At 46.7% G+C, this 71259-nt stretch overlaps 1 protein-coding gene across 9 annotated transcripts; it reads right to left on the bottom strand.

The window, feature by feature from the left end:
- Positions 1–17276: 17276 nt before the first annotated feature.
- Positions 17277–63511, bottom strand: LOC134407549 (cytosolic purine 5'-nucleotidase-like). Of its 9 annotated transcripts, XR_010026047.1 has the most exons (19): positions 63320–63511; positions 54458–54531; positions 50741–50858; positions 48011–48106; positions 45527–45618; positions 43814–43871; positions 43420–43513; positions 42164–42217; positions 41366–41449; positions 41243–41284; positions 39673–39783; positions 35671–35737; positions 35307–35477; positions 34892–34943; positions 34477–34537; positions 25979–26155; positions 25193–25285; positions 23478–23674; positions 17277–19853 (listed from the first exon to the last, which is right to left on the bottom strand). XR_010026047.1 is itself a non-coding variant. In XM_063139419.1 (18 exons), the coding sequence occupies exons 1-18, from the start codon at positions 63427–63429 to the stop codon at positions 19800–19802; spliced, it is 1608 nt and encodes a 535-aa protein (XP_062995489.1). In that variant the 5' UTR covers positions 63430–63511; the 3' UTR covers positions 17277–19799. The 9 variants fall into 9 exon arrangements, 8 of the variants coding, with proteins under 8 accessions (XP_062995489.1, XP_062995490.1, XP_062995493.1 ...); XM_063139419.1 differs by lacking the exon at positions 23478–23674; XM_063139420.1 differs by lacking the exon at positions 23478–23674 and having other exon boundaries at positions 39673–39780.
- Positions 63512–71259: the final 7748 nt, after the last annotated feature.

Here is a 71259-nt window from a genome sequence, read left to right as displayed (position 1 = left end):
ATTAATTTATGTTTATTCTTAGTTTGCCAATATTCTTTTTCCAGCTTTATTATCTCTTTTTCTAGAGTAGCCTGCCTTGCCTCTTGTTGTCTTTTTAATTTACACGTTTCCCTAATACAGTTCCCCCTAAACACAGCCTTCATGGTATCCCAAACCACTGCTATTCTTGTTCCCCCTTTCTCATTTATTTCCCATGTTTCTGACAATTCCTTCTGCATTTTCTCAATTACTTTATCATTCTTAAATATCTTAGTATTCAATCTCCACCTTAATGCTTCTTTATATTCCTTACTAACTGCAAAAACTAAGCTTACCAGTGCATGATCCGATACCTTGATTGTCCCTAATTCCATTCTACATGTCTTGGTTACAAAATCTCTAGATACAAAAATATGATCAATTCTGGAGTATGTATGATGGACTGAAGAATAAAACGTGAATCCTGGGTCCGCCCCTCTGAGAACTCTCCAAGAATCAACAAAATCCTTCTCTTTAATTAATTTGCTTAAAATAGTAACATTGTTTCTCTTTTCTGCTTCAGAGGGATTTGACCTATCTACTCTATTGTCCATAACCATGTTAAAGTCTCCCGCCATAATTACATACCCCTCCTTGAATTCTTCCATCTCTCTTAATACCTCCTCATAAAATTCTTTTTGTTTATTGTTTGGTGCATACATGTTAATCAAAGTATATTTTCCCCCCTCCAGTTTACCTTTAATCATGAGATATCTCCCATTCTCATCTTTTTTAATATCCTCCATCATGAACCCAGTTCTTTTTGAAATCAAAATGGCCACTCCCTTTTTTTTTGAGGTCCCCAACGATACTTCATAATAGACTGGCCATCTCAATCGAATAACGTTCTTTTTCTCCTTAATTTGATGAGTCTCTTGCAGAAATATCATATCAGAACCATCCTTGTTTAACAATTGTTCAATCCTTCTCCTTTTTACGACTGCCCCCAGACCTTTGACATTGAGCGTTGAGATTCTTAACTTCTTATCCATATTCAGCTCTCTGATCTTCTATTCGATCCCGATCGTGTTGAAAACATAACATACACACATATACATACAACACCTCAAACATACCCTTCCCTCCCACCCCCCTTCCCCCTTCCCTCCCATCACTTTTCCCCCCAATATATACCCGGAAGTCTAATACTTCCGCCATTTTTTTTACCCTTTGGGGGGGGAAAGAAGCCAGGAACCCAGAGCCAGCAGGAACTAATTAATATATTTCTTATCATCGCTATATTAACCATCTACACCCCCCCAACTGCTCCTCTTTCTTCTTCATCATCGCTTTTTGCACCGCCACCAGCATCTCTTTGAGGACCCAAACCTAAGCTCTCAAGAAGCTCCATGCCTTGCTGGGCGGAGAAAACCGTGATTTTCCCCGTTGTATGAGAAACGCAGAAAAATCGGATATCCCCATGCATAAAGAATTTTCTTCTTTTTCAATTCCTCCGTTATGACCTTGACACTGCGTCTCCATTCCAAAGTCTGTTGGCACAGATCATTAAAGACCTGCACTGTTGCTCCTTGGAACTTCAGCTCACCCAATGCTCTTAATTCTTTCATCAATTGCTCTTTCTTGTAATAGCTTAAAAATTTCACCAAAACATCTCTGGGGGGTGCACCACTTCTGAAACCCCCTACCCTGTGAGCACGCTCCACATCTTCTTCAGCTAATTGCAGGGTTGGGACTAGTTCTTTGAACCAGCTTAGAATATTCTTCCTGAGGTCCTCCCCTTTCTTCTCCACCATATAACGAACGCGCATGTTTACTCTTCGTGCGTTATCTTCCATAGCAATCAGTCTCTTATCTTGATCTTTAAATTTCGCCTCTTGATCATTTTGAGTCTTCTTAATTTCTTTAACTTGATTTTTCACTTGATCAACCTCTGTCTTCAAAAAGCCTAATTGATTGTCTCTTATAGCCATTTCTGCAGCCAGCTTATCCACCCTCTTATTATTTTTGTCAATTTCCGTTTCAATTTTCATAAATAGTTCAGCTTTAAGACTTTTCAACATAGCTGAAATTTGATCCACCATTTCCTCTTGCCCTGCTGGCTCTGCGCCAGCTCCGGCAGCCATCTTCAACTCCTTTGTCGTTATTGCAGATTCTTCTTGTTTTTCTTCCGTCTCCGGCTCTGGATCAACAACTCTTTGAAGTCTTTTAATGGTATTGTTGGACGCGTGTTGAACCCAGCGTGGCTTCACCACCGGGGCAGTTTTTTTGGGTGGCATAGGCTTGTAAATATTGCTGGTGCTAATTAGTTTCGCTTTTAAATCCAACAAACAGCGAGCTCAGAAGGGTTTTACTGCCGTGCTTAACGAGATTTATTACTTGCTACTGAAAAGGTGGCTATCAATCAATCTCTCCTGACGATGGCTCTGCAATTAAAATTCCTTTCAAGATAAGCTCTCCGTCTGGGAGATTCCTTATACAGCCGCTCTTAACAGTTCAAGGAGGGGCTACTTCTCCACTAGCCACCTTCCTTCCACTTCAAATACACTCGTTAAGCAGCAAAATACTTTAATCTTTTAAATCCCATTCTGTAGCTCAAAGTTTCCCATTCATTCTTCACCGTTCTTCACTATTTCCAGCCCAAATAATTAGATGATAAGGCTTAAAAACCTACCGGTCCATCGGCAGTTCTTTTTTTTCCTTATTGCTCCATTGGCACGCTGGCTCCTCCCCCCAGGCTTTACTCCTGACAAATGGGAGCACAACAGAATAGAACAATATTTTTGTGAAGGAGCTTGTAATTTTTAGGCCACCTTTAAAGGTAGAACCCTATCAAAGTTGAATGGCACAAAGAGAAGCCAAAACCCCATTGTAGAACCCAGGGCATGTACTAGGATATACATAGCATGTACTAATACCCTGGAAGACAGAAACAAACTTCAAAGTGATCTTGATAGGCTGGAGTGCTGGGCTGAAAACAACAGGATGAAATTTAATAGGGATAAATGCCAAGTTCTACATTTAGGAAATAGAAACCAAAGGCACAGTTACAAGATGGGGGATACTTGGCTCAGCAATACTACAAACGAGAAGGATCTTGGAATTGTTGTAGATCACAAGTTGAATATGAGCCAACAGTGCGATATGGCTGCAAGAAAGGCAAATGCTATTTTGGGCTGCATTAATAGAAGTATAGCTTCCAAATCATGTGAGGTCCTGGTTCCTCTCTATTCGGCCCTGGTTAGGCCTCATCTAGAGTATTGCGTCCAGTTCTGGGCTCCACAATTCAAGAAGGATGCAGACAAGCTGGAGCATGTTCAGAGGAGGGCAACCAGGATGATCAGAGACTGAAAGAACTGGGCATTTTTAGCCTGGAGAAGAGAAGATGAAACTTTGCACCATGATAGGATTTAGGTAGAGCTTTAGCCACACCAAATTTGAAACAGATCTATTCATTCATTGATTTTTTAGGAATTTTTTAAAAATTGAGGTTTTAAAATTATTATTTTTAAACTGTCATTTTTAAAGATAAAGAGCTGTAAGTTGAAACGATGATAGCTTTTAGGTAGAGCTTTAGCCATACCAAATTTGAAACAGATCTGTTCATCCATTGATTTTTAGGATTTTTTTAAAAATTTGAGGATTTAATTTTTTTTAAAAAAATGTTATTTTTAAAAATAAAGAGATGAAACTTGGCACCATGATTGCTCTTAAAAAGGACTTTAGCTATGCCAAGTTTGAAACAGATCTGCCCATCCATTGAGTTTTAGGTTTTTTTTTTAAATTTGAGGTTTTAAAATTATTTTTTAAAAATGACATTTTTAAAGATAAAGGGCTGAAAGTTGGCACCATGATAGCTCTTAAGGAGATATTTAGCCATGCCATGTTTGAATCAGATCTGTTCATCCATTGTTTTTTTAGGAACTTTTTAAAAGTTCAAAGTTATAAAATTATTGTGTTTTAAAACTGCTGGAGCCATATCCTTCAAACTCAGGTTGTCAAACCTCCTCTTTGGGGTATTGCATATTGAGCAGTTTCAGCCCTTGGCATTAAGGGGATCTCCAGTATTTATGTAAGACGTCCTGGGCAAGCAGGACACCTTTCCTGTTGCAGATTTGGTGTGCAGTCGGGTACCTGGAGTAGAGTCAGGTAAGGGAGCAGGGGGGAGGGGGGGTCTTACCTGGTCCATCACAGCCCGTCGCTGGCTTCACTAGAGTCCACAGCTCAACCCAGAAGTGTAGGCCCGGGGCCTACAGTTCCGGGTTGAGCCGCGGGCTCTAGTGAAGCTGGAGACAGGCTGCGATGGACCAGGTAAGTGAGGGGTTTTAGCTGGCCCTGCTGCCTCCACCGCCACTCATGCAGCGACAGCGGCAGAGCCAGGTAAGGGGGCAAGGGGGAAGGGTCTTACCTGCATCTGTCCATGGTCCGGCAGCGGCTTCAACTGAGCCTGAGGACTCAAACCGGAAAACAAGGCCTGGTCTTCCTGTTTGAGTCCTCGGGCTCAGTTGAAGCCGCTGCTGGTGGACCATGGACGGATGCAGGTAAGGGGTGAGGAGGGGGGGCTTACCTGGCACCGCCACCGCCACCACCACAGCGGAGCTCCGATTCGGATCTGGAGCTTTGCAGCGAAGCGAAGCGAAGCGGACCACTGGTGGATCAGAGCGGACCCATTCAGGAAGTTGCGGATCAGGATCCGATGCGGATCGGGGGGTCCATGCACAGCCCTATTATTAACTCCATAACTCCCAGAATAACACCTGGAACAGAATGGTTGGCCTGGAACAGCCACTTCCGAATGACTGAAATCAACCGAACCCACCAGTCACACGTAACTTCATGGCAGGGATGCAATAAGCACCAAAACTTCAATGAAAACCACATTCTGATACCCGTTCCAGGCCATAGCCCATTTTGTGCAAAACAGGCCAGGGCGGAAGCTTCCAAGTGAGCCAACTCAATCAAATTCACCACTCACACATTACTAGATGGGACAAATCATAGAATCATAGAATAGTAGAGTTGGAAGGGTCCTATAAGGCCATCAAGTCCAACCTCCTGCTCAATGCAGGAATCCACCCTAAAGCATCCCTGACAGATGCTTGTCCAGCTGCCTCTTGAAGGCCTCTAGTGTGGGAGAGCTCATCACCTCCCTAGGTAACTAGTTCCATTGTCGTACTGCTCTAACAGTCAGGAAGAGTTTCCTGATGTCCAGCCGGAATCTGGCTTCCTGTAACTTGAGCCTGTTATTCTATGTCCTGCACTCTGGGGGGATCGAGAAGAGGTCCTGGTCCTCCTCTGTATTTGAAGAGTACTATGATATCTCCCCTCAATCTTCTCTTCTCCAGGCTAAACATGCCCTTCATAGGGCTTTGTTTCCAGAGCAAAATCACAGCTGTGACTGATGTTTAGGGAAGCCTTGCAATGCAGAGACGTCCAGAGCCGTGGTAGGCAACCTCTAGGTGTTTCATGCTACAACTCCCATCAGCCCCAGCCAGAATGGCCGGTGGTAAAGGCTTACAAGAGTTGTCAAAAATAATCGGAGGTGGCCTGTCCCCTTGTCCAGAATCAATCTCATTGCCTGGAGAAGGGATGGCGTGGTTCACTTAAAGCCATTTTTTGGGCTTCCCTCATAGAAAAGTGATAGTTGCCAAAAGAAAACCAACACAGAAATTCAGCTGAGAAACTGCTTGGGCTGTAGCCCACGAGAGAGCAAAGGGTAGCAGCAAACACAGGTCTGGTTTAATTTCATGCAAAACAACAAAAATGGAGTTTGTATACATTTTAAAAATGCCATGCAAATGAAGTCCGTCATCCATATATCCATATATATTCAATTGGGGAGGCTGTTATATTGATTATAGTAGCAACATGGGGTGAGGAGGGGGACTGCTTTCTAGGGATGTGCTCCGCTTCTAATCGGACCGGAGAAGCAGGAGCGGAGCGGGGGGCTTCGCCTGCCCTTAAGGCGGAGGCGAAGAGGATTGGGGGGCCAGCGGAGCGTGGCGAAGAGGATCGAGGTGAAGGCGGATCCTTCGCCTCGATCCGGAGCTCCGCCGGAAAGGTAAGTGGGGTTTACCGGGCCCTGCTGCTGTCGCCGTCGCCCATGCGGCGACGGCGGCAGGGCCCGGTAACCCCCCTCCCCGCCCTCCTCTCCCTTACCTGCCTCCGTCCGCGGTCCATCGGCGTCTTCAATTGAGCCCGCGGTTCCACCAGGAAGCCTGGGCTGCGGCCCAGACTTCCTGGTGGAACCGCGGGCTCAATTGAAGACGGCGACGGACCACGGACGGAGGCAGGTAAGGTCCCCCTCTCCCTTGGTCCTTTACCGGGCTCTGCCGCTGGGACTGCCTTGAGTCTTGGCGTGCATATGTATCCCTGGACAAGCTATCATGGTGGCGAGTTTGAGGTTTCTAAAGTGCAAATTGACGGAGCTATGGAAAGGGGTGTGAATGGGGTGCCCGGTTTTCATAAATTCCCCAAAAATCAGGGGATGATGGGACTGCCTTGAGTCTCGGTGTGCATATGTATCTCTGGACAAGCTATCATGGTGGCGAGTTTGAGATTTTTAACGTGCAAATTGACGGAGCTATGGAAAGGGGTGTGAATGGGGTGCCCGATTTTCATAAATTCCCAAAAAATCAGGGGATGATGGGACTGCCTTGAGTCTTGGCGTGCGTATGTATACCTCCATGAGGTGTCATGGTGCCAAACTTGAGGTTTCTAACTTTAACAGAAAAAAGTTGTATACTTTTTTAGCTTAATGCAAGCCTATTGGGGGGGGGGGGGAAACGGAGCTCCGATCCGGATCCGGAGCTCCGAGCGGAGCGGAGTGGACATAGGCGGAGCGGGGGCAGGGCGGAGCAGCCTGATCCGCAAATCGCGGATCTGGAAGTGAAGCGGAGTGGGGGGTCCGTGCACACCCCTACTGCTTTCCCACCCATGGGGGAAATGGGGGGGATTCCTGTGGGTGAGTTGTCAATACTGGTATTTAAAAGGGTATATTCATGTCAGAGGCTCAAAAAAAGAAAAAGTCAACTGTTGGACGTGTGCTTCTAATAGTGCTATAATTATTACTAAGTATAAATTAGTAACCACAACAAATGCTCTTAGAATACACTGCTGGCTTTTTAAGAATTTAATCTTGAATTTACCCAAGCATGGAAACCTTACATCTGGCACACCTGCCATGCGCACACAGCACAGTCTGTTGCATAGTTTAGGGTTGGCATGTGAGCAGGGCATGATGTGCCTTTGGCTCAGTTCAGGCAACACATTTCTCAGCGGTGGTTTTAGAACTCCACAGGGGAGTTTTTACACTGAGAAATGCGTTGTCTGGAGGGAAAACGCCACGCAACAGTGGAGTTTTTTTGGAAAATGCTCCATGCAGAATATCCACGTTGTGCAGAGGGGAGTCCCTGTGCAAACGTTGTGTTGTGTGGTGGGCTCCGCAAAGTTTTCTGTTGCATTGAGTTGATTTCACCCACTGGCAGCAGAGTTCCCTGGCAAGGGTGGCAAAAGGAGCAAGTGCCGCTCTAGGACGGCCACTGGGATGGTTGTTGTTGTTGTTTTGCAGCAATGGCTGATGGGATACCATCAGGAGGACCGGAGGAGGAGGAGAGAGGGTGGAGGAACTGTCAAACATTGCGATGGATTTTACTCAACTCCACGGTAGCCCACGGTCACACAATGGTGGAGTTAGAACATGTTGTGTGGGGAGCACGCCCTAGAATCTCAACTGTTGAGTGGTGTTTTCACACTGCGTTGACTGACCTGTTGCCTGAACTCAGCCTTTAACAACTGTTTGGTGGGCAGAATCATAGAATAATAGAATCATAGAACAGCAGAGTTGGAAGGGGCCTACAAGGCCATCGAGTCCAACCCCCTGCTCAATGCAGGAACCCGCCCTAAAGCATCCCTGACAGAGGGTTGTCCAGCTGCCTCTTGAAGTCCTCTAGTGTGGGAGAGCCCACAACCTCCCTAGGTAACTGATTCCATTGTCGCACTGCTCTAACAGTCAGGAAGTTTTTCCTGATGTCCAGCTGGAATCTGGCTTCCTTTAACTTGAGCCCGTTATTCCGTGTCCTGCACTCTGGGAGGATCGAGAAGAGATCCTGGCCCTTCTCTGTGTGACAACCTTTTAAGTATTTGAAGAGTGCTATCATGTCTCCCCTCAGTCTTCTCTTCTCCAGGCTAAACGTGCCCAGTTCTTTCAGTCTCTCTTCATAGGGCTTTGTTTCCAGACCCCTTATCATCCTGGTTGCCCTCCTCTGAACATGCTCCAGCTTGTCTGCGTCCTTCTTGAATTGTGGAGCCCAGAACTGGATGCAATACTCTAGATGAGGCCTAACCAGGGCCGAATAGAGAGGAACCAGTACCTCACGTGATTTAGAAGCTATACTTCTATTAATGCAGCCCAAAATAGCATTGGCCTTTCTTGCAGCCATATCGCACTGTTGGCTTATATTCAGCTTGCAATCTACAACAATTCCAAGATCCTTCTCATTTGTAGTATTGCTGAGCCAAGTATCCCCCATCTTGTAACTGTGCCTTTGGTTTCTATTTCCTAAATGTAGAACTTGGCATTTATCCTTATTAAATTTCATCCTGTTGTTTTCAGCCCAGCAGGATGAAATTTAATAGGCATAAGTGCCAAGTTCTACATTTAGGAAATAGAAACCAAAGGCACAGTTACAAGATGGGGGATACTTGGCTCAGCAATACTACAAATGAGAAGGATCTTGGAATTGTTGTAGATTGCAAGCTGAATATGAGCCAACAGTGCGATATGGCTGCAAGAAAGGCAAAGTTACAGGTGAAACCTTTTCTACTACAAAAATACAATTATGGTGAAAGTTTCACCTGCTGACATTCTGGCTCGAAGGTCTTATTGGCACTGTCACCTGGCCTCATCACGCTCGTCCTCATTGTGGTAAGATGTATTGTATTTCTATTTACACGATAAATAATTTGCATATGTACATTAATTTCCCCTGGGGAGTGGCAATGGGCCCAATCCACCATGTACTGGGCTCAGAAAATCCTGTTGGCACTCCTGTGTGGATCTCAGGGTCCTAAAACAACCCAGAGTAGATCCCACAAGTCTGGCTGAAAGCAGGACGTGGCTGAAACCTCTGGCTGAAAGCAGGACGTGGCTGCGTGGAGGCTTCCGCTGCCCCACGTAGAGGTCCCCACACACACACTGCTGCCAGAGCCTTTTGCCTTCCCAGATTCCAAGCTTCGGTTCTGTGCCTCACTTGTGGCCACTGAAGAGAGAAGCATACAAAACAAATAGTACAACTGAGCTTGATTTGAGTCACAGCTTTTTACTACAAAATTCTGCTTTTTTGGCAGAGAAATTGGGGCTTTCCGTGCAGAGGAGCTCACAGGCAGTAGTTGCTGGTTCCAGTGGCCAGAGCAGTTTTGCAGGAAGTGTATTTGTTGGGTGGGAGAGATTTCTAACCTCATTGAGGAGCTGGGTTTCTCTTTCTCTCTTGGTGCCTTTCAGGGCAAAAGAACCAAGCAATGTGCCAGACGTGAAGCTCTTAACCCCGGTGTGTGGTGCGGCGTTCCCTACAGATAGAACACGCTGTGACTCGCTGTCCACAGATGCTGAAGGACCATGATCCTGTCGTGTCTTCCCTTGATGAAATTATGGATAACACAAGCCGGTTCGTGTTCTGTCATAATGACGCTTTCCATTATGAGGAGGTGGAAACAGTGGAGTTTGTGGCTGCCCTCCATTCCCTTGGGCAGAGGGGCACCCAGCAGCCCTGAGCTGGCTTGCTGTGCCAAGAAGGAAGCCAGTTTAGAGCAGCAGGGGGGCCTTCCTCAAGAGACTGGCACTTCCTGTCCCTCTCTTTTTCCTGTGTAAATAGGCTGGAATGAATATATATATATATATATATATATATATATATATATATATATACATACATACACACATATGCAGTAAGCCTGTGTGCACCAGTTGCTGGGGAACATGGGCGGGAGGGTGCTGTTGCAACTTGTCCTGCTTTGTCGGTCCTTGGCCAATGGCTGGTTGGCCACTGTGTGAACAGAGTGCCAGACCAGATGGACCTTTGGTCTGATCCAGCAGGGCTCTCCTGATGTTCTTATATCAAAACATTTTCAGAATTTAGGCATCTTTTTTCTTGGTTATCGCACCAAAAAACCCGATTTGCTACAGAAACTTGAAGAAATGTCTTGTAGCTTCATCCCACGTACCTGCTTCCCTGGGACATAGGCGTGCACATCACAATTCATTAGGTGGTTTGGCCAGGAATTATTTTTTTTTTAAGGTAAACATTGATTGAATATACAGTAATCAAGGACACTCCCACACTAGAGGCCTTCAAGAGGCAGCTGGACAACCATCTGTCAGGGATGCTTTAGGGTGGATTCCTGCCTTGAGCAGGGGGTTGGACTCCATGGCCTTGTAGGCCCCTTCCAACTCTGCTATTCTATGATTCTATGACTTTTTTTTCATTCATCAAACAAATAAAATAAATGAAAACTGAAGTAAACTGCATTTTTTTAATTAACAAATAATTTGTACTGCACTGTTGTAATTATTTGATTGGGAATGAAGTAGAGGAGCACTAATTTTACTGTACTTATTGTCTTTAAATATGGTTAAATATCCCACAGTTACCTTGCTATTCTGTTTCTACAATTCTTTTTCTCCTGTCTTTTTTTCATCCTCTCTTCATTTTCAGGCTGCATCCTATGCACATTTACCTCAGAGTAAGTTTGATTGATCTCAGTGGGGCTTACTTCTGAGTAGACATACATAGGATTGTGCTGCAGCTGTTTTAAAGTGACACAAGATACACACATACCATGTTTATCAAAAGATCAGCTTGAAAAAAGGGGGTTGGACACCCTAAAATAAGCAAGGGCAGATAGGAATGGTTTTAGCAAGCATCCTGAAAAAGGTGAGTGAGTGAGTGAGTGAAAGAGCGAGCGAGCAAGCAAGCAAGCAAGCTGGGGGTGGGCAGCGGCTGCACCAGTGAAAAAAGCCTTCCGGAGGAGGAGCAAAGTGGGGAGCAGATGAATTTGTTGCTCTTTCCTACAGCTAGCACTGGCCCTGCTACTGCAACATGGTGGTGGTGGCGGATTAGGGTGTCCAACTGAACCCTTTGAATCTGTTGTCTGCACGCCAATGCCCTCGGATTATCCCGGTAGTGCTAAGCTTTCGAGGTTGTTGTTGTTTTTGCTACCAGGAGACAGTGATCCTTTGCATACCAGGAAATGAGTTTAAGGGGAGAAATGTAAAAATTCATAACAAATCAATGGATGACCCAATTAAATTCAAATTTGGTATGCTTAAAGCTCTCCCTAATATCTATTACTGTGCCAATTTTGGTGTCTTTATCGTTAAAGCTTACGCAGATGTAAGCATTTCTTTAAAATCCTGCTCTTGAATGACTCTAGTGTGGGAGAGCCCACAATCTCCCTAGGTAACTGATTCCATTGTCGTACTGCTCCTTTGGCCTTGCAAGGAAAGGCTGCCTTTCTTCCTTTGGTGCTCTCTTGATCCTCAGTGATAGTTACGTGCTTGCTGAAGGCGCTGCAAATCTCTGCCACGTTGGAAGCATTTCTGAGGCCAAGTGGGCATCTTCCGTGTTTGGAAGGTCCACGTCAGATGTGATTGTTACCACTGGCTTGAGCCTTCCTTAAACCACTGGCTTAAGGAAGACGCTGTGATGTCTTCTGGGAGCTTTGCATGTGCATAAGCAAGAGGATATGCGCCTCCCCCAAAAGCAATGGAGGAAGAAGGGGGTCAACCAAGGGCGAGGCTGGAAACAAAGTCAGTGTCAGCCCCTAGTCTCTGTTTTAGTCTAGTTTTATTCTTGAACCTGGGAGGAAAGAAGACTGACCATCATCAGCTTGCTTTCCTACTAATCTCTTTTGGGGAAAAAATCACCTGCAGGAGAGGAAGGCCCATTGCCTGGGGAGGAGACAGTGCTTGCTGCTGCCGGTCTGCATCCTTGCTGCTGCTGCCATCCACCACCGCTGCTCTTCCTTGTGGACTTCTGCCTGACATACTGCCACTCCCTGCAGGACCAGGCCCCCCAGGTACTAAGCCAGCTGCTTGGACAATTTCCACCGTCCCCCCTCCCTTCCTGGGAGGGATATATAAGCTGGCTGGCTGAGGGGGCCTAGCCTAGGAGAACCATCACCTGCAGGGAAGGGATGTTTTTGTGGGTTTAAATTGTATGTTTTTGTGTTTAAAATTTTTTGTATATTGTTTTTAAGTGTTTTTATCCTATGTAAACCACCCAGAGAGCCTCGGCTATGGAGTGGTATATAAATGTAATAATAATAATAATAATAATAATAATAATAATAATAATAATAATAATATGCAAAGACAGCATGCTGATGGTTTCTCTGTGGCAGGCTTGCAGAGAGGAGGCTTCAAAGCCAAGGTGTCAGAAGAAAGCAACTGGAAGGGGCTGGGCTGATGCTGGTTAGTGGAAACTTCAATTAGTGGAAACTTCAATTCTTGATGGTGGAAGTGACTGACTGGGGTGTCCCCTTTGTACGAATCAGAGAAGATGCAGCCCAGGGCATTGGAGGTTCTTTTCCAAAAGCCTCCTGGAAGGGCCTCCTATGGCCAGATGGGGCTGGTGCTCCTCTTGCTTCCTATTATTATTATTATTATTATTATTATTATTATTATTATTATTATTATTGTATATGGCACCATCAATGTACATGGTGCTGTACAGAGTAAAACAATAAAATAGCAAAACCCTGCCGCATAGGCTTACATTCTAATAAAATCATAATAAAACAATAAGAAGGGGAAGAGAATGCACCAAACAGGCACAGGGTAGAGTAAAACTAACAGTATAAAAGTCAGAACAAAATCAGGTTTTAAAAGCTTTAGGAAAAAGAAAAGTTTTTAGCTGAGCTTTAAAAGCTGCGATTGAACTCGTAGTTCTCAAATGTTCTGGAAGAGCGTTCCAGGCGTAAGGGGTAGCCGAAGAAAATGGACGAAGCCGAGCAAGGGAAGTAGAGACCCTTGGGCAGGTGAGAAACATGGCATTAGAGGAGCGAAGAGCACGAGCGGGGCAATAGTGTGAGATGAGAGAGGAAAGATAGGAAGGAGCTAGACAGTGAAAAGCTTTGTAGGTCAACAGGAGAAGTTTATATTGGATTCTGAAGTGAATTGGAAGCCAATGAAGAGATTTCAGAAGTGGAGTAACATGGTCAGAGCGGCGAGCCAAGATGATGATCTTAGCAGCAGAGTGGTGAACAGAAACCAACGAACTGATGTGAGAAGAAGGAAGGCCAGTGAGAAGAAGGTTGCAGTAGTCCAACCGAGAAATAACCAATGCATGAACAAGAGTCTTGGCAGAAGAGACAGTAAAAAATGAGCGAATCCTGGCAATATTATACAGGAAAAAAACGACAGGATTTAGCAACTGTCTCAATATGAGGAATAAAGGAGAGTGAGGAATCAAATATAAAGCCAAGACTACGAGCTTCCTTGACTGGAGTAAGTGTAACATCATTGACAGTAAGAGAGAATGAGAGATGAGGAGTAGGTTCAGGAGGAAAAACAAGCAATTCAGTCTTTGCCATATTAAGTTTCAAACGACGATGAAGCAACCAAGCTGAGATATCTGAAAGACATGCCGAGATACGATCGTGAACATCAGGAGAACGATCCGGAGATGAAAGATATAATTGTGTATCATCGGCATACAGATGATATTGGAGGCCATTGTTGGGAGTCCTGAATTAGGACTGGTTTTTTGTGATTTCCATATCTTTGTACAAGCCTGTAAAACCTGGAAGAAACTGAAGACTCAGCATCAGTCAATCAGCTTAAAGGTCAAGTTTGCAGCTGGACTTTATTGAATTATTGGGATGATGCAAAAGTCTAATTGTCTTGCCATTGCCAATTAGTGGTTTCATCATTTGTTCAGGGAAGTGTATATAAAGAGAGTTTTGGAGCTTTGTAACCAGATTAAAATATTCCCTCTCTACTGCTGTGAGCCCTGCTGTAATCTGTATGACCAAGTGTGTGAGTATGTTGGTGTAAATTTGTATTGCCATAAACTGTGTTATTTTCTATCAGTAAAATACTTTATTTTTGTACCAAACAAAACAGACTCTGTCTTGAAGTTAATTTGGTCTTTGCTGACTTTCATAGTTAAGAACCGCTGCTATTCTGCTAGTTCACTGGTATAGTGAACAAAAGGGTTTATAAATTATATAAACCTCAAGAGGTTATGGGCCCAGTAACAGTCTGGACATAATTCTAGTTCTTAACAGAGAAACAGTAGGACCTGATAAGACAGAGAAGCCGTGCGTTGACTAATTGCCCTGGAGCGTTGCTTTTTCAAAAGAACGTTGGGATTTAGACAAAGGAAGAGGCTTTTTTGAAAAGCTTTTTGTCTTGCAAAGTCACACGCTGTCTGATAGAAGGCTATTTTTGAATTTGAAAAGGGATTCTGAGGTTGTTAAGCCGGTCAGTTCCCAAAAAGGAAATTCAAATAACAAAAGGGTTGAAAAAACAACCAATTAGCAGTTATGGCACTTCAAATAGGAATGAATACACAAATGGAACAACTCACAGACACAAATTATATTACTTGGTCATTTAAGATTGAAATGAGTTTAAGGAACCAAGGGCTGTGGGAAGTGGTTACAGACCCACCCGGTGAAGATTTAAGTGCAGCTGATTTGAGAGAGTGGAATCGAAATGCAGAGAAAGCAAAAACCTATATAATCCTCTGTATGAGGAATGATCAGCTATTCTATGTTAATAGAGAGGATGCTGTTCATGTGATCTGGACAAAATTGCGTGAAGTATATGTAAGAGATACAGCAGGTTATCGAATAAATTTAACACGCAGAATGTATAGGACGATGCTAAAAGAATCTGGAGATATTGGCAAACATTTGCAGGAGCTGAGAGAAATATTCCAAAGTTTAGCATCGGCTGGCTTGACTCTTTCAGAGGAAATGAAGTCTTATATTATTTTGTCTAGCTTACCAACGTCTTGGGACGTGTTGGTGACTACCCTAGAGGGAGTGACTGGCCGTGATTTAACCCTGAATTATGTGTGTGGAAAATTATTAGAAGAACAACAGAAAAGACATTCCAAGAGAGAAGCCGTGAGCTCAAACGGCAAGGCAGACTCATTTCAACAATGGTCTGGTTCTGAAGGGGTTAAGACCGGGACTGTGAAAAAGGAGGAGACTGAATCTGCTTATTCAGTTTCTAAAAAGCACAAGCCACAAAAAACAATTGTTTGCTGGCAATGTGGCAAAATTGGACATAAGAAGATTGACTGTAGAGTGAGATTACAACCTGAGAAAGTTTCTGAGCATCGCTGGAAAAATGCTTCTTGTTCAAAGAAGTCAGCACAGCTCGTTACAGCCGGAGTGAGCAAGATGTCGAAGGAGGAAGGAAACGGAAGCTCAGCTATCTGGCTGATAGACTCAGCTTGTAATTCCGTTATTTCTACTAGAATGGAAAGCTTCCTGGACTTCAGAGTCACGTCTAACAGATTTATTTTCCTTGCTGATGGCTCAAAGCAGGAAGTGAAGGGAGAAGGAATTTGCCATATTCCTGTCCTTAACGAAAGCTTTGCTAATGCTATTTTTGTTCCCAACTTAAGTCATTCTCTTTTAGGTGTGTCAAATCTAATGGAGAAAAAGTTCTCTGTCTCCTTTGAGGAGGGGAAATGTTTTATTTCCAGGCATGGAGAACTGAAGGGGACTGCCAGTTTAAAAAACGGTTTGTTTATCCTGGACAGGAGCCAAGGTGGAGAGGAAGATATTTCTTCAAGAGACAATCCAGTCAGTTTTACTAGATTTAGATTCTTCTAGCAGGCAAACGCCTGTAGCAACTCAGACCGAGCCAGAAGACAGAGAGCAACAGGAGGAGGAGGTGCATATCCCCCGCAGGTCTCAAAGACAATAGGCTTGGAATACACGCTTGTAATGTGAGCTGTGAACCTAATTCTTATGCGGAAGTAAAGCAATTAAGTTCTTTTGAACGAAAACAATGGGAGTGTGCCATGGAAAGCGAATTACATAGTCTTCGAGTCAACAAGGTTTTTGGAGGAGAAGTTGTTTTGCATTCGGGACAGAAGTATTTAACTTGCCACTGAGGAGAAGTTTTTAACAGCAAGCCGCTTGTAAACAGAGTTTCTTAGAAACGAGTCGCCAAGGAATTTAGTCAGGATAGGGAGGGACTTTAACGTCATTTTCTCTACTGTGAAATCATATGCTTTACTCTTTGTGCTTATTCTATGTAGTAAAACAAATTCAGCCTGGAGTGTCTAAGGGAATCTTAAGGTATCTCGAACCTTGGAGCACTGGAGAAATTTTTCTGCAGAGGTCAGATGAGAATTTTTGTGCTATTGTGATTCAAATTGGCATTGGCTGTGCAAATGATAGAAAAGCAACGTTGGAATGTTGATGTTTGGAAGTAAGCCAAAATCATGGAAGTTCCAAGAAGCAAGAGTTGTGTGGCGAATTACAAAAAGGCTAAGTATGGTGCTGGTGAGTGGTAAAGTTACTTGACTGATCCAGCAATAAAGGACTTTAAGGTCCCAGTGGTGAAGCCAGTGACTGTTAAAGTTTAAAACACATAGTCTACTGTGAGTCCCAGAATAATTTGGCAGACGTCTTTACAAAACCGTTAGGAGCCATCAAACATTGGGAGATTTGTGAAACGTTAGGTTTCAGGGAGGGCTAAAAATGTGATTAACTGTACAAATGTTGTAACGTGGTGAAATAGTGGAAAACCCAAAAAAGAAGGGGTGTTGGGAGTCCTGAATTAGGACTGGTTTTTTGTGATTTCCATATCTTTGTACAAGCCTGTAAAACCTGGAAGAAACTGAAGACTCAGCATCAGTCAATCAGCTTAAAGGTCAAGTTTGCAGCTGGACTTTATTGAATTATTGGGATGATGCAAAAGTCTAATTGTCTTGCCATTGCCAATTAGTGGTTTCATCATTTGTTCAGGGAAGTGTATATAAAGAGAGTTTTGGAGCTTTGTAACCAGATTAAAATATTCCCTCTCTACTGCTGTGAGCCCTGCTGTAATCTGTATGACCAAGTGTGTGAGTATGTTGGTGTAAATTTGTATTGCCATAAACTGTGTTATTTTCTATCAGTAAAATACTTTATTTTTGTACCAAACAAAACAGACTCTGTCTTGAAGTTAATTTGGTCTTTGCTGACTTTCATAGTTAAGAACCGCTGCTATTCTGCTAGTTCACTGGTATAGTGAACAAAAGGGTTTATAAATTATATAAACCTCAAGAGCCATGAGATTGAATAAGATTACCCAAGGGCAACATGTATAAAGAAAACAACAACGGGCCAAGCACCGAGCCTTGCGGAACCCCTACTGAAAGGGGAAAAGTAGAAGACGAGCTGCCATTAGCCAACACGTTGAAAGAGCGACCCGCTAGATAGGAGGCAAACCAGTTATAGACGGAGCCACAAAATCCGAGGTCATGAAGGGAATCCAAAAGAAGATCGTGATCAACCATGTCAAAGGCTGCAGTTAGATCAAGGAGAATAAGAACGGAATAAAGGCCTTTAGACTTGGTAATAAGATCATTGGTAATCTTAGTAAGGGCTGTTTCAGTGGAATGCAAAGGACGGAATCCAGATTGAAAAGGATCCAGAGCAGAGTTACTAGAAAGAAAATCAAGACAACGAGAGTAGACCACATGCTCCAGGATCTTTGAAACAAAAGGCAACAAAGAGACAGGTCGGTAGTTAGACAGAGAAAGCACATCAAGAGTAGGTTTCTTGAGAATAGGAGAGACTGTAGCATGTTTAAAAGCAGAAGGAAATGAACCAGAGGACAAAGAAAAATTAATAATATGAAGCAAGGAAGGGAGGATAGCAGGGATAAGATTAATAAAGACCTGAGAAGGAATCGGATCACGAGAACAAGTGGAAGGCTTCGAAGAGTGCAGTATTGTAGACAGTTCATCAGCTGAGACCGAAGGAAATGCAGAGAAATTTGCAGGAGGAACTGACAGATGAGGAACAGGAACTGGAAGAGGAGCAGAGCTGGCAAGATCAGAGCGAATAGTTTGGATTTTAGCATTGAAAAAAGAGGCAAAGTTATTAGCAGACAGAGAGGCGGGGAGAGATGGTGGATTAGGCTTCAGAAGAGAATTGAAGGACGCAAAGAGCCGCTGAGGATACGTAGCATTTGTCTGGATCAACATTGAGTAATACTGCTGTTTGGCCAATGAAATAGCAGAAGAGAAAGAGGAGAGAACAAATTTGTAATGGACAAAGTCCGCCCAGTCCCTGGTCCTACGCTAAAGGCGTTCAGCTGCCCGGGAACAAGAACGAAGGTAGCGGAGGAAAGAGGCGAGCCACGGTTGGGGTTGAGAAGGACGAACTATCTGAGTTGTAGATGGAGCAAGATTATCAAGAGTTGAAGATAAGGAGGAGTTAAAGAAAGAGACAGCTGAGTCCAAGGAGACAGCAGAAAAGACAGAAGGAAGAGAGGAGGCTAGAGACTGAGAAAAAGCCTCATAATTGATAGATTGCAAATCACGACAAGAGCGAGAAACGGGATGTGAAGGAGGAGGATTATGAGTAATCATGAAAGAAACTAGATGATGATCTGACAAAGGAAAGTCAGCAGTAGAAAAGTCCAAAACAGAGCAATTCCGAGTGAGAACAAGATCCAAACAGTGTCCAAGGGAATGTGTGGGTGCATCAGACAAAAGCTTAAGATCATAAGAGGAAGATAATGAGAGAAAATGTAGAGCTGCAGCGTCTTGAGGGTCATCCACATGAATATTGAAATTACCCAAGATAAGAGTAGGACAGTTATCAGAGAGGAAAAAGGACAGCCATGAATCAAAATCAGAGATAAATTTTGAGGATGAGCCTGGGGGGCGGTACAGAACTGCAATCCGCAGTCGCAATGGAGCGAAGAGCCTCACCACATGTGCCTCAAAGGAGGAAAAACAATGTGAAGGTGGAATGGAAAGAGGCTGGAACTGGCACAAACTAGATAATAAAAGACCCACACCACCACCACCACCCTCTGGGCGACTGGTGCGAGAGAAAGAGAGTCCTCCAAGAGAGAGGGCAGCCGAGATGGCGGTATCATGGGCAGGAAGCCAGGTTTCAGTAAGAGCAAGGAGGTGGAGAGACCTAGAGATAAACAAGTCCTGAATGACAGGGGCCTTAGAAGCAACAGAGCGACAGTTCCATAAGGAACACGAAAAAGGCAGCTGAGAAGAGGGGAGACACCGAATAGGAACTAAGTTGGGAGAAACGAAAATGGAACGAGCCATAAGGAACGGATATGAGGAGAAAAGAATTGAGAGAAGAAAATGAGGAGAGAGAAATAGCAAGAAGCCAGAGAAGTAAAACAAGCGAAGGACAGCATTAACCAGAGCAAGCCCGGCCACGACCAGTAGCAAGTGGTCGCAAAACAAGAACAAGAAGGCAGGCACAGAAAAAAGCAAACAAGTAGGATATAAAAGCAGTCACAGCGCTGAATAATAATCAAACACTGTAGAAGATCATGTCCTGAATCAGAAAGTAGCAAAGACCGGTCCGAGGCTGGGGTTCTTCCTCCGAAGTAACAGTTCCGCTTGACCGGCTGGGAACCTGTGTGGAACCCTTGGCCGACCTCTAGAAATTGGGGATCTTCACAGGGAGAGGCTTGCTTGTAGAGTGGGAGGGTGGGTGGGTTCATTGCTCCATTTCAGAAGCCTTCATTCTAGTAGCCGAAGGCAGAGACCCTACAGTAATTTGCCACCAGCAGGTTTCTGTTCACCATCAGATTTTGGGGATGGGCCGGTGATTCAGTTGTCATCATCCTCATTGCCATTGACCTCCTGGGAAACACTCTGGGCCTTCTGTGGGAAAGAAAGGCATCCTTTAAGTGCTTGGGGTGTCTCAGTTATTTTTCCTGCTATAGACTGTCATGGCTCCTCCAGAAAGTTGTATAACTAACAGTTATTACAGTGGAGCTTTCCTTGGCTGGAGCCCTACTTCACTAGATGTAGGAATTGTTATACTCAGGTAGCAGGCAGCCAAGCAGATGTGACCTGGCGACAGGGGTGTAAATAGTGAGGTTACATGACAATGGAATGCAAGACCAATGGAGTGCAGCCCTTGACAATTCATCAGTAACCAGTGATAACAAATAGGGCTGTGCACGGACTCCCCGATCAACTCCAGATCCTGATCCACAACTTCTTTGCTTCGCTGTGGAGTTCCGGATCGGAGCTCCATTTTCCCCACATAGACTTGCATTGAAATCCAAATGCCTATAACTTTTTTCTGTTAACGTTAGAAACTTCAAAATCGGCACCATGAGAACTTATCCATGTATCCATATTCATGCCAAGCTTCAAGCAAATCTGAGCATCCAGTGATTTTGGGGGAATATTTGAAAATCCCCCACCCCATTTTCAGAAATGGGATTTACTCTGAAAGTTTTACACATACAAACTTGCAAATGGGCACCCCCACAGATGCCACCTAGATCCACATTCTTGCCAAGTTTCAAGCCAATCCAAGCATGCTCTGATTTTTAGCAATTTTTTAACATTTTAAGCATCACCCCCTAACCCAAATTCACACCCCTTTCGATATCTCCACTACTGTAAACGTTAGAAACTCAAAATCACCACCATGAGAGCTTATCCATGTATCCACATTCATGCCCAGTTTGAAGGAAATCCGAGCATCCAGTGATTTTGGGGAAATATTTGAAAATCCCCCACCCCATTTTCAGAAATCCAAATATCTCAGGGATTTTTAAAGCTGCAGACAGCTAAATGGGCTTTCCTTATTCATGGCCATTTCAAAAGAAATCCCAACATGCCATGAATTGGGGAGTATTTAAAGATAAACCTTCCACACTTCAAAAATTTACCAGGGTGAGCACAGGAAGGACTAATCCCCTGAGTCAAAGCAAGACACGCACAAACCGTCCCTGTGGGGTGGGCACAGAGGAGGAGAGGGAGCAGGTGGCTGTGCTCCTGTAGCACTGGGAGCAAGCCCATCATCTAGTACCTCTCCTAGGCACCAGGAGGGCAGAGAGGCAGGCACACGATGTACGACTCAGCCATAGATCTATGGGGAAGCAGGCACAGACAGGCAGGCAGAGAGGCGGGCACAAAGGAGCTGGTACCTTGCACAGGTAAGCCATAGATCTCTGGGGAAGTCAGTCCCAGCACATCCAGCTACCCCACAAGGACGGCTCCCAGGCAGGCGGACAGAGAGGCGGGCACAGGCTGGCAGGCAGACATTTCTGCAGTCACAAGTAAGTGAGCCAAGGATTGTTTCCATTCCAGATCAGTATTGCAAACCAGCCCTGTTAGGCAGGAACAGCACAGACAGCTATCTTTCGCAACCCATAACTAATAGGAGTCTAGGAGGAGAAGAGTAAACCTTTGTATTCCAGGCGCCTGCTGCCTTTTCTCATGATGAATAATTATTATAAATAATAATAATTTAATAATAGTAGTAATAAATGTATTTATTATTTGGGGAAATGGGACACGTGTGTATTCTTTGCAAAAAGTTTATTTGAATGCCTCAAACTTTATTTGAATGCTTATTGCACTTAACAGTGCATGGCAAATAGACTCACACAATCACACAGTCCAAAGAAACACACACAGAGAGTAAGAGAGAGAAAAAGAGGATTTTTTTTTTTTTGGTATTTTTTAAATCTTTTTTTATATAGAAGAAAGAAGGAAGATGAAACACAGTCACAGAACACAGGGTTTAAAAGAGGGGGAAGGGGTTGGAGGTGGGGTGGGGGTGGGAAACCAAACAAACAAACATTCCAAAAATGAAAAATGAAAAGTTTATATAAATCAAAGTAAGGGAAAAACACAGAGCAAGTTAAGCAAACAGTCAGAAACACACACACACACACACACACACACACACACACACAAAACCCAAGCTAAATCCTAATCCTGTATCTCCTGCAAAACACAGCTGCAGCACAGAACTAAGGCCAACCCCACAAAGAGAGAAAGGAAAAACTGTGTCTGGGTGGGTTTGCCTTAGTCCCCCCTCCAACCAACATTGGGATTGGGGGATGCTTCACATGAGGTGATCACTTCTCATCCCGATTGGGAGTTAAATCTGCCTATCATCGCTTCAAAAAATGTTACCCCCTCCCACTTTTAGCCATTCAAAACAAAAAAGTTATACGCTAATCTTTTCTGAAATGCAATCCTATGGGGAAAAATATCCAAAATGGTGGGCGGAGCACTTCGCGAAAAGCGGATCAATCTGCTTGTGGTCGCTTCTCTTCGCTATGCTTCGCTAGCCACCTGACTCGCTTCTCCTCTGCCTATAATGGAGGTGAAGCACCCCGCTCCGCTATCACTTCTAAGAACCAAAGAGAAGTGGAGCACAACCCTAATAACAAATAACTGTTACAATTGTGTGGGTAGATTTTAAATATCTGTATAAATCAAAGTTACTCTTATGGTAAGAGGGATTCACTTCATCACCTAAAAGGGATTCACTTCATCACCTCCACCTAATAACAGCAAAAATGCATGAAACAATTTAACTTCTAGAGGAAGAATCAGGGTCCGTGGCTGAACTTACAAAGGAAGAATTCCAAACCTGGCTGACCCTGTGAACAAAGACAATTTGAAGACCATGAATGAAATTTTGTGTGGTTGGTTCTTTTTGTTTTGGTGTTCTGCTCATGCCATTTGTTGTTGAGAGATGAGGATTAAAGAAGAATCCCAAACCAGGTTGACTCTGCAGGTGAAGACGAAGGGCCTGTTTGCATGAACATGGAGGGGGAAAATACGCCACCCCTGAACCCTCCAACAGCCCATGGGTTCTGGGTGGCAGCAAGCCCCCATCGCCAGATTCCCATGCCACAGCTAGGGGCAATGATCCAAATTCCCTCCGCACGCAACTCCAGGATCATGCATACCCAGTCAATGAACTGCTTCGCACAATTGCAACAGGTCAGTAAGCCACAATGGCTTGTTGACCACCGTACAGGGGCCGATTAGAATTACAGCAATCCTAAAACAGGCCATGGGCTTGGGGTTCTTCATCACCCCAAGCACCCTCATCAGATTCAGATGTTACAACAAGCCGTGCCCACAACGGCAGTTACGTAAATCCAGCTGGCATGCCAGCGGCACACACAAGGTGGTTAGCGAGCCACCGTGGCTCATTAACCACCCTGCGATTGTGTGAATCAAGGTGCCACAGCTTTCCTGGTGAACCAGACCTCCTCTCACAGCAGCATGGGCAGCAACATCATCCAGACATCCAGTCCCTGTGCCTCAGAGCTTGACCTCAGTCTTGGCCTTCGCTAGAGAGCTTCAATCAGATCATGGGAGGCAGCCTTTCAGGCACTATTCTAGGAGCTTCATACACTTTGGGCCAGCTCTCGACTGACCCCTTCACCTCCCATTGCTGGATGTTCTGCTTCTACTCTTCCCTTGAACTGCAAGGCCTCATTTTCCTTGCTCAGGGTTTACCTCATGATAATCTTGATGTTTCATTGCCCTTTAGAAATCTCTCTTTTCTCTCTCAATGTTGTCAAGCAATTTCTGAGGAGACCCTCCGATGTGAGTTCATCTGCTTTGACACTGGTCCCTGCATGGAGTTTGCCAGTGGCGCTTCTCTTCTTTTATGAGCAAACTCTTCTAGCCACTTGCAGCCTCCAGCTGCTAACCTGGAAAGACATTTCCCGGGACGACTGTGTGAGCTGTGCGCCTTCCAAGCTGACCTGCCTTACCTGGGCCCTTCACAAAGTTCAAGTCACCCTCTGGCCAGGTATCGCCTTTCTCCCCAAACGTGTCTCCTCCTTTCACCTCAATCTAGATATATCATAGAATCATAGAATCATAGAATAGCAGAGTTGGAAGGGGCCTACAGGGCCATTGAGTCCAACCCCCTGCTCAATGCAGGAATCCACCCTAAAGCATCCCTGACAGATGCTTGTCCAGCTGCCTCTTGAAGGCCTCTAGGGTGGGAGAGCCCACAACCTCCCTAGGTAACTGATTCCATTGTTGCACTGCTCTAACAGTCAGGAAGTTTTTCCTGATGTCCAGCTGGAATTTGACTTCCTTTAACTTGAGTTAAAGGAACCCTGCGATAGACTTGAGTTACTGATCTTTCTGGATCCATCCTCTATGCTGGAGATTTCTCCTTATATTCTGGACTTTGCAGGGCCATCACCTATCACACTGCTTTTTGCACGCCCTGGAAGTTCTTTGTCTGTGGTGAGGTGAAGTTGTCTTACAAAGGGCCCTGCGTGCAACCACGCACAGGCCGTTGTCACCTCTGGTGCTCTTCTCAAGGGAGCCCCTCCTGCTCAGACTTGTGCCAGGCTGGCATGTGGCCTTCTCCTCCCGCCTGAATAGGACCTTTCTGCCTGAATAGTTAGTTGTAGCAGGGCAGATGCTGCATGCACAAGAGGTGGCACTCTTTGCTCTTCTCCTGAGGCACCTGCTCACTGTTCAGGGAGCTTGTGACTCACCCATATGCGTGATGCACAGAGACCACGAGTAAGGAGGACTGTGGCTTAACCATACCTATAGTTCTTTTGTGAACCGCCCAGAGAGCTTCAGCTATTGGGCGGTATAAAAATGTAATAAATAAATAAATAAAAATAAATAAATAAATGGTCGTCTTTGCATTTGCATGGCCAACCGACAACCCCAACCTCCCCTGCAGGTGCCTGAGCCACAGGCTGCTTCTACGGTCTCTGGGGCCACTACTGCAGTCTCCAAAAGCTGAGAGGGGAAATGGGAGCCATGCCCCTTGAGCGTGTGATTTAGATCTGCCTAAAGCTTTCTCACACTGGAAGAGCATGTGCAAATGCAGAGATGGCCATTCAAAAAATTGCAGTTACAAGGTGAGCAACCTGTCCTTATTTTCACCATCAGGCCACCTGTTGTGCATTCCTTCTTCCCAGCCTTTAGACTTCAGTGTCTACCCAGGGCCCTATAACCTATTCCTGCATGTAGTCCGTGATCTGTTTGGGATGAAGAGCTTTGGTCCTGGTTGGACTTGTTTCTCCATACTTGGTCCAACCAGTCAGGAAAGTGGAAGTGAAACAGCAGGGCCCTAAAGCTTGTAATGACCTGGACGGCAGCAGAGGGTGGCTTAAAACCACTGAGGGGAGAAGGAATGTAGGCAGCTTGATGCAGCAAAGCAGGGAAGAGCATAAGGAGGATGGACCCCTCACCTGCTTCCTGGGTTGGTGCATCCGATGTCCTGTGAGGGATCTTGCCTCACTGTGCTCCACCTGTATGTGCTCCACAGTTGATTCATGAGGCATCTGATGGAGAAGGGGTTGGCACAACACTGTCAATGGGAGCATAGGGCAGGTGGGCGGGCAGGCTCAGCTGCCCACAGGTAACAGAACTATGCCTCCCTGCAGAGGTGAGCAGGGCTTGCGCTACCATTAGGCCAACTAGGCAGCCGCCTAGGGCGCAGACCTCAGAGGGGCACAGTATTGCCCTTTAAGGGTTAGAGTTTTATACAAATTAGCTGTTTTAAGAAAAAACATAATAAAAGGAAAATATAATAGTTCAGAAACTCTTCTTGAACAGCTGAATCGAAGTTGGCAATTTTGGGGGGGAGGGGGTGCAAGTAGCTCGCCTTGCCTAGGGTGCAAAATAGTCTGGCACCAGTCCTGGAGGTGAGCAGAAATCCTGGCAGAGACTTGCATAGGAATCCGCCTCTAACTCTGTCTAGAGAGCTGTAGCTCAGTGGCAGAACCTCTGCTTTGCCGGCAGAACGTCCTGGGTTCAATCTCTGGCATCTCCAGTAGGATTAGGAGATCTTGCCTGAAACCTGGCTGGAAAGCCATGGCTGCCAGTCAGTGTCAACAGTACTGAGCTAGATGGACTAATTGTCTGACTCGGTATAAGGCAGCCTTCTATATTCTGAAACTGGAACCCCCACACCCAGCCCCAGCCCAGTTTGGCAGCTGCCATATCTCCACCCTCCCCAGCCTTCATGCACATACCAGGGTCGATGGTGCCCGGAAAAGGTAACTGAAAGGGTAATACAGGAAGTTAATGAAGGAGGCGGCATAGAGATCCGCGTAGCGCATCAGCTGATTGGCAAAGAGCGTCTGGCGGGAGCCACAGCGGAAGAGGCTGCCCATCTTCCCATAGCACATGTCCATTTCGTGGGTGACTTTCTGCAAGAGAAAGAGACGGAGCTCAGCCAGCCTGCAAAGGCTGGGGGCTTCCCTGAGGATCAAGCCCTGGCATGGAGGGTGGCTTTCGGGCTTGTGACCATCCTGACTACAGGAAACAAGGGTTTGGCCCTTTCCTTCTGTAACATGAAGTGACCTACAGATGGGGCCACAGCCTCATTTCTGAGTACCATCTGCCTGCTGCAGGTGAGAATTTTATGCATGCAGAGTTTTACAAAGCACTCATGAGACATTCTTCTTATACAGTCCAGATGGAGAATGTAAGTTTCACTGAAGCTAAGGAGCCCTACTCAAGAAAATGCATACAGGGTGGCATCTTTATGGTGAAAGGAGTTATTAGGAAAAAGATCACAAATAAAACTGCCTTTATCTGGGCTACCAATAATTAGAAAGTATTGAAAATAATATTGTCAATATTATAATGCCTTATACAAATTTATAATGTAGCCACACTTGGAACACTGTGGTGATCACGCCTCAAAAGAGATATTGGGAAAAGTGCAGAAAAAAAATATCAAGGTACTGGAGTGCCTCTCCTACAAGGAACAGTTGCAACAATTGGGGCTTTTTACTTTAGGAAAAAGGAGGGCTGTGATAGAGGCAGATAAAATTATGCATAGAATCATAAAATAGTAGAGTTGGAAAGGGCCTATAAAGTTCAATGCAGGAATCCACATTAAAGCATCCCTGACAAATGGTTGTCCAGCTGCCTCTTGAATGCCTCCAGTGTGGGAGAGCCCACCACCTCCCTAGGTCACTGGTTCCACTGTCATACTGCTCTAATGAAGTTTTTCCTGATGTCCAGCCGAACCTTCAGCCCATTATTCTGTGTCCTGCACTCTGGGATGATTGAGAAGAGATCCTGGTCCTCCTCTGTGTGAAAACCTTTCAAGTATTTGAAAAGTGCTATCATGTCTCCCCTCAATCTTCCCTTCTCCAGGCTAAACATGCCCAGTTCTTTCAGTTTTTCCTCATAGAGCTTTGTTTCCAGACCCCTGATCATAGTGTGGAGCGTGGATGAAGACACTTGTCTCCCTCTCTTATAACACCAGAACCCAGGGTGGAATAATGGAATATTCAGGACAGACAAAAGTATACAGTAAAAATTGGATTTGGTACCACTACAAGTGGTGTTGGCCACCAACCGAGACAGATTGGATTGGAGAAATTCATGGAAGATCAAAGCCAGACTTCCAGATCTTTTAGACTTCAGCCCCCAGCAATACTGACCATTGACCCTGCTGGCTGAGGCTGATGGGAGTAGAAGTCTAAAACATCTGGAGGGGGCCACATTGAGGAAGACTGATTAAGGCTATTAAGGGCTAATGGCCATGATGCCTATCTACTACCACCTGGAAAGAGTTATTGCCCTCCAGTGGAACAGGTTGATTGGTCTGATCCAACATGGCTCTTAAAGCCCACCAAACTTGGGAGATTCACCAAACATGTAATGTGAATAACCAGCTACCACATGATAACCCGTCCCAGCACTACTTCAATTTCTACAGCCCTTACCCTCCCAGATGTCAGGAGAGATAAAAAGGGAGCATGACTAGACATCAGGAAAATCCTCCTGACTGTGAGAGCAGTATGACAATGCAACCCATGACCTAGGGAGGTGGTGGACCCTCCCACCCTGGAGACCTTCCAGGTGCAGCTGGACAGCCATTCGTCAGGGATGCTTTAAGGTGGATTCCTGCCTTGAGCGGGGAGTTGGACTCGATGGCCTTAGAGGCCCCTTCCAACTCTACTATTCTATGAATTGAGGGAAGATTTGGATCCTGTCCGCATCTGAGGCCCTTCCCTCTGTGCCCCCCCAAGTGATGAGTGTGGGGTGGCAGTGCAGGAACAAGTGTTTTCTGTGATAGCCCAGCTATGGAACACTCCCCAAAGATGTTTGCCTGGTAGCAAAGTTACCTTATTTCTGGCACCAGACAAACACTTGAGTCAGAGAGGGAAATGAGGAAGTAGATAAACTGCAAAAAGTATAAAGGGTGCAGGAATATCAACTGACATCTAAAACAGCAAAATCAGTTTCAGGTAAAAGTAGGTTGTTGGTAAAGGAGGATAAAATGCAGAGGACAGCAGTAATGAGCAAGCTGAGGAGGAGATCATCATTCTGAAGTTTACAGTACTTGAACTGAGAGGGATTTTTAGATCTTAAAGTGAAAGATACATTGGACAAGAAGAGGGTTAAGTTAGGTAATATTGAGAAAGTAATGAAATATTAGTTGCAGTAACAAGGAGATACAAGATAAGTAGTGAGGTGATGGGAGGAATTTTTCAATAAAGAAGAAGGAACAACTGAAAGTAATAGAAAAGGAATAAAATGAGAGAAGGTAAAAGAAGTGGGCAACAGAAGGAGGAGGAGGAGGACGACGTCAAGAATGTACTTTTAAACAAATGCAAACTATGAGATATTTGCATTTGCCTCTCTTGGATTAGATGTAACCTTCTAAAGAAGGTTAGAGGTGAGCTATCTACGGAGAAAATGTATGGGGTACATAAGAGTAAATGGGAGATGGTAACACCTTTTAGTCATCTAGAAGACTTCTATCCATGGCAAGAGACTGACAAGGTATTTCAGGGTTTAATATCAGAGAAAGTAAATAGCAAGAATACTGATGAGATGAAATGGAAGCTGGTGCCTGGCCAGATGGCATCACAATCCTTGAGAAACACAACCCTGAAGAACAAGGCTGACCAAGTTACTTCATCTATGATTAACATCAGGAGCCATCCCACATAGGATGAAAGAAAGTCAATTAACAATGCACATACACACACACACACACACACACACACACACACACACACATGGTGGGTGTGGAACAGCTTGAATCCATTTGGAAATGGAGACTGTTAACAATTGGATCAGTAATCTTACTAGTTTTTAAGATCTTAACAGCAAGAATTGTAAAGGGTTGTCCTCTAAAGTAGAGGCAATGGAGTTTATTGCTGCAAATGGTTGTTCTGAAAAACTGCGGCCAGTACAACAGCTAATTAAGCAAACAAAACAAAAATGTGTAAAGAAGGAACTAGGGGCTGTTTTGACATAGCCAAGGCCTTTGAGTCCATCTTGACCATATTCTCTGGATTCGATATTTTGTATCAAAATAATCCTAATAGTTTTTGTGTGTGTAGCAGAAGGCATTACAATACAACGGAACAGCTAAAAAACAAAGTAAAATACACTGGTCACTTTAAAGTGACAATAAAAACTAGCAATCTAAGGAATAAAGTGTTACTCCTCAAGCTTTTCAGAAACCTGAGATGATCTGTCCCCCAATTAAAAAATCAAATACCCCTTAGATTCGCCTGGTGGCAGATCTAAATCTCTAAACAAGGCCGTTCTTAAATAATCATAAATTAAGCAAACAAGCAAATATTTTGTATGTGTTGTTCTAGGTTTAACAAAATTCTGTATGTGTCTAAATATAGTTATTTCAATTTATAATTATGACTAAAATAATCATAGAACTGTGCAACTTGTGATGCTAACAATTCCCTGCATTCAACTAATAGCATCAAGATTGCTGCAGGGTCATGCTGTGCTTATTGAATTTGACGGCTACTGACCTAGATTCTTAATGGCTGGGCCATTGAGGTGGTGGTCACACCTCAATAACTCAAAATAAATGTGAGTGTTAGTGTATTTTAATAGCAAATGCTTCATCATCTAATTACTGATGTGCATGAATAGATGAACAAGATTCCCACTGACCCTACCTACTATCTTGTGAAACTGCAGTCAAGGGAATCAGCAGGGAAAGAAAACTCTGTTGAACTTGACTCTGGTCTGGCACTGAAAAGAGTCTTAAGCCATGTAGAAGAAGTGGGAGGACCGCCAGTGAAATGCCATTACACTTAGCGTTTTTCACTTATCCAGTGAGGCTGGGGGCTCTCACTTCTCACTCCAATAGCCTGTCCTTATGGTCCAACCATTATGGGCTAGTAGGAAGAATATTGGAGTCTGATCTGGAATTAGATCTGGGGGTTGGACTCGATGGCCTTGTAGGCCCCTTCCAACTCTGCTATTCTATGTTTCTATGATTCTAGGAGTGAGCAGTGGCCAAGTTTGCCAATGACACCAAATTATTTAAGGTGGTTAAAAAGGGATTTCTCCAAGATGGGAGAGTGGGCATCTAAATGCCAAATGCAGTTCAATGTAAGAAAGTGTAAAGTGATACACATTGGGGCAAAAAAACCCAACTTCAAGTATAACCTAATGGGATCTCAGCTAGCAGACCGAACAAGAAAGAGATCTTGGGGTTGTGGTGGACAGTTTGATGAAAATGTCAACCCAGTGTGTAGCCGCTGTAAAGAAGGCAAACTTCATGTTAGGCATTCTTAGAAAAGGAATCGAGAATAAAACTGCCAGTATCATACTGCCTTTATACTATGGTGTGACCACACTTAGAACACTGTGCACAGTTCAGGTCACCTCCTCTAAAAAAAGATACTATAGAGCTAGAAAAAGTGCAGAAAAGGGCTGGAACATCTCTCCTATGAGAGAAGGTTACAACAGCTGCAATTGTTTAGCTTGGAAAAAAGGAGACTAAGGGGAGACATGACAGAGGTGTACAAAATTATGCATGGTGTTGAATGTGGATAGAAAGGCATTTTTCTCCCTCTCCCATAATATTAGAACCCAGGTCATCCCATGAAGCTGATTGATGGGTGATTCAGGACAGATAAAAGGAAGTCCTTCACACAGCAAAGAGTTAAACTATGGAATTCACTACCCCAAGATGTAGTGATGGCCACCAATTTGAATACATCCAACCCGCTTTTAAAGGCTGTCAGAGAAGGCTATCAATGGCTACTAGCCCTGATAGCTATGTGCTCCTTCCAGTATCAGAGGCAGTAAGCCTGTATATACAAGTTGCTGGAGAACATGGGTGGGAGGGTGCTATTGCACCATGTCCTGCTTGTGGGTCCCTGGTCAACAGCTGGTTGGCCACCGTGTGAACAGAGTGCTGGACTAGATGGACCCTTGGTCTGATCCAAGCAGGGCTCTTCTTAAGTTCTTAAGTTTAGAAGCTGCAGGATGTAGCAGCTAGGGTGCTCACTAGGAGACTATGCCCACATAAAACCTCTCATAAAATAAATAAAAGATCAAGGGATCGCTCACATGCTCTTGGACCAAGAGCACCTCTCTTGTACTGCTGGTGGTGCTTACAAAATGCCCTCTGCTTGTCCAGAAAGAAGAACAGGGAGTAGCTAAAACATAGTCAGCTGGCTGGGGTCATTTTCCTTGGTGCCTATTACCCCAATGGGTTTTTCAGACCCCTGTGACTTCTGGTGGAGGGAGCAGGGTGTGTCCATATGTGGCCCTGCATGGTATGCCAGAAGAGGGACCAGAATGAAGGAGGAGAAAAGTGCATGTGTGGGGCTGTGCTCCATTTCATTTCACAGGCAGGAGCAGTCATCAGAGCACAGAACTGGCACACTAAAAACTAAAATAATAATAAAAAAAAGAACTTTATATAACAGAGATTAGTTTGTATGTCTGATTGGGAGCGCTGTCCTCTCATTCTAACTGACATCCCGCCAGTGCACAGGTGGCTGCAGAGAGAAAGGCAGAAGATGCTTCAAGGGAGAGGTGTGGCTGCCAACCAATGTGTGTGTATATTAATTTGGAGAACCCCCTGTCATCAGTATGGAACAGAGCTTTAGCAGCCTTGCGTGTTTCCGCATTTTCTCTCCTGTTAAGTTTTAAACTGCTAACTAAGGACCTTTTCTATGCAAGGTTGTTAATCGGGTGTATTCTCAGGGAGCGGCTGTAGCTCAATGTGATGGAGCACAGGTTTTGCATGCAGGAGGTCCCAGGTTTGATTCCCAGTTTCTCCAGGTAGGGTGAGGAAAGACTCCTGCTTGAAACCCTGGAGAACCACGGCTGCCAGTCTGTGTCAACGGTACTGGGCTAGATGGACTGACTCAGTATAAGGCAGCTTTCTAGGTTCCTATGCAGATCCAAACACCAAAGGTGCGTTTCCTTTTCTGCCTCATAACCTGTAGTGGCGCTGTGCTATAGTGGGAGAGAGCAAATATGTAATGATCCGAGGCGTGGGCAGCAGGAATCTAAAGCTAGGCCGCCAGGACCCGGGAGAGCTAGGTGTAACAGAGCTCCATACCCACAAGGTAATCTGGAAAGGTCTTACTTTAATAACACAGAAGATATGGCAGGGCAAAAGCAACAGTCCTGGAGGAAGCAAGGTTCAGGGCTCCCACTCCAAGCAGGGCCAGAGGCTAAGGCAAAGTCCAGGAACGAGCAGGAGTCAGAGTCCCAGAGCACACAGTCCAAGCAGGGCCAGAGGCACAGGCAAAGTCCAGGGGCGAGCAGGAGTCAAACCTGAGTCTGAGCAGGGCTGGAGGTTCCAACAGGGCCCGCGGCAAGAGCACGGCACAGGGGGCGGGGCGGGGCAGGGCGGCAAGGGGCCTGAGTCCTGCGAGCACTCTGCAGCAGAACAGCCTCTGACCATAAACCTGGGTCCTGCGAATACTCAGCACCGGCACAGATCCTGACAAAATGCAAGTACGGAAAGAGGCGGGCATGATAAACGCCTTGTGTAGAAAAGCCCTGTGTCAGTTTCTCTGCACAATTTTATTTAAAGCTTCATCCCACGTACCTGCTTCCCTCGGATTATCCCCATAGTGATAAGCTTTCGCGGTTGTTGTTCTTGCTACCAGGCGACAGCGATCCTTTGCATACCAGGAAGTGAGTTTAAGGGGGGAATTGTAAAAAATAATTAAAAATCAACGGATGACCCAATTCAATTCAAATTTGGTATGCTTAAAGCTCTCCCTAATATCTATTACTGTGCCAATTTTGGTGTCTTTATCTTTAAAGCTTATGCAGATGTAAGCATTTCTTTAGAACCCTGCTCCTGTGCCACAGCATTGTTGTTTTTTATGTATTTGTCTATTGATGTTATGGGTATTTGTAATTTTGTAATTATTATATTTATTGCTGTTCATTTGATATATTGTGAGCTTCCTTGGACCCAATTGTATGAGAGCATACAATACCAAGTGATGGAGGAGGATCCAGCTGAAGAAAGAATTCTGCCCTCTGTCTTGTCTGTTTCTTTAGAATGTGGGACGCTGCTTTACCGGTACTGCTAATTTGTTAAATTATCCTTAACTTTATAACATTTTAAAAATCAAGGCCCATGTGTCAGTTTTTAGAATGTTGATTTTTTTATAAGATTCAACCTTATGCTCTCGTCTCTTTAATTTTAAAGCATTTAATGGCTGCTTCTCTCATTTCATATTGTACAAAGTTATGGGATTCATAGGTCTTTTTTCTAATTTTATTATTAAAAAAGTGGAAATTATTGTCGAGCCAACCTTATGTGGATGAATGTGGATGAATATCTCTCCAAGTTTGTGTCTTTTGGCATAAAGATGCAATCCTGTGCAAATATGCTTCATCTCAATGGGACTTACCAGCTCCATCTGTGCCATGTGTCTAAAAGTAGCACCTGAGTGGTTCCTAAGCTTCACCTGTGTGATTGGGCTGAGCCAATAGGGCAGCCCAGTGAAGGTCTTGCAGAAGCTCCAAGTCTTTGCTCAGGCAGCAAGAAGTCTGGGGGCTCCCATCCTGCATTCTGCGAAGGACCTTGCTCTGGTTTCCCAGGGAGATGAGAGCCGCATTTGCCAGGTGATGCATGGTGCACTCTTCACCAGTTGGACTGCAGGTGTGGAGAAAGTCTGTCTTTCCACTTTGGGTTACAGGGCAGAAACATGAAGGCTCTTTCTCCTCCTTCACCTGTCACCACCAGCAGCCGTTCAAACCAGCTGTTCCAGGAGGTGAGAAGCGGAAGCAGAGCCATCCCACCTGCCCTGCTGGCTCCCCCCCCCCCCCCGCCACCTTCCCTTGTCCTTCTGTGCCCTGCCTTCTTTGACTGTATGTTTTACTGATTGCATGGAAGCTGCTCTGGGAGCCTTTTTGGCTGAGGAGCAGGATGAACTACTTCAGATGAATAAAAAGAATTAATAAACAGACTTTGATACCCTCCAGGCCATATTCACAAAAGCAAATTCTTCTCTCTCTCTGTCTCTTCTGTAAGGACCAAAAGAAAGACACATCTGTGTGTCCTTATCTGGAAAAGGTGCTATAAGAGCCAGGCAAGAGCATCCTTTCTAGCAGGCAGTGGTGACCTGCTCCTACACAGGGGCAAGTCTGGACTCTGGACTGAGAAACAGATCTGGCCTCAAGAAATCCCCCGGCTGGACAGACCACCCAAAGAAAAGAGTGGTGGGCTCCTTAGGGATGTGATTCTGAGAGGGGCTGAGACCTGTATCCGCTTCTTGATGGAGCTGATGTCTGGGCGCTCATTGCTTCCGCTGTCCAGGTGTCTGGAAAAATCAAGGAAATTCATGCTAAGAATGGCCTCCTTGCTCAACCCACACAGGAAGCTCTCTTTGGGCCAGCAGACCTACCTGGCTACATCCCACTCAGCCCACATGCCGACACTCTCACGCCCAGCCAGGTGACACCTGGAGGCAGCCTGATTGGAGTGAGCCTTCCTGTTATGGTGAGGCCTGGACAGCTGAATGAAGCCTGGCTCCAGACCCAGTGAGACCTGGGCAGCTGCAACTCCCTCGGTGCTTGAACTCCCCATTCAGAATCTAGGTCATTCCGTGCAATTTCCTCGCACAGGGACCTGCACACTCCAGGCAAAGTGCAAATGGACAGAAGTTCTTACTTACTGGTACAACTCTGCCAGGAATACATCCAGACTTCGCAGCTCCTCAAAGAGTTCTGTGAGCAGAAGAGACAAGGCTGTTCTTTAGGGGAGCTCCTGATTCATCTGACGATGGGAAGGTGATGCAGAAATCTCAACCCCCTGGGACTCAGACGTGAGCCCTTTCAACTCTTGATGCGAGCCCCCTGAGGTGCCATGGGAAACATGGGGGGTGGGCTTTTACACATGCTCCCTTGACCTTAGCTGCTAGTAAAGAGATTGGGACACAAGGCTTGGAGTTGGGTGGGCGAGGGCTCTCCTGGCGCGGTGGGGGCAGGGGAGCTGTGCTTCTCTGTGACATTGTAAAGAGGCTCCAATGTGAGGCTGCAACAAAGGATGGTGCCACCCGACTCACCCACCCACCCACTTCAGGCCCTCACCACTTTTCTCCGTCCACACTTGCAGCTCCTTGGCCAGTTCCGGCACCACCAAGAAGGTACGCCACCCCTGCCTCTTCTTGGATTTGAGGATATCCCCAAATATGTGATCTCCAATGTAGAGGATGTCCTTGCCCTTGACTCCCAACAGATCACACACCAGGTCCGAGGAGCCTGGAACAAGAAGGAAGCAGGGCCAGGCCAGCTACATGCACCCCAGGCAGGGCTGGCTTCCCCTTCCCTTTCCTCCCCAGCCCCTGTTGGCTCCTTGGAGAGGGCCCAGGGCCCGAGGGGACGGGGCAGCCACTTGGTGCCATGTGGCTGGCAGTGACGCTGGCAGGCCCTGGAGTAGACCCCGGGGCTTTACCTCCAGAGAAGACAGCACAGTGTTGAAGCGGTCCTGTGTAGGTGCCAATCCGCAGTTTCCCTGTGTCCTGAACACAAAGACTGGGTGTTATTTGGGGCAGGGAATAGCCATGGAAGTGAAGCCATGGGACTCAAAGCAGCCGTTGGCTCTTCCTCCTCCCTTCCAACAGTCCCTGAGAGAGCATCTGGTTGGGGTGGGGGGACATGAAGAAAGACTTCTGGGCTGAAGGCGGCCTTGGGCAGGTCTGCAGAGCCACTCGGGAGCAGCCCAAAACCACAGAAAGGGCCTCTTGTTTTCACAGGGCAGCTGCTTCCGGCTGTCATGTTTGTTGATGAGACCAGTTCCCATTTTCTCATCTAAAAGCCTCTCCTCGCATCTACTATTAGACCCCCCACATCTGGATAAAAATTGGGCCTGATAGACTTTGTTCATTTTATTTATTATATTTATATCCTGCCTTTCCACAACAATCAACCAAGGTAGCTAACAAGATAAACAAACAGTTGCAGAATAAAAGGTCAACATATGAAAAAGAAAAAAGTCCATCAGTAAAAAATAACTAAACAAAACAAGAGCATATAAGCAGTATAAGAAATCTACAAAGTCCCTCACCAGTAGCTCCTGAGTAAACTTGGCAGACATGGGCCAGTTCTACACCAAGCAAGATATGACATGTTGAAAATGGTTTGACGACTGTCTATGGCGTGTGTCCTGGGCCCCAACTGTCGTCAATACCATTATAAACCGTTTTAAAGCAGTCGTGTTGATCCTGCCCTGGTCATAGAATCATAGAATAGTAGAGTTGGAAGGGGACTATTAGGCCATCGAGTCCAACCCCCAGCTTAATGCAGGAATCCACCTCAAAGCATACCTGACAGATGGTTGTCCAGCTGCCTCTTGAAGGCCTCTAGTGTGGGAGAGCCCACAGCCTCACTAGGTAACTGGTTCCATTGTCATACTGCTCTAACAGTCAGGGAGTTTTTCCTGATGTCCAGCCAGACTCTGGCCTCCTGTAACTTCAGCCCATTATTCCGTGTCCTGCACTCTGGGATGAACAAGAAGAGATCCTGGCCCTCCTCTGTGTGACAACCTTTTAAGTATTTGAGGAGTGCTATCATGTCTCCCCTCAATCATCTCTTCTCCAGGCTAAATATGCCCAGTTGTTTCAGTCTCTCTTCTTAGAGCTTTCTTTCCAGACCCCTGATCATCCTGGTTGCCCTCCTCTGAAAACGTTCCAGCTTCTCTGTGTCCTTCTTGAATTGTGGAGCCCAGAACTGGACACAATACTCTAGATGAGGCCTAACCAGGGCCGAATAGAGAGGAACCAGTACCTCACGTGATTTGGAAGCTATACTTCAATTAATGCAGCCCAAAATAGCATTGGCCTTTCTTGCAGCCATATCACACTGTTGGCTCATATTCAGCTTGTGATCTTCAACAATTCCAAGATCCTTCTCGTTTGTAATATTGCTGAGCCAAGTATCCCCCATCTTGTAACTGTGCATTTGGTTTCTAATTCCTAGATGTAGAACTTGGCATTTATCCCTATTAAATTTCATTCTGTTGTTTTCAGCCCAGCACTCCAGCCTATCATGATCACTTTGGAGTTTGTTTCTGTCTTCCAGGGTATTCGCTATCCTACCCAATTTTGCGTCATCTGCAAATTTGATAAGCGTTCCCTGCTGCTCCTTGTCCAAATCATTAATAAAAATGCTGAAGAGCACTGGGCCCAGGACTGAGCCCTGCGGTACCCCACTGGTTGCCTCTCCCCAGTTTGAGAAGGTACTGTTGATAAGTACTCTTTGAGTCCGATTCTGTAGCCAACTGTGAATCCACCTAATAGTTATTCCATCTAGCCCACTTTTAGCTAGTTTGTTAATCAGAATATCATGGGGCACTTCGTCAAAAGCTTTGCTGAAGTCAAGATATATGACGTCCACAGCATTCCCAAAGTCCACAAGGGAGGTTACCCGATCAAAAAATGAGATCAAATTAGTCTGACAGGACTTGTTCCTGACAAATCCATGTTGGCTTCTAGTAATCCACTGCATTGTTTTCAAGGTGCTCACAGATTGACTTCTTTATAATCTGCTCTAGAATTTTCCCAGGGATGGATGTCAGACTGACTGGTCTGTAGTTCCCAGGTTCCTCCTTTTTGCCCTTTTTGAAGATAGGGACAACATTAGCCCTCTTCCACTTGTCCGGCACCTCCCCCATCTTCCACGATTTTGCAAAGATAATAGACAGCAGTTCTGAGAGTTCTTCCGCTAGCTCCTTCATTACTCTAGGATGCAGTTCATCAGGCCCTGGAGATTTGAACTCATTCAAAGAAAGTAAGTATTCCTTGACCATTTGTTTATCAATCTCAAGCTGCAATCCTGCCCCCTCAACTTCTGCTTCACTTTTTCCAGGGGCGTCATAGACCAGCTTTTGGGAGAAGACTGAGCCAATGTAAGAATTGAGCACTTCAGCCTTTTCTTTGTCATTTGTTATCAATTTGCCATCCTCATTAAGCAGTTGAACCACCATTTCTTTCCTCTGCCTTTTACTACTCACGTATCTGAAGAAAGCCTTTTTATTGCTTTTAGCATCCCTTGTTAATATCAGCTCATTCTCAGCTTTAGCCTTCCTGATGCCATTTCGGCACTTCTGTGCTACCTGTATGTACTCCTCTTTTGTAGCCTGGCCTTCCTTCCACTTCCTATATGTATCCCTTTTTGTTTTGAGGTCATCTCTTAGCTTTTTGTGGTGCCACATTGGTTTCCTCTGTTGTCTTCTATCTTTTCTCCTTGTTGGAATTGTTTATAATTGTGCCTTTAAAATTTCCTTTTTTAATTACTCCCACCCATCTTGCACTCCTTTTCTCATTAGGCTCACTTGCCATGGGACCTTACTTATCATTGTTCTGAGTTTATTAAAATTTCCTAAAATCCAGAGTACGTGTATGGCTACATTCAGCTTTTGCCTCCTTTATAATCAAGAATTCAAATATGACTTGGTCACTTTCCCCCAGAGTTCCCGTAACTGCTGCTTTATGGACTAAGTCATCCCTATTGGTCAATATCAAGTCAATATCAAGTCAAGGGTTGCTGATCCTCTAGTTCCTTCCTCCACTTTCTGTAGGAGAAAGTTATCACCCACACATGTCAGGAATTTCTTGGAAGGGTCGTTTTTGGCAGAATTTGTCTCCCAACAGATATCAGGGTAATTGAAGTCCCCCATCACTACTACATCAGACTTCCTTGAAACACTGGCAATATTATACAATATTTTATGGTTTCAATTGTTGTGAACCTAGATAGCTTTGGCTATTGGGCAGAATGGAGGAGGAGGAGGAGGAGGAGGAGGAGGAGGAGGATGTTATAGACTCAGGACAGATAAGAGGAAGACTTCTTCACACAGTATGTAATGGAACTCATTGCCACAAGATGTGGCATAGATGGCTTTAAAGGGAGACAAAATAAATTCGAGGAGGAGGAGGAGGAGGAGGAGGTGGAGGAGAGACTCTGCTAATGTGGGGCCTTAAAAATGTCCCCAGACCAAGCAGCAGCAGCAGCATGCTGAGTAGCAATGGCCGGGAACAGCCGGGTATTGCTGTTGCTTGTGGCATCTCGCTGGCCACGGTGGGGAGGGGGATGCTGGAGTAGAGGCTTTCCTGATGTTGGTCTTGCTGGTCAGGCAGCCGTGGGAGGGCAGCGAGAGCAGCCAGACTGGCCGACTCAAGAGGCGCCAGGCCAGGCCTCTGACCGGGAGCGTCTGGGGATCATCTGGGAACCTACAACCACATCTGAGGGGCAGGTAAATCCTAGAGAGGCAGCCTCACTGTTGCTTGACTGGTTCTCAACATTAACAGCGCAACAGCAATGGGTGGGGGGTCACCACCGTCCACTTATTGTACTCAAGGCAAGTCTGGGAAACCCTCCTCCTGGATTGGCCAAGGGCCTTCCACTGCTGCTGCCCTCCTGCTGCAGCCCTGCTTGTTGGCACCGGAAGGGCACTCACCGTATTGACCTGTCGCAGAACAGTTCCCTCAGCAAAGAAAAGCGGCTTGCGCGTGTCAACGACAATCACATCAAAACAGGAGCGCCAGGAGCGGTGCTGGGATTCCTCCTGCTAGGGACAGGAGCGGGCAGGTGAGCCTGGAGTTGGTGTGATGTCAGAGCTAAGAAGATACTGAGCCTCGAATCTCACCTCTACCACTGAGCCAGGGGGCCTTAGACAATCCCCTCCCTCTCCCCCTCCCTCTCCCCCTCTCTGCCTGCAGTGGGGAATAATTGCCCTCCCCTGCAGTCTAGGCTGTGGTCTTCAGTGAGAAAACGAGCTTCTTTAAATGAGAGTTTTATAGCACACTTGTGACTGGCTATACATGAATGTTCGCAAGTCATTTTGACAACGTTGTCAGCCTCCTGCAGGACTCCCGCTTCATTTCCCAGTTTTAGTGTTATAAATTAAGCCACAAAAAAACCCAACTCTTTTGAAATAAACTGGGATTTGTCAGGATTTCCTGCCGTGTGCAGGCAAAGTTCTGCTATAAACACCCACTAGAGCAGTGGTTCCCAAACTTTTTCAGTTAAATGCCCCCTTGGTTCCACAAACTCATGCCCAGTGTCCCCTGCGCACGGCCCCTTTAAATGGGAAGCACCCACAGCAGGCTTGCTGAGGGAGGGAGGAAAAAGAGAGTGAACACCTCTGTTTTGCAACCAGCATGGCGGGGCACACCAAGCAGGATATGTCTCTTCATTAGCGTTTTGGTGCTTTTGAAACATTTCAATTCACTGTTAAAAGGCCTCTTCTTAAACGGTATTAATACATGTGTGGATTCTTCCCCTATATGGCCTGGGACCAAACTACCTTCTCCCATAAAAATGTCCCTGGGTTTTAAGACCTTCTGGAGAGATGCTTCTCGGAAAAGACCACCTCAAGCGCTCCCCTGCTGCCCCTTAGCTTCTTAATGCCCCCCTATGCAATTCCACCGCCCCCAAGGGGGCGGTACCGCCCACTTTGGGAACCACTGCACTAGAGGGTGCTCTCCCATTGAATTGTACAGGCTACATAGTTGCTACTGTCTTCCTTGTGTAATTTCAGCTAATTGCAAATGCGCAAGAGAAGCAGGAAGCAGAGCAACAGTAAAGAAACACAATTTCTCCTCATGTGAAGGAGCCCAATGTATCTAAAGTGCCACCAAAATTGCAAGTCCTCTGGCCTAGAGACTGTGGCAGTTCTGGATTCTGCACATCAGTGGCTTTAAACCAATATTAAATAGTCGTCATGTCTGGTTCCCATGGCAATGGATGCAAGAGAGGAGAGAGAGAGACAAGACAAGCACTGGTTTTGTCTCCAGCCATTCTGGGAGAAGGCAGGACAGTCTTGCAGATGGTCAATGACTGTTCCTTATCCCAGAACATCACTATCCTGAAGAAGAGATTGAACTGCTGCCCTATTTAGTTCAGGTGCAACCAGGCCTTAAGGAAGCCTTGTTTATGAGTAGCTTGTCTGTTCACTCTGGTTAATGGTCATTTGAGGCTCAGGATGATCACAAGCTGTAGGACTGATGCACACATATATGACTCACCGCATCGTCTTCACTGAAGTCAAACAAGTATGTCATTATTGCCTGCAAAGATATGAGCCCAGAGTTCAGCTGAGGATGAAATGGAGAAGGCAGAAATGCAGGAATGGAGGGGGAGCAACTTACATCTGTGTAGTTGTAGTCACTGTTGGTGGCAAGGAACACCTTCCCCACCTCCTTCATACGACTCAGCAGGAGAGGAACGCGTGGCTGTGTGAAAGCTCACAACTTAATTGCAGAAGAAGAGCCTGGCTGTCCAGTCCAGCATTCTGTTGCCAAAGTGGCCAACCCACTGCCTCTGGGAAGCTCACAAGTAAGGCAAAAATGCAACAGCCCCCTCCCAATCATGTCCCCCAGCAACTGGCACACAGAGGCCTACTGCACCTCCTACTGGAAGAAATATATAGCTATCGTGACTAGTAGCCATTGATGGCCTTATCCTGTTATAAGTCTATGCCATTTTCTTTGGCAACATCTGTCATAAATCCTACTGGCAGCTTGAAATGAGAAAAAAATGAGTTGTGTTTGACAGTCTGACCAAGTGATGCAGCCCCAGCCCCAGATTCATGACCTGGCAATTGCCCCGTGCAGCACCAGCACCCAAAGGCACACCTGAACTACCCCAACAGGTTTAACTGACTGGGCCAGAAGGGACTCAAAGGATCAAGTCCACCAGGCCAGCCAGGTCTGTGTTTCAAGGGCAGAAATGCCAGCATTGACTTGTGAGTTCCTGGGGATGGTTGCACCCAACACAAAGGAGCAACCTGCATGTGCAGGAGTCCGATGTCCACAGTTGCACCCCTGGGATATCCTGCAGCCTGGATGCAGGAGGCAGAGTGTGGCCACCTCAAAAAGCACCCATGAAGAGATCAACAAGCCTCCTGGCTCCCAGCAGTTCTCCACCCCAAGCTGGGCAACACTCACATCTTTCACCACATACTTCTCCAGCTTCTCCAAGGTCTTCTCCTTGAGGCAGCCCTAAGACAGCAACAGAGGAGGCCATGAGAGTTCCCTGCTACAACCAGTGGCATCCCCATCCCCAATGAACTGGCAGTGTTCAGACCAAAAGACCAGGCTGAGGGGCTGCCATCCCCCCAGGCACTACATCTGGCTCCAAAACATGGGAGTGCCAGGCTCTGCTGCAACACGGCCTTCCACAGCTGGTTGCAGGTGAAGAGCAGCCCTAGGGCTGGATCAGACCAAGATCCTGTTTCCAACAGACGCTAGACAGAAACGCCGTTTCCAAGTCAACTTCTCCCACACTGGGCATTTTCCTGCTGAGTTTTCCTATGTTAATATTGTTTGTTGTGATTTGATTAATATACAAAGATGGTACTTGTATATTAACTGGAATATTAATATACAAAGATGGTACTTGTATATTATAAATCTTCGAAGGATTTATAAATAATTGTAATAAATAAATAATTTGTAAATCCCATAAGCAGGACACAAAGGTAACACCACACCCTGCTGTTGCTGTGTGAGCTGCTTCCTGGTGCATGAGTGAATTTGTAAGCATCTTAACTCTTCTCTTAAACCGAAGATTTATTTCATAAATCTTAAAATACCCATTAAATTATAGAGAGATAAATTGCCAGAAGGAAGGGCCAAAGTTAAGAGGCACAATCTGTGGCATTTCTATGCAAAGCTCAAATGTATCCAAGGTGCAGTGATCATTCGTAACAGCAGCAGCTGGTGATAACACAACCTCCCTGGCACCATTATTTTGGGAGAGAAACCCCAGGTCTCATCTGATCCCTAAACCAATGGAATTAGACCACAGAGGTCTTTCCAGTGAAGTCTAGCGTGTCTTTGGGGCAGCAGCAGCAGCAGGATGTCTGTCCCTCTGCCTGTCTTGAAGAATGGAAAGGTTCTCCCATTCTTGCCATTGCTAGGTCAGATACGTGTCCACTTATTCTTGTGTGGAGACCTATCTGCTTGCTTCATGTAGTGAGCGATGTCTGCAGGTGGTGGTGTCTGCCATGTTGGCGAAGGGGGACGTGAGTCCTGATGGTTTGGCGAATCCAAACTGTAGAACATGAGGGGCTCGTTCAGCTGCCCGTCCTCCTACAGGACATATCCTGACCTTCTGAAATGTGGGTAATGCTCCATTGTGGCCAAGGTTGCAGGCATCTCTTCCTGCAGCCTCACCAGCCCCCTAGCTTCCCCTCACTCACCGAGAGGTGCACGTAGTCCATGGCTTCTCTCACATCTTGGAAAATGCTGCGAAAGGACATGAAGAGATTGCCGTGTTTGTAACCAGTGTCGCAACTGTAGGGGGAAGAAACAGTCCAGGGTTAGCAGTGGCACAGATGTTGGCCCTTCCTTTGACAAGCTAACCAAACTCTGAAACTGGAATGAATTTCTGTAGAATTGCCCTTCTGGTTGGGATTCTGGAGTGCCATTTGCAGAGGCACCCATGTGGAAGCAGAGACTGAAGTCCGCTCCCAGAGGAGAGACCCTAGCCCTTTATTGAACTCCACTTCTCCTTCCCATTCTCCTTTTAACCCATAAAGAACCATAACATTCAGCCCACCCCAGATGACGGAGGGCAAAACCCAGTACACTTACTTCACGTATCTGGAGCAGCTGGTGAAGAAATCCACCAGGCAGGCACAGAGGTAGGTTTCTGCATCGGAGGGAGGGAGCAGAGGTCAATAAGAGCACCCCTACCCCCCAGGAAGGAGTCCTGTGTGAAAATCTAGAGGGTTTCCATGGGGGAAGAGTTGTGTGTGCAGCCAGGGCCTCCAATACTGCCCAGGGGCTCCATCCTCTGACCCAGAAACACTTTTCCTTAAACTCAGATGTGTGAAGGCAGGTGATATGGGGAGAAAGGCACACCGTAGTAATCTCTCCTGTATTCTCACTGTGTACATTCTAACTCTGACATTAAAAACAGGACCGGTCTGAACCAGCCGTCAAATTAAACCCTGTCTGTGCAGAGTGTGCATCGCTTTTTCTCATGATTGTAACACATATTACTTGATATCTACCAGATACACTTTGTTCTTATTTTAAAAACTGAAGTTTGAGTAGCATAGACATACAGAATTTTTTGAATCTTCGAAAAAGTTCAAAGCTCGAGCTTTAATAACAGAACACTATGTTGATTTGCTCTGCACCAAGCAATCTCCTATTGTTCTATGGTTTCAGTGAAAGTTTATTTGCTCTGCCCCAAACAGTGCCTGATCTTAAAAAATTTAATTTTAAAAAAATTAAAAATGGTTTCTTTAAAAAGAACATTTTTTCATGTTTCCTGGTTTATTTGTGCACCACACAGATTTTGCTTATTTTTGTTTTGTTTTCACTTTTGAAATAATAGGGTTTTACAATTTTATTTTAAGTTTAATAAGTCAATTTAAAAAACAAACACACAAAACGAAAACATGAATGGATCCCATGTAAAGTTGTTCCACTCATAAGGGAAACGGCCAAACATATTTTCATCTAATCATTCTCATATTTCTAACACCCGTGGCAACACAGGATTTACACTACTGTGTATGTGTGTAGGATAGCTGTATTCCCTACTGCCTAATTATGTACAAAACGGGAACTCCAATGGTGCAGCAAAGCACACAACTGCTCTTCACTAGAGCAAAGCAGCAGTTGACAAAAGGCCCGAGAAGGAGGAGGAGGAGGAGGAGGAGGAGGAGGAGGAAGAGGAGGAGGAGGCTGCCCCAGCAGCAGCTGCTCGCTTGGAGGTGCCTGGCCCTCTTTTAAATCTGGTCACTCTAATATAGCTCCTGCAGCTTTAACTGTGGTGATGAAGAGGGCATTTCACCAGGTTCTCCATATATAGAAATGACACCTGCTGAAATTCCCTTTTCTATGCAACTGTTAAAGATACAGGAGCCCGGTCCTCCTTTTCATAGGGTCACCCTATGTCAGACTAAATTTTGTTGGCCATCTGAGGATGATACTGCGAGGGTGGGATAGCATACAGCAGGAGTCCCTCCCCCCAAACCTTACAGCTTATCTGAGCTTCTAGTCCCTTCCCAGAAGACAACTGCATTAAAGGTTGAGCCCATTTCTGCTGAGGAAGAGCAGTGACATGCTCCGGGGGCCACTGGACCCCGCCACACTCAGCTGGTCAAGCAAGGCCTTCTGCACTGGATGGGGTCTCTGCTGCTGTGCACCTGGACTGGTGGGTGGGAGGAATGAAGGGCTATGCTCTCCTTTCTCCTATCTGCATTTGTACTGGGAGCACACAGCCCGCCCCCGCCCCTGATTGTTTGCCTTGGAGCTGACTCCCCTCATACACAAAGCCCCCTTTGCACGTACCTGTCAAGTTAAATAAAGTGTTTAGAATGTGGAATCGCTTCATGTCATCCCTCTGGATGAACTTGTTGGGGTAATAATTCCAGATGTCAGCCCTAGGAGTGGAAAGCAGCACACGTGAACAGGGGTGGGGTCCAGTGGACCGGGGTGGGGGCAGCAATGGGCCAGACCTTGTGAACCGCCCAGAGAGCTCCGGCTATTGGGCGGTATAGAAATGTAATAAATAAATAAATAAATAAATAACCCCCTCCCCTGTCTGAAATGGTGAGCCTTTCTCCCTCTGCCCTCCCAGGGTCCTTGCAATGGCATTCTGGGTGCTTCTGTGGGGGGGAAGGCACTCAGCTGAACTTCTGCACCACTGTCCTATGCTGCTCCCTTGCCCCCAGATGGGTCCTGCCCTTGGAGCCTCGGCATTCGCTTCTTCCACACCGGCTTTCTTGGGGTGCGGGTGCTGCTGCAATGGCTTTGCTGCCACGAAGGGGAGGAAGAGAAGTCAGGAATTGCCCCTGGGGGCTGGGCAGATGGTGTCCAAAAGCCATCCCCTTCCCTGGCTGAGTCCCCTGTCCTCTGGTAGCCCTAAAGCTAAGCTGCCAAGCTGGGCAACTTGGCTGCGCCTGCAGCAGCCAACTCTCCCAGTCCCCCTCCAGTTTGAATGCTGAGATGGGAAGGAGCTCAAAATTGGCCCCAGGTGCTCAAAATCATTGCCAGCGAAGGAGGAACTGCTTCTGCCGTGTGCAAAAGCAGAAGAACACACCGGGGCGGAGGCAGCGAGGAAGAGCAGTTCCCCCTCCCACACACCCCTTTTGGCCCTCTCTTTGCTCCTCCCAAGCTTTTAGCCCCGTAGGCCTGAGGACTGTGTGTCTTTGTTTGTCGTCTACCAGCCGATTGGGTTTGATTTATGACTCTTTAACTTTCCTCCTGGACTCATGCGGTGAGTAGTTGCCCATGCGAAAGCAGTGGCACAGAACTCCTTGTGTCTGTACGTTGGAAGGGGCCTATAAGACCATCAAGTCCAACCCCCCCACTCAATGCAGGAATCTACTTTAAAGCATCCCTGAAAGATGACTGCCCAGCTGCCTCTTGAAGGCCTATAGGGTGGGAGAGCCCACAACCTCCCTAGGTCATTGGTTCCATTGTCGTACTGCTCTATTGTCGTACTCAGAGCACGAGTACAACAATATAGCAGCCGGATGTCCTCATCCTGATGTCCAGCCTGATGTCCAGCCTGATCTGGCTTCCTGTAACTTGAGCCCATCCTGCACTCTGGGATGATGGAGAAATCCTGGCCCTCATCTGTGTGACAACCTTTCAAGTATTTGAAGAGTGCTATCAGGTCTCCTCTCAGCCTTTTCTACTCAAGGCTAAACATGCCCAATTGTTTCCCTCTCTCCTCATAGGGCTTTGTTTCCAGACCCCTGATCATCCTCATTGCCCTCCTCTGAACCCCCTCCAGCTTGTCTGCATCCTTCTTGAAGTGTGGTGCCCAGAACTGGACACAATACTCAAGGTGAAGCCTAACCAGTGCTGAATAGAGGGGATTTGGAAGCTATACTTCTATTAATGCAGTCCAAAATAGCAGTTGCTTTTTTTGCAGCCACATCACAATGTTGGCTCACATTCAGCTTGTGAACTACAACAATTCCAAGATCCTTTTTGTTTGTAGTATTGCTGAGCCAAGTATCCCCCATCTTGTAACTGTTCGTTTTGTTTCTTTTTCCTAGATGTAGAACTTGGCATTTATCCCTATTAAATTTCATTCTGTTGTTTTCAGCCCAGCACTCCAGCCTATCAAGATCACCTTGAATTTTGCTTCTGTTTATTTTTCCCTGAATCTTTTTTAAGCCTTGACCATGTTGCCCCTTTGATTGCCTGAGGGGTCATGTCAGGAATCATTCTCCTCCCTAGTTCAAGGTTTAGATCCCGTGTATGGATTGACCTCCCTTTGTGTTCAGAACTATTCAGAACTCATCATGGTAGTAGCAATTAGCTTTTAACTGTTCTGGAATTTCTTGGAGCCTACAACTACTGACCATCAGCTATGTGATTTCTGAAGTGTGTAACCATTAAGCTTTTGCCATGAGATTTCCTGCAATAAAGAATTCTCACTGATTTGGGTGTCCTGTGTCAGTTTGCCAGAATGTTTGCTTGCCTGAGGGACCAGGAAAACTGACAAGAAAGATGGTCCAGAATGCTGTAGCCAGACTCTTGACTGAGGCCGGCTACAGGGGCCACATTCACTGGCTACTGGCCTGTTTCCAGGCACATTTCATAGGGCTGGTTATGACCCACCATGCCCTATACATCTTGGGACCCTGAAAGGCTGCCTTCTCCCATACAGGTCTGCCCAGGCCTTAAGAGCTTTTGGGGAGGTGGAAGACATCCTTGCTGACTGGGCTCTTCTGTTCCAGGACTGCACTGTTCTCTCACTGGAATGGCAGGATCCCATGGCTGGGGCAGGGAAGGGAGCGAGGAGAAAGTAGCACATACCCCTTGAGGAAGTGGAAGCCATGTGCACACACCAGAAGGTTCCCATGGGAATCCACCTTCAGCAAATTCCCATACAGGGAATCAAAGACCAGGCCCCTGAGGAAGAGAATTTATTATTATTATTCATTTATATAGCACCATCGATGTACATGGTGCTGTACAGATAACACAGTAAATAGCAAGACCCTGCCGCATAGGCTTACAATCTAATAAAGTTGTAGTAAACAATAAGAAGGGGAAGAGAATGCAAACAGGCACAGGGAAGTGTAAACAGGCACCGGGAAGGGTGAAGCTAACAGTATAGAGTCAGAACAAACTCAAAGTTTAAAAGCTATAGGGAAAAGAAAAGTTTTTAGCTGTGTTTTAAAAGCTGTGATTGAGTTGGTAGTTCTCAGGTGTTCTGGAAGAGCATTCCAGGCATGAGGGGCAGCAGAGGAAAATGGACGAAGCCGAGCAAGGGAAGTAGAGACCCTTGGGCAGGCAAGAAGCATGGCATCAGAGGAGCGAAGAGCACGAGCGGGGCAATAGTGTGAGATGAGAGAGGAGAGATAGGCAGGAGCTAGACCGTGAAGAGCTTTGAAGGTCAACAGGAGAAGTTTATATTGGATTCTGGAATGAATTGGGAGCCAATGAAGAGATTTCAGAAGCGGAGTGACATGGTCAGAGCGGCGGGCCAGGAAGATGATCTTAGCGGCAGAGTGGTGGACAGAGACCAGCGGACTGATGTGAGACGAGGGGAGGCCAGAGAGGAGGAGGTTGCAGTAGTCCAACCGAGAGATAACCAGTGCGTGAACGAGAGTCTTGGCAGAAGAGACAGACAAAAATGGTCGAATCCTGGCAATATTATACAGGAAGAAACGACAAGATTTAGCTACTGCCTCGATATGAGGAATAAAGGAGAGCGAGGAATCAAATATAAAGCCAAGGCTACGAGTTTCCTTGACCGGAGTAAGCGTGACATCGTTGACAGTAAGAGAGAATGAGAGGTGAGGAGAAGGTTTAGGAGGGAAAACAAGCAGTTCAGTTTTTGCCATGTTAAGCTTCAAGCGACGATGAAGCAGCCAAGCTGAGATATCTGAAAGACATGCCGAGATACGATCGTGAACATCAGGAGAAAGTTCCGGAGATGAGAGGTATAGTTGTGTGTCATCGGCATACAGGTGATATTGGAGGCCATGAGATTGAATAAGTTTACCCAAGGGCAGCATGTATAGAGAAAACAGCAGCGGGCCAAGCACCGAGCCTTGCGGAACCCCTACTGAAAGGGGAAAGGAGGAGGACGAGCTGCCGTTAGCCGACACGCTGAAAGAGCGACCCTCTAGATAGGAGGCGAACCAGTTATAGACAGAGCCACAGAGTCCAAGGTCATGGAGGGAATCTAAGAGAAGATTGTGATCAACCGTGTCAAAGGCTGCAGTTAGATCAAGGAGAATAAGGACGGAATAATGGCCCTTAGACTTGGCAGTGAGAAGATCATTGGTGATCTTGGTAAGGGCTGTTTCAGTGGAATGCAGAGGACGGAATCCAGATTGAAAGGGATCCAGAGCAGAGTTACTAGAGAGAAAGTCAAGACAGCGAGAGTAGACCACACGTTCCAGAATCTTTGAGACAAGGGGCAGCAGAGAGACAGGTCGGTAGTTAGACAGAGAAAGTCGATCAAGAGTGGGTTTTTTGAGAATGGGAGAGACAGTAGCATGTTTAAAAGCAGAGGGAAATGAGCCAGAGGACAGGGAAGAATTAATGATGTGAAGCAAGGACGGGAGGATAGCGGGGATAAGATTAATAAAGACGCGAGAGGGAATTGGATCACGGGAACAAGTGGAAGGCTTCGACGAGCGCAGTATTTTAGACAGTTCATCAGCTGAGACTGAGGGGAACGCCGAGAGAGTTGCAGGAGGAACTGACAGGTGAGGCACAGGAGCTGGGAGCGGAGCAGAGCTGGCCAGATCAGAGCGAATAGTTTGGATTTTAGCATTGAAGAAAGAGGCAAAGTCATTGGCAGACAGAGAGGCGGGGAGAGATGGTGGATTAGGTTTCAGGAGAGAATTGAAGGACTTGAAGAGCCGCTGAGGGTGTCTAGCATTTGACTGGATCAGCGTTGAGTAGTGCTGCTGTTTGGCCAGTGAAATGGCAGAAGAGAAGGAGGAGAGAACAAATTTGTAGTGGACAAAGTCCGCCAAGTCCCTGGTCTTACGCCACAGGCGTTCGGCTGCCCGGGAGCAAGAGCGAAGGTAGCGGAGGAAAGAGGTGAGCCACGGTTGGGGTTGAGAGGGGCGAATTATCCGAGTTGTAGATGGAGCAAGATTATCAAGAGTTGAAGACAATGTGGAGTTAAAGGAGGAGACGGCTGAGTCCAAGGAGACGGCTGTGAAGACAGAAGGAAGAGAGGAGGCTAGAGACTGAGAGAAAGCCTCATAGTTGATAGAATGCAGGTCACGACAAGGGCGTGAAGCAGGACGTGAAGGAGGGGGATTGTGAGTAATATTGAAAGAGACTAGATGATGATCTGACAGAGGAAAGTCAACAATAGAAAAGTCCAGGACAGAGCAGAGCAGAGAAGAGAGTAGAGAAAGGAGGGGCATCAGTGGCTTCTCCCTGCGCCCCCCCCCCGCCCCCACACATGTCCCTTTGTGATACCCGTGTCTCTTCAGGCCTTATTACATCCAGCTCCGCCTCAGCTCACTGGGCCTGCAAGGGCTTTGCTGCCACCTGGGCTAGGTTCTTCCTTACCTGGTAGGGAAAGTGGGGTCATATTTATACTCCAGGATCTCATGGGGGTATCCGATGGACACCAGCCGCTCCAGCAACAGTTCAAATGCCAGCTCTTCATAGTCAGGGGACTTGTACACTGCAAAGGCAAAGGGCAGAGTCCTGGTGCAGGGTATGTCCAAATTTGATCACACCAAAGAAATGGGCCACCCGAGAACAAGAGCAACCTCAGGAAAATGCTATTCCATTGTCTATTTGGGAGGGGGGAGCTGTCTATATGCCCTATTTACCCTGTGGTGGCTGCATGGTGGTGCTGCGTCAGTTATATGATGCAGCCACCAACTTACAGACACCACAGGGCTTTTCCTTGAAGCTGTGGGCTGAAAAAGTCGCAGGCTTACCACGACTTTTTTTTTAATGCAAGGTCACTACCATCTACCCACCATCTGTCAGTGGTAACCTCACTTTGTTTTCAAGCCAGAGGGCATTCTGGGGTGTGGATCGTGACCAGTGATTGGTCGCAGGAAGGCCAGGCAAAGGGCAGGGACCAGGTCCCAGGAACCGAATGGCGGCTGGAGACCCACGCTCCCTCCTACAATGGGGATGAACTGTCCCCACTCTGCAGCTGCGAGGCTGTGGAGTTTCAAGGGAACGCAGGGCCAAAGCACACCATGAAGACACCCTTTTGGTCTCTTATCGCAAACGTTAAAATTTAGAGTTCAGAAAGAGCACACAGATGGAGGCATCTGCAAAATGGAGAAGTGCGGAAGTGTCTGATTTGCATACTATGAGCAAAAGAAGGTGGAGGAGACCCAAACTGGGTCAGAATGGCCCGGTGTCCCTGATGGCAGCCAGCCCAATGCCTTTGGGAGTACAAGAGCAGGACCAGAAGGGGGATGCTTGCCCTGGTAGCGCAGAAGTGCCGAAATGGCATCAGGAAGGCTAAAGCTGAGAAAGAGCTGAGATTAGCAAGGGATGCAAAAAGCAATAAAAAGGTTTTCAGATACATGAAGTGTAAAAGACAAAGGAAAGAAATGGTGGTTCAACTGCTTAATGAGGATGGCAAATTGATAACAGATGACAAGGAAAAGGCCAAAGTGCTCAATTCCTACTTTGGCTCAGTCTTCTCCCAAAAGCAGGTCTATGACACCCCTGGAAAAAGTGAAGCTCAAGCTGAGGGGGCAGGATTGCAGCTTGAGATTGATAAACAAATGGTCATGGAACAACCAATTTCTTTGAATGAGTTCAAATCTCTAGGGCCTGATGAACTGCATCCTATAGTAATGAAGGAGCTAGCAGAAGAACTCTCAGAACCTTTGTCTATTATCTTTGCAAAATCATGGAAGATGTGTGAAGTGCCGGAGGGCTAACGTTGTCCCTATCTTCAAAAAGGGCAAAAAGGAGGAACCTGGGAACTATAGACCAGTCAATCTGACATCCATCCCTGGGAAAATACTGGAGCAGATTATAAAAAGTCAATCTGTAAGCACCTTGAAAACAATGCAGTGATTACTAAAAGCCAATATGGATTTGTGAGGAACAAATCCAGGCCGTAGCTAGACCTAAGGTTTATCCCAGGATTGTCCTGGGATCAAACCTGTTCATCTGCCACACAGGGCATCCAGCGCTCAGGCAGGGATGAACCCGGGATGATCCTGGGATAAATCTTAGGTCTAGCTACGGCCCCTATCAGACTAATTTGATCTCATTTTTTGATCGGGTAACCTCCCTTGTGGACTGTGGGAATGCTGTGGACGTCATATATCTTGACTTCAGCAAAGCTTTTGACAAAGTGCCCCATGACGTTCTAATTAACAAACTAGCTAAAAGTGGGCTAGATGGAATAAGTATTAGGTGGATTCACAGTTAACTACAGAATCGGACTCAAAGAGTCCTTATCAACGGTACCTTCTCAAACTGGGGAGAGGCAATGAGTGGGGTACCACAGGGCTCAGTCCTCGGCCCAGTGTTCTTCAACATTTTTATTAATGATTTGGACAAGGAAGTTCAGGGAACGCTTATCAAATTTGCAGATGACACAAAATTGGGTGGGAGAGCTAATACCCTGGAAGACAGAAATAAACTTCAAAGTGATCTTGATAGGCTGGAGTGCTGGGCTGAAAACAACAGAATGAAATTTAATAGGGATAAATGCCAAGTTCTACATCTAGGAAAAAGAAACCAAATGCACAGTTACAAGATGGGGGATACTTGGCTCAGCAATACTACAAATGAGAAGGATCTTTGAATTGTTGTAGATCACAAGCTGAATATGAGCCAACAGTGTGATGTGGCTGCGAAAAAAGCAAATGCTATTTTGGACTGCATTAATTGAAGTATAGCTTCCAAATCACGTGAGGTACTGGTTTCTCTCTATTTGGCCCTGGTTAGGTCTCATCTTGAGTATTGCGTCTAGTTCTGGGCACCACACTTCAAGAATGATGCAGACAAGTTGGAGCATATTCAGAGGAGGGCAACCAAGATGACCAGGGGGTCTGGAAACAAAGCCCTATGAAGAGAGACTGAAAGAACTGGGCATGTTTAGCCTGGAGAAGAGAAGATTGAGGGGAGACCTGATAGCACTCTTCAAATACTTGAAAGGCTGACACACAGAGGAGGGCCAGGATCTCTTCTCGATTCTCTCAGAGTGCAGGACACGGAATAATGGGCTGAAGTTACAGGAAGCCAGATTCCGTCTGGACATCAGGAAAAACGGCCCGACTGTTAAAGCAGTATGACAATGGAATCAATTACCTAGCGAGGCTGTGGGCTCTCCCACACTAGAGGCCTTCAAGAGGCAGCTGGACAACCATCTGTCAGGTGTGCTTTAGGGTGGATTCCTGCATTGAGCAGGGGGTTGGACTCGATGGCCTTCGAGGCCCTTTCCAACTCTACTATTCTATGATTCTATGTTCCTTGTCCCCCACAGGACCAGAGGGATGCTGCCTCTGAACAGGGAGATCCCATTAACCCATGAGGACACACAATTGAGCCTTTTTTAGTACAATTTTCTCTGTTGCCACAAGGAAAAATGTGTGTGTGTGTGTGTGTGTGTGTGTGTGTGTGTGAAACCTTTAAACAAATTGTTGTTTACAGAGTCAACATAATGGTGAAATTCTGTTAACTTGAGTCTGATGACCATCATTATCATCGTCATAAAAGTTAATTAGTGAGCTATAACTATCTTTGAGACAGAGGAGTGTTTTTCAAACTGGCTGGGGCAGGAGAAGAGGGAGGCAGGTGGAAATACTTTTCACACACGTCTTTCTTGTTTACTGCACATATTCCACACAGTGGTATTCCTATCAACCCACTTGACATCCTGCTGAATTGCTTCAGCAAACAGGAAACAATTCAGATTAGAAAGGGACTGATTGTCTTTAGTCTCACTTCAGCTAGACATCTCAGTCATGGAACAGAGAAGAACCTCCGCTGGATTTTGGAGCCATAGCTCACTTCAGATTTGAGAGTCCCACTGGCCTCACTCCAGTTTCCTGAGAACCATGGAGAGTTGCCAAAATACAGATGGCTCTGATGGGCCAAACTGAGACAGGAGATGGACTGCAGGGAGCCATGTGTGCAATTCATCGATAGTCTAATCCCAGGACCCAAAGACCCAAAAGACCCACCTGTTCCTCAGCAGAAGAGTGCCCCACATTCACCCCTGACAACAGTCCTCCTCTCTTCGCAACATTATCAGTGACCCTGAGGGGGCTGCCCTGAAGGCCTCTTACTTACTTGCTAATGTATAGTCCATATCGAAGCCAAAGCATTTGATCTTCTCCAGTGCGAGGCTCCGGTTCACAAAGATTCTGAAAAGGAGATGGCATAGCAAGGTGATGAGCAGCCATCAGCTGGCCTGGCCATTGCCAGAGAACACTATTCAGCAACCATTTGGGGCACCTTGGCTCAAAATGGCACATTTTGTCTGGAAAGTTCAACTAGTTTGGCAAGGATCATCAAGCAAACCAGTATGAAATGCACTTGAGAGTTTCCTGCTGAAAGCAGGGGTGGCAAACCTGTAGCCTGTGGGGCAAGTAAGGCTTGTGGGGGTTCTCAATCCAGCCCATGAGCTTCCCCCTCAGACCCTGCCCCTTTCCCTGGTAAGGAAAAGCTTTTATCTCCCATCAATAGCTGATCAGAGATAAGAGCATTTCTCTGTTAAGGGAGGGGGGTCTTTCTCAGCACTGAGCTGTGATAGTTCCTAACCCTTATCAGCTGCTGATTGGAATAAGATAGGGTGACCATATTTTGGAAACCAAAAACGAGGACAATATGGCCGCCCCTAGGGGCCGTGCCCACCAACATGTCCAGCCCCCAAGGGGTCATGCTCACCAACATGCCCAGCCCCCAAAGGGGTGTGCCCACCCAAACAAGGTGCTTGGACAGGTCCGTGCAACCACCTCTGTATTGGATCCTTGCTCCTCTTGGCTAATAAAAGCTAGCAGGGATGGAACAGCGGGCTGGGCCAAGGAAGTGATTATTAATGCCTCTCTGCAAGAGGGAGTGGTCCCAGGCCATCTGAAAGAGGCGGTAGTGAGACCACTCGTGAAGAAAACTTCCTTGGACCCGGAAAATCTTAGTAACTATAGGCCGGTGGCAACTATTCCATTCCTGGGCAAGGTCCTTGAGCGGGTGGTTGCAGGCCAGTTCCAGACACTCTTGGATGAGACTGATTATCTAGATCCATTTCAGTCGGTTTTCAGGCCTGGTTTTGGCACAGAAACAGCCTTGGTCACCCTGTATGATGCCTGGGAGAAGAGGAAAGTCTTGACCTGGCCCCTGAAAGATAACAATGTTGGCGCCAGGCGAGCCTCATTGGGGCCACAGTCAGGGGCCACCACCGAAAAGGCCCTCTCCCTTGTTGCCATCCTCCAAGCTTCCCTCGGAGTAGGCACTCGGAGGAGGACCTTAGATGTTGAGCGCAGTGTACGGGTAGGTTCATGTCGGCAGAGGTGTTCCATCAGGTATTGCGGTCCCAAGCCATGTAGGGCTTTATAGGTTAAAATCAGCACCCTGAATTGGGCTCGGAATTGTATAGGCAGCCAATGCAACCTGTCTAAGGACCCAAAGACCCAAAAGACCCACCTGTTTCTCAACAGAAGAGCGCCCCACATTCACCCCCGATAACACCTTGTCCAAGCACCTTGTCAACATCCTCGAGCTGTACCAACTGCAACTCATCCAAGAAAACTGGACAAGCCTGTACTCTGGAGACCTCACTAGATTCACCTGCTATACCACTGGAGTCTAAGTCCGCTATGGGTGCTCACATGGGCCCACAGTATGCCAATACCTTCAGGGCTGATTTAGAGCAATGCTTTTGTGGCTCCTGAGTTACGTTGTCCCTGAGATAAACTGATGATCTTGCCAGGGTCTCCTTTATGGACAAGGATGCTACTGCTGCTGCCATTCCAAATTCGTGGCCGAAATTCAGCTGTGGCCAGACAAAAAAACCCAAACACCACCCCAAACCCGCCCACCCCAACCATTTCGCTTTAAAATGAGATGCACTGGGAGTGCCATGCCCTCTTAGAAAGCAAAATTGAGATCCCCGTAGACTTCTGGGAGCACGATTCCGCTTCCCAACAAGGCGCACGCTCCCTGCACTCCTGGTTTTAAAGGGAAACTGTGCTCCCAGAAGGATTTATAGAGGCAGCAACACTTTTTGATGGCAAATTCAATGGCCCAGCAACAGTGGGGGCTGCAAAAAAGGGAGGGAGGGTGTGTACTGCCTATACCTGCTCTACTGAACTCTATGTAGGACCAACAGGCCAGTTTCTGCTCAAAAGAATAAATGAACACACATCTGACATCAGAAATGGCAATCTTAAAAAGTCTACTGGACGAGCATTTCATCCGCGCAGGACTCTCTGTCAATGACCTTCAGGTGTTTCACAATGCTTCGCATTGAACAAACAAATGTGAAAGATAGATTTGAGTGGGAAACAGCTGAGCAACAATTCATCAAGACGTTCAGCTCTATCTTCTGTAGCTTTAACAGGCACAAACACTTTTTATCACACTGCATGTGTTAATTAGTTCACAAGCATGTCTATGTTCTCACCCAACAAGCATTTTGTGAATGGCCACAATAAATACATAAGTATCACAATCTGCACTTTCTGCATTACAGTTCCCTCTGACATCATTGCTTATAATCCCTCCTCTCAAAATCATGTGCATATATTAGGGGCGGGCAAGTTCGAGTATGGGCACCGATTTCCCCCATGGAACTCACTGTCCACCCCACCCCACCCCACCCCCCACCCCACATACGTACCGCTGCTGAAATAATAAAATAGCCACCATGCCTCTGGCTTTGCCATTGAAATTTGGCAATGTAGCAGTGGTGGCAAAAAAAACCCCTGTGATTTCCCTTTGAAACGCGCAAGGAGCATGCGTCTTATCCAGAAGCAAAGCCATAGCTCCCAGGAGCACGACTCTGCTGCCCAGCACGTGCACTCCCAGCCCACCCTGTTCTAAAGGGAGATTGCGGGGGGGGGCACTGCCAGTGCTGATGCCTCCGCACATAACTGGCAGTGGAAGGGGGCAGCAGACGCGGCCGGGGAGGCCACATGTGTCGCTCCTTCTTTGCTGTTCTTGCAGAGATTTCACGTGTCTGTTACAATAACATTTTAAGCTTCACCTAAAGCCTAGACACACATACCCTTCCTTAAACAGGAATGAGATCACCATCTCTTGTGTATCTGGAAATTGCCCTTCCAGTAATCAAAGGCTATAACTGGCCTCACAATCTCTAGGTGGAAGGAATCTCCTGAACTCTCCTCCAGATCTACCCACGTGTCCTTCAGGACAATACTCTGGGAGTGTTCACATATCACACTATGCCATGGGGGCTTATGAGCCCTGCACAGTAGCTTATTTTTGCAATAGCCTACTGTGCCCTGACAGATGATCAGACAAATAAACTACAAAGTGTAGGGCCTTATTCGCCTCCCCCTCCCCCCCCAGTCCTCTAGCCTGCATCCCACACATACACCAGTCATTGGAGAACATGGGTGAGAAGGTGCCATTGCACTAGTGTTCTGCTTGTGGATTGAACACTGTGGATTGGCTGCTGTGTGAACATACTAGATGGACTCTTGGTATGATCCAGCAGGGCTCTTCTTAGGATTTTATCCCAGGGGACCTGGCAGCAGACTGCTTTCCAGCCCTGATCACAACCAGGTCCCTCTTTTTATGCTACCAATCCTGTTTTTGCACAAAAACGTGCCTGAGAAATCCCCACACACTTCCCGTTAATCCTTCCCATGTCCACAGATGGGGCATTCCATTTGCACACATGGGGAAAAAATATATTTTTCCGATGTCGGCAAATGAGTCAGCTGTACTTTGTCCTACCCCCAGGCACAAAAGCTCTTCTGGCCACCACCAGGACAAGACCGCTTGCGGAGAGGGGGTGGTCCAAAGGCCTCGGATTGATGTCAGGCCGTGCGTCAGAAGTTTCATCATTGCCTGCAATCCTGTGGAACAGGCCGTTGCTTCATCAACCTTGGAAACGTGCCCCATGGCCACTCCCCCAAACACAGGCTGATGAAGGGTTCCCAGAGTCAGATGCAGGAACCTCCCTCCTTGGGGGTCTCTCTCTAGCCAATGGGACACAATGGGAGCAGATGCCAGAAAAGGGGAGGGGTGTCCTGATAGGTACAGCAGCAGCAGGGAGGAGGCTGAGGGAGATGTGGGTCTGCTTTCAACAACTGTAAACAGATTGAGCCTTGGCGGCTGCTTCAACTGAGCCCGAGGACTCAAACAGGAAAACCAATGGCTCTGCCGCTGTCACCGCACGGGCATCGGCGGCGGTGGCAGGGCCAAGTAAAAACCCCTTACCTTTTTTGCGGAGCTCCGGATCAAGGCGAAGGATCTGCCTTCACCTCAATCCGCTCTGCAACGCTCCGCTGCTCCCCCGATCCTCTTCGCCTCCGCCTTAAGGGGAGGCGAAGCACCCCAATCCGCTTCTGCTTCTCCGGTCCGAGGAGAAGCGGAGCACAGCCCTAGCTTTAATGTCTTAGAGAGAGAGACAACAGAAGTTGCACAGACAACCTAGAGACACCTGTTGTAACTTAGCTCCACGGTGCTTGCATGCTGCACAGGGCATTAGAAAGAGGGTCTCAGAGTCACGTGTTGTGCAGGAGGTAGACAGGAGTTCAAAGTCTGGATGTGCGAAGTGGTGCCAATGCATAAGCCTTGAGAAGCTAATGTATATAAGTGTGAAGTGTGAATGGCCGAAGTAGTGTCTGCCACCCACAACACCCACCCTAATGTTAGTAGAGAAAATTGTGGCAATCATACACAAGTTTTTTTAAAAATTGAAATATAAAAATAAAAGAGCCAGCTGTCAGCAAACCCCATTAATGGCAGCAGCATCTTGCAACGAGTGAGGATACAGTCAGAAAATATATTTGAGGGAAGTAGAGAATGTATCACACAGAGTATAGCAAAAGCTTCAAAGTACAGCAAAAGCAACAAAAGTAGGAGTGAGTGAAGTTAATTTCAGATACATTGAATCTCTCACTTGTTCTTTATTTCAGTGATTTTAACATTAAGATGTTACATAGAACAGATTTGTCTGAATTGTGTGCTGTAAAATCAGATATGTGACCAAGGCTATGTTTGGGTGGGCACGCCCCCTTGGTGATGGACAAGCCCCCTGGGGCTGGACACATTGGTGGGCACGCCCCCTTAGGGGCCAGCCATGTTGTCCTCCTTTTTGGTTTCCAAAATATGGTCACACTAACCAAACAAAATTTACAAACCCCAAGGAGGAAGCCAAATGACTGAGTCAGGGGCAGGGGTTGATCAAAGCCCCACTGATATGACCCTTCAGGGTGTGCAGGCTTCTGTGTGCACGTCATCTCGTGCCCTTGCTATATTCTACAACCACTAAACTACAGGAAGCCATCACTGATTTGGGAGAAAACAAAATTCAGCATCACGTTAAAACAGTGCAATAATGGAAAGCTGAAAGAACAATCAGCTCCAGTGCCAAACACTGTTGGAATAACTGTGATGTGCTATTAGAGGAGATGGAGGCAGAAAGGCAGGCCACCTTCAGAAGGCCAAGCAGCCAGGACGGATATAAAGCGCTGAGGGCGGATATTGCTGCTTAGGCCAACGGGTTGCGAGTGTAATCCGAACAAGGCTATGAAAGACCTACCAAGCTCCCAAATGCTGCTGACCCAGATCTAACCAAATAGTTTTTGTAGGTAGATGAGGCTATTGTTGGTTCCTGGTTTGCTTCCTTATTTGTAGTTCCTTCTTATTCAAACTGACTGTAGCAAGGGCAGAAGATGCCTTCACCAAAAAAGCAAGCAGTCCCTTACAGTTTTGTTGGTAAGCTTTCGGTGTCCCTCTCCTGCTTGTCTTCTGGCTTCCTCCCCTGAGTTTGGAAGCAAGGATACCGCCTGGATAGGGAGTCAGGGACCACCCTTGACCACAGTGGACATAGCAGAAAAGACTACCAAGAAGGTAGTATTTTAGTGACCGATTGCAGAAGTTTGCGAGTTTTTTGTTTTTTAAAAAATGCTTTCTGATGCCATGCAATTTCATTGTCATTATTAAAAAAAAGAAGTTTGAATTCATTTTGCTACTCACATTCATCTTTAGTTTCTTCCTTCCTTCCTTCCCACTATTTTATGGGTGCAGTCTATTATTATTATTATTATTATTATTATTATTATTATTATTTATATAGCACCATCAATGTACATGGTGCTGTACAGAGTAAAACAGTAAATAGCAAGACTCTGCCGCATAGGCTTACAATCTAATAAAATCCTAGTAAAACAATAAGGAGGGGAAGAGAATGCAAACAGGCACAGGGTAGGGTAAGCAGGCACAGGGTAGGGTAAAACTAACAGTATAAAGTCTGCACAATATCAAGTTTTAAAAGCTTTAGGAAAAAGAAAAGTTTTTAGTTGAGCTTTAAAAGCTGCGATTGAACTTGTAGTTCTCAAATGTTCTGGAAGAGCGTTCCAGGCGTAAGGGGCAGCAGAAGAAAATGGACGGAGCCGATCAAGGGAAGTAGAGGCCCTTGGGCAGGCGAGAAACATGGCATCAGAGGAGCGAAGAGTACGAGCGGGGCAATAGTGTGAGATGAGAGAGGAGAGATAGGAAGGAGCTAGACCGTGAAAAGCTTTGAAGTCTGTGGTGATGGCAGCAGGAGCTGAGATCAGTGACTGCTCCTGGCAATCACCATTTTCTTTTCCCAAAATGCCCCACACATTGCATCATAAGAACATCAGAAGAGCCCTGCTGGATCACACCAAGGGTCCATCTAGTCCAGCACTCTGTCCACACAGTGGCCAACCAGCTGTTGACCAGGGACCCACAAGCAGGACATGGTGAAACAGCCCACTCCCACCCATGTTCCCTAGCAACCAATCTATTCAGGCTGACTGCTTCTGATATTGGAGGTTCAACTTAGCCATCAAAACTAGTAGCCATTTACCGCCTTCTCCTCCAGGACTTTATCCAACCCCCTTTTAAAACCATCCAAATTGGTGGCCGTCACCACATCTTGCGGCAGTGAATTCCATAGTTCCAGGGTATTGATTTCCAGCAGGAGAGGAAATTGTATAGACCACCCCCCAAAAAATGGTGGCCTCCACTGGAGATTTCTATCCCCTGCCCAGAATGACACATTGCCAGAGGCTTTCTCAGAAAACAATACAGCACCTACCAAACCTAGCTCCTGTTGATGCTGATGCCACCAGAGAGAGATTATCCCCACTGCTAAATGCTCATTCGTACCTCTGAGCATTCATTTTGGAATGAAAGAAAATAGAATGAAATGAGCCTCTTTCCTCCATTCTTTCTTTCATTCCAAAATGAATTCACCCCCAACCACTCCTTCGTCTATTGATGAATGACTGGTTCTTGGGGCATTCCAGACATGTTAAATGAACTGTCTCCTATCCAAATGTCTCCTATCCAAAATCCACTTTGCATATTCAGGGCGACAAGCCCACAAACAGGAATCCTGCTGGGCATTCCCCTGCCCCAAGAGCACCTGAGGTGGAACTCAATTTCCCATGGGCTCCTTTCCATTTCTCCCCACAGGGCTGCCCAAGTGGCTCCTCCTTCTGAGCATTCAGGATCGAGAGCCTTCCAGGACCAGCCCAGTCCTCAGGATGTGCCCAGTCCTCCCTGGCAAGGCACAGCCAAACTGATGCCTCCCACCCCCCTCCTTTGGCCCTGCATGGTGGAGGAACAGGTTCAACACCTGACTCTGTCCCAGGAATAGAGAGGGAAGGAGAAGTGAGCAAGGCGAGCACCTGCCCCTTAAGCTGGCAAAGAAGAGGGCCACCCGAGAGAAGCAATTCACGTCATTGGAGCAGAAAACTCTTCTGAGAGGGGAATTCGCCCTGAAACGGAGGTAGGGTGCAGCCCAGCAAGGCCTCTCATGGTGTCAAGAGAAGGACGTCCCATGAGGGGAGGGCATGTGTGGGCCTAGACGATGAGGGATTTTCCAGCAGGTGGAGACCAGGGAAGATCAGTCCTGCAGGGCCGGCGTGGGCAAGGGTTCAAGGTCCAGTCCTTCTGGCCAGCCTCGTCCCCAGAACTGCTTCTGCCCTTCCACAGGAAGCACAGGAGGCCCAGCTGCCACGCAGAAGACCCCTTGCCATTCCCAGGCAGCCTCTACAGAACACTTGTCCCTGAAGGAGCTAGAGAGACAATCCAGTTGTCCTCCACCCTCCTCTACATCGCCCAGAAAGGCTGCCTCCAGCTGAGCCCGGGAACCACATCCTGTCTGAGCTGCTTAAACTGGGATACTTGGCAGCCTCATACGTTGGTTTATTTGAGAGCGGGGGTTGGGTTGAAATGCAAATTGCATCAGCTGGGGGGTGATAATTAACAGAATCAGAGCCAGCATGGAGGAGGAGATTAACCCTTTCCTCTCCTGCTGCTGGTGCCAGAGGGAGATTTCCCCCAAAGCAACTCCCAGCTCCAGAAGAAGAATTTTCCGCAGGCCCCCAGCAGTGGAGGAAAGGGCAAAACATCCCCTCTCCCCACTTGCCCTAATTCCGTTAAGGATCAATCCAGCCCCCAGCTGATGCAATTTGCATTTTGAAAACCTGCACTGTCACATCTGGCTTGGCCCTAAGAGCACATGGCGGCTGTGTCGGATGTCCCAATAACTCTGCCACCGAGGCAACAGCTAGCAAGGCCAGGATTCCAACGGGCTCTCCCTCCCATGCCACTCTGTGGAATATGACCCTGTCTTCAGCCACACGCTCACAGCAGGTCCCACGCCTCTTCCCTGCATGATGCTGTGCCCAACCATCACTGGCGCTGGCCAAAGGATCCGGCCAAGGAAGCCGCCTCACCCCATATGCTGGACGGCAAGCCAGTCCCCCATTCTCCCAGGGTGGCCTCTGCAGAGAGTTCTTCCAAGGGAAGGCCTGAGAACCCTCAGCAGTGCGGGAGGGGAGGGGAGGGGAGGGGAGGGGAGGGGAGCAGGCAGCAGGGGCAGCAGCTGGCAGGGCCCTCAGCAACCACAGCAGCAGCCCATCCCAGATGCCAGCGTGGGTGGCACGCTGCTTCTGCCTCCCCTTGCAGGGCTCACAGCCCCCTTACCGATGGTAGTAGTCCCGCTTGACTGGGGCTCGGTGTTCAGTGTGCTCCAGCTCCTTGGGCTCCTGCTGTTCATTGGGCGCCATGGCAGGCTCGTGGGCGATGCTGCCCATCTTAGCAGGGGCTTGGAAGAACTGGCAGCAGTGGCAGCTGGTTGAGAGGAGCAGCGGCAGCAAGAGGAGAAGCCTAGGCTGCCGGCTCCCTTTTAATGGGGGAGATAGGCTATCAGCCCTGCCCAGCTGATGGTCCCCTCCCCTGGCCGCCAGCCCCTCCACAGGCTGCTGCTGGCCAGCCTCCACCGCCCAGGCCAGCCCATAGCCTCAGCCCAGCCAGCTCAGCTCCTCGTGGCTGAACTGCTCAGCTTTCCCAGACCAGCCGCCCCCATCCCTCCTACTCTGCACTTCTTTGCCTGGGACTTTGCTCCTCCTGACTGGCATATTTTCAGCAGCTGCTGCTGCTGCCCGTCCACCTCTTCGGCCTTTCCTTCATTCTCCTGCTGCCAGCCAACCGATCCAAACGCACAGCCCTGCCTTGGCTTGCCTGGGCTGCGATGGGGGCACTTTGTGCAGTGGGGGGGGGTCTGGGGAGGGGGAGGAGAGAAGGAGTCCCTCCTATGGAGTTTGGGGAAGTTGCAGAACTTAGCACAAAAAAATTATGTCCCGCTATAGGAAGAGCAGCTGTCACCAGAAAGCCTAAAGACATTTTACCCTGGTCTCTGTCGAAAGATGCAGCTAGTGAAGAACTGCCACACCTGACTTCTCTTGTGATCTCTTATTCTCCAAGAACAAATTAACAAGCTGTCTGTATTAAATTGTAGGAGGATCCCAACTGTGTTCCATTGGTGTAAAATGGCTCTGCAAACTATTAGACACTAAAGATGTAAAAAGGCAACTGAAGGAGGATAGGGAGGTTGCACTGAAGCTAAATGGGCGACACCATTGGGAGATGTTGGTCAGGGTGCCCTCGCCTGAGCCAGCTGGGGGCTGAGACAAGTCACTTGGAGGTGAAAAGAGCTGAACTTTTAGGCCTAGGAAACGATACGTCATCAGGGCCCAGGAGTTCTTTTAAGGCCTTTTAACAAAGACATTGTCACATGAGACCCAGTTCCCTGAGGGGTGGGGAGTATCTGGTTTAGTGCACTGGAAATTGGTGGGTCTTTGTTGTATTTGCTTTACTTACAAATATGCAAAACCTATGGAAGCAAGCAGGCCTCTAATAACAGGCATCAGCATCATTCAGTGCCCATGCAGTTCCCAGACACACAGCCTTTTAGCCCCGCCCCCAATAATGCAACTCTGCTTTACATAACCCCAGTTAAACACTCTCTGCTCTTTCGCTGACCTCTGTGAGGGTCTCCATATTCCAGTTGTTCCTTCTTGCTGCCTTCCCAGAAGCACAGCCTAGAGACCATTTGCCTCAGACACCACCTTGCAAATGAGTTGCTCATTCACGAAACCATGCTGGAAATATCACTCCATCGTCACTGACTGCTCCTACCAAAACATGGCCACCAGCCGCAGCTGTAACAATAGACAAGAAAAGGCCTCCTTGCCAGTGGTTTGAAATGGTAGCCACTGGGTAACCAAGAAATTTGTGGAATGCTTGACTGAAGCTGGGGACCATTGCTCCACTTAAAAGGACCTCAGGTAGCCAGGATGGGACATAGGCTGCTCACGCCCTAGAGAGGAACCACTGCTGCCCACAGGAGACAACACTGAGGAGCGTCTGACTCAGAGCTCCATCACACCAGTGGTTTACCACACTCTCACCACTTCTGGTATCTGGTATTGCAGCACGGGACTCACACCCATCTTGCCTCTTTTCCTCCATTTTTCATATTATTTTGGTGCTGGGAAAGTCTGGATTATTTTCCCCAAGGGATTTAATGTGCAGAAAGGGAGCCCAGCCAATGAAACATTAAACGGTTTGGGGCCAGGTTAATTGAAGGAACGCCTCCTCCCATATGTACCTGCCCGGACCTTAAGATCATCCACAGGGGCCCTTCTCCGTGAGCCCCTGCCAAAGGAAGTGAGGCAGGTGGCTACTAGGAGGAGGGCTTTCTCCGCTGTGGCACCCCGGCTGTGGAATGAGCTCCCCAGAGAGGTCCGCCTGGCACCTACACTGTTCTCCTTTCATCGCCAGCTGAAGACCTTTAGTCTCTCAGTATTTTAACACTTAATTTTAACTTAAATTTAAATTTTACTGTTCTAATTCGGTATTTTAATCTTATATCAATTTCTGCTGCATAGTTTTATCCTGGTTGTGCTTTTTATACTGTATTTGTGTTTTTAGACTGTTGGTTGTTTTATTATGGTTTTAATTTTCGTGAAGCGCCCAGAGAGCTTTGGCTATTGGGCGGTATAAAAATGTAAATAAATAAACATTAAATCAGTAAATTGCTAGACAACAAAGCCAGAGCATAGGGGGAGCCCACATCCCTGAGGACCCCAGCAAATCTCTATTTTTATGAACTGGAGATGCACAGCTGTGCATTATCAAAGGAAAGGAAAACAGATCCTCCACAAATGCAAACAGGTGGAATTTCACATTAGTAGAGTATCAGGAGAATGGTTTGAGGGGAGGGGGATTTTTTTTAAAAGAAACCTAAAAATCAAGGCATGAACAGAGCTGATATAAATTTGACATGGCTAAAGCCCTCCATAAGAGCTTTCACCGTGCCAAGTTTCATCTATTTAGCTTTGAAAATGTAAAGCATTTTGGTTAGCTACCCCGCACCCCACTCAGCCTCTTCCAAATATGGAGAGAGACTTACTTCTGAGTAAACACGTATAGAAATGACTTTTAATAGTGTCATCACTCAGAAGCTTGTTTTAAAGTCTAAAACAGTAAACTAGAAAGAAGTGCTCTGCAACCCCATGCTACTTCTGAGGTCTTACTTCTGTTTACTCAAACGTAAGTCTCTCTCTGTTCAATGGGGTTTACTCAAAGGTAAGCATGCATCAGATTTTAGTATGACTTGGATGTAAGTGCAGTTGAAATCAATGGGATTTACTCATGAGTAAGGGAATCAAGCCCGGGCAATCGAATACACACACACACCCCTCTAATTCTGCCTTAATCCATCCCTGCGCAGAATCAAAGAGGTGTGTATGTGTGTGTGTGTGTGTGTGTGTGTGTGTGTGTGTGTGTGTGTGTGTGTTAATGGGAAGGAAGGCCTTGAGGGGAGAATTAAAAATTCCTAAAAAAAATCAAGGGATGAACCGATCTGTTTCAAACCAGGCATGACTAAAGCCCTGCTTAAGAGCTCTCACTGTCCCAGGTGTCATCTCTTTATCTTTAAAAATGAGGGAGCTGCAAGCATTTTGGTTAATTCCCATAGGAGCTCCAATGAGAGAGGGGGGAAGGCTGTCATTTGATCACAATGTTCATCAATGACAAGAACCAATGAACTGGAGGGGGAAGAAGAAGGGGCAGAGTGGGCACAATAGCAGCAGGAGAGCAAACAAGTGAAAAGAGAGTTCACCGGTATAGCAACGTGAAAGGGAGGAACGCTTGCCGCACTTATGAAACAGAGGTAAAAAATGCAGAGACAAACCAGGGGAGAAAAATAGGTGTGATGGAGCTCTCAGTATGAGGCAGTTTCCTTTGTTCAACAACTTGTATTGAGGAAGGGTCAGCCAGGTAACTGGAAAGGGAAGTTCAGCTGCACCGACTCAGTGAGTGTGTCAACAAGCATGTGGTCAGTGGTGGACTTTGGACAAAGGCTTCACTTGAGTAAACGTAGCACTCACTGGATTAGAGGATTCATTAAAGAAGAGCTGGCAGAGTAAAGAGATTTTTCTCCCAATGGAAGTAAGGAAGGAATCAGTGAGGGATCCCTGCTCAAGAGGGTGCTATGTAATTTATTCATAAATGCTCAGAGTAAGGTGAGAATAGTGTATGGATGACATTTATTTATTTATTTATTACATTTCTATACTGCCCAATAGCCAAAACTCTCTGGGCGGTTCACAAAAATTAAAAACATTCAAAGTATAAAACAACAGTATAAAACCATAATATAAAATACAATATAAAAGCTCAAACAGATAAAAACAGCAGCAATGCAAAATTACAGATTTAAAACACCAAGTTAAAATTTATTTATAGACTGTTAAAATACTGGGAGAATAAAAAGGTCTTCACCTGGCGTCTAAAAGCATATAATGTAGGTGCCAAGCGAACCTCCTTAGGGAGCTGATTCCACAGCCGGGGTGCCACAGCAGAGAAGGCCCTCCTCCTGGTAGCCACCTGCCTCACTTCCATTGGCAGGGGCTCACGGAGAAGGACCCCTGAGGATGACATCCAAATATTCAAGGTGCTAAGAGCAAAGAGAGGATCTCAATGAGAATCTCTCTAAACTAGCTGAATGGGTAATAAAATGGCAAATGCCACTTAAGGTATTTATTCATTTCATTTCTATACCACCGAATAGCAGAAGTTCTCTGGGCAGTTCAAAAAAATTAAAACCATAAAGTACAACTTAAAGCACAATATAAAAGTAGAACTAGAATAAAAGTGAACAGCAATGTAGAGATTTTACAGGAAGGAATCTATGGGCCTTGCTAGACCTACCTCAGAATCCTTGTGGGAGGAGCAGCCAGCTCCAGAAGTAGCGTGGGGTGTCGCTCCTTTCCACACGTCAGACGCAACGGGGAAAGGAAAGCCCCGTCACGTCCTCCATTTTTTAAAAAAAGTTAAAGGGGCCATGTGCGCAGGAGTGCACCAACGAAAAGGTAAGTTGTTTTTTTAAAAAAAAAATGGGTTCCCAGCTCCCCCCTGCCCCCGATTCCCCCCCACAATGTCTGATACCCCCGCTCGCTCACTCGCTCGCCCCCTTGCTCGCCTGCTCGCTCTGTTGCTTGCTCGCCCGCTCGCCCCCTTGCTTGATCGCCCATCCGCTCGCCATGTCCGATGCCCCCTCCACCACCACCCCGGCCGCGATCTCCCCCCCTGGCTCTGCTCTCCCCCCCCATCTCTCCTGCCGGGTCCGCTCTTCCCCCCCTGGCCCCCATCTCTCCCCCCCCCGCGATTCCCTCACCCCCGGACCGATGGGCACAGCGCGGCTTCTCCTGGCTACTCATGAGTAAGCCGCCTAGCTGGGGAAAGCCGCAGAACCAGCTAGACTTTCCACAGCCCCGGGCTGAGTCGGTTATCCCGGGTCAAGGGAGGGTTTAGCCCGGCCTGACCCCGGGATCCCCTGTGCATCATCAGGATGCACAGGGGTGAGCGCAGGTTTCAGCCTGGGCTAAACCCTCATCTAGCAACGGCCCAAGTTTCACATGTACACTGATACAGACAGAGCTGATAACTGACTAACCAAAAGTCTTCTCCCAAAGCAGGTCTATGATGCCCCTGGAAAAAGCGAAGCACAAGTTGAGGGGGCAGGATTGCAGTTTGAGATTGATAAACAAATGGTCAAAGAACACCTTTGACTTAGAGATGACCAGAAAACAAAAAGGGATACATATAGGAAGTGGAAGGGAGGCCAGGCTACAAAAGAAGAGTACAGACAAGTGGCGCAGAAGTGCCGAAATGGCGTCAGGAAGGCTAAAGCTCAGAATGAGCTGAGATTAGCCAGGGATGCTAAAAGCAATAAAAAGGCTTTCTTCAGATACGTGAGTAGTAAAAGGCAGAGGAAAGAAATGGTGGTTCAACTGCTTAATGAGGATGGCAAATTGATAACAGATGACAAAGAAAAGGCTGAAGTGCTCAATTCCTACTTTGCCTCAGTCTTCTCCCAATAGCGAATCTATGATCCCCCTGGAAAAACTGAAGCAAAAATTGAGGGGGCAGGATTACAGTTTGAGATTGATAAACAAATGGTCAAAGAACACCTAATTTCCTTGAATGAGTTCAAATCTCCAGGGCCCGATGAACTGCATCCTAGAGTAATGAAGGCGCTAGCGGAAGAACTCTCAGAACATTTGTCTATTATCTTTGCAAAATCATGGAAGACGGGTGAGGTGCCGGACCACTGGAGGAGGGCTAACGTTGTCCCTGTGCTCAAAAAGGGCAAAAAGGAGGAACCTGGGAACTACAGACCAGTCAGTCTGACATCCATCCCTGGGAAAATTCTGGAGCAGATTATAAAGAAGTCAATCTGTAAACACCTTGAAAGCAATGCGGTGATCACTAGAAGCCAACATGGATTTGTCAAGAACAAGTCCTGTCAGACAAATTTGATCTCATTTTTTGATAAGGTAACCTCCCTTGTGGACCGTGGGAATGCTGTAGACGTCATATATCTTGACTTCAGCAAAGCTTTTGACAAAGTGCCCCATGACGTTCTAATTAACAAACTAGCTAAAAGTGGGCTAGATGGAACAACTATTAGGTGGATTCACAGTTGGCTACAGAATCGGATTCAAAGAGTAATTATCATGGAACCTTCTCAAACTGGGGAGAGGCAACGAGTGGGGTACCGCAGGGCTCAGTCCTGGGCCCAGTGCTCTTCAACATTTTTATTAATGATTTGGATGAGGAGGTACAGGAAACGCTGATCAAATTTGCAGATGACACAAAATTGGGTGGGATAGCTAATACCCTGGAAAACAGAAAAAACTTCAAAGTGATCTTGATAGGCTGGAGTGCTGGGCTGAAAACAACAGGATGAAATTTAATAGGGATAAATGCCAAGTTCTACATTTAGGAAATAGAAACCAAATGCACAGTTACAAGATGGGGGATACTTGGCTCAGCAATACTACAAACGAGAAGGATCTTGGAATTGTTGTAGACTGCAAGCTGAATATGAGCCAACAGTGCGATATGGCTGCAAGAAAGGCAAATGCTATTTTGGGCTGCATTAATAGAAGTATAGCTTCCAAATCACGTGAGGTACTGGTTCCTCTCTATTCGGCCCTGGTTAGGCCTCATCTAGAGTATTGCGTCCAGTTCTGGGCTCCACAATTCAAGAAGGACGCAGACAAGCTGGAGCATGTTCAGAGAAGGGCAACCAGGATGATCAGGGGTCTGGAAACAAAGCCCTATGAAGAGAGACTGAAAGAACTGGGCATGTTTAGCCTGGAGAAGAGAAGATTGAGGGGAGACATGATAGCACTCCTCAAATACTTAAAAGGTTGTCACGCAGAGGAGGGCCAGGATCTCTTCTTAATCCTCCCAGAGTGCACGACACGGAATAATGGGCTCAAGTTAAAGGAAGCCAGATTCCAGCTGGACATCAGGAAAAACTTCCTGACTGTTAGAGCAGTACGACAATGGAATCAGTTACCTAGGGAGGTTGTGGGCTCTCCCACACTAGAGGCATTCAAGAGGCAGCTGGACAAGCATCTGTCAGGGATGCTTTAGGGTGTATTCCTGCATTGAGCAGTGGGTTGGACTCGATGGCCTTGTAGGCCCCTTCCAACTCTGCTATTCTATGATTCTATGATTCTATGAACTGCATCCTAGAGTAATGAAGGAGCTAGCGAAGAACTCTCAGAACTAGGGATGTGCTCCACTCTGATTAGAAGCGGAGAATCAGAAGTGAATTGGCCTGCTCCGCCTTGCCTAGAGGCAGAGTAGAAGTGGACCGGGGATCCGTAGAAGCATGGCGAAGAGAAGCGCCCATACGCAGAGCGCTTCTCTTTTTGTGGACCGATCCGATCGCCATTTTGAAAAATTTCGCCCATAGGATTGCATTGCGGAAAAGAATAGGGGATAACTGTGTTGTTTTTTAAGCTATCTTTCTGAAAGTTCGTGTGCTTAGAGAGTCATGGCTGGGGGTCATTTTGAGCCTACTCTCAGCTCTCTGCGTGCTGCGGTTCGCTTGCTTGAATTTTTGGAAAAATCGGGTAAAAGAGCAGGAAAATACCTTTTTCGAAGGGCTGATGGGCAGAGTCAACTCCCGGTCATGATCACATGAACCCAAAGTTGGAGGAGGGGATAGGCAAAACGGGTAACTTGGGATTCTGGGAACTTCTCTTTCTTAGTCTGAACGG

This window comes from Elgaria multicarinata, chromosome 12 (genome assembly GCF_023053635.1).
Source record: "Elgaria multicarinata webbii isolate HBS135686 ecotype San Diego chromosome 12, rElgMul1.1.pri, whole genome shotgun sequence".
Classification (NCBI taxonomy): domain Eukaryota; kingdom Metazoa; phylum Chordata; class Lepidosauria; order Squamata; family Anguidae; genus Elgaria; species Elgaria multicarinata.
Note: the sequence above shows the minus strand (reverse complement) of the source record. Positions and strands in the feature narration are given on the sequence as shown.

Excerpts from the sequence above, each read along its gene's own strand:
- LOC134407549 (XM_063139416.1), bottom strand. The coding sequence starts at position 63,429 with ATGGGCAGCATCGCCCACGAGCCTGCCATGGCGCCCAATGAACAGCAG. Across the intron at positions 35,738-39,672 it reads TTCTGCGACAGGTCAATACG|GACACAGGGAAACTGCGGAT; the intron begins GTGAGTGCCCTT and ends CTTTGTGTTCAG. Across the intron at positions 34,538-34,891 it reads TTCCTGGCAGAGTTGTACCA|ACACCTGGACAGCGGAAGCA; the intron begins GTAAGTAAGAAC and ends TGATTTTTCCAG.